The sequence below is a fragment of the Arachis hypogaea genome, chromosome 4, assembly GCF_003086295.3.
Source record: "Arachis hypogaea cultivar Tifrunner chromosome 4, arahy.Tifrunner.gnm2.J5K5, whole genome shotgun sequence".
NCBI classification, from domain to species: Eukaryota; Viridiplantae; Streptophyta; class Magnoliopsida; order Fabales; family Fabaceae; genus Arachis; species Arachis hypogaea.
Genome location: NC_092039.1, coordinates 123,838,904 through 123,900,250, shown reverse-complemented (window position 1 = coordinate 123,900,250; position 61,347 = coordinate 123,838,904). Strand labels below are relative to the sequence as shown.

The window sequence follows — 61,347 nt, the reverse complement described above, 5'->3', positions numbered from 1 at the left end:
GAATGACATTGGTGAAATCAATTCCATCAAGCAAGATTTGGATGACAAATTCAAAATAAAGGATCTTGGTGATCTCAAATACTTCTTGGGAATGGAAGTAGCACGCTCTAACTCTGGAATTCACATTTATCAGCGGAAGTACACCATGGACCTTCTCAGAGATTTTAGTTATCTAGATTGCAAGCCTCTCTCTACTCCATTTGATTATAGTCAGAAACTTTCAAAGGAATCAGGTACCATTTTAACAGACAACACTGTTTATAGACAGCTCATCGGCCGACTCCTTTACCTCACAAATACTAGACCCGATATCTCTTATGCTGTGGGACGTTTGAGCCAATTTTTGGACTGTGCAACAACTTCTCACCTACAGGCTGCTTTTCGTGTACTCCGATATTTAAAAGGCCGACCTGCAACTGGTCTCTTCTTCTCCTCTACTTCTAATCTGCATCTCACTGGATTTGCCGATGCTGACTGGGCTACCTGTGCCGATACTCGTCGCTCCATTTCCGGTTATTGCTTCATGCTTGGGAACTCACTCATTAGCTGGAAGAGTAAAAAGCAAACCACAGTTGCCAAGTCCTCTGCAGAAGCTGAATATAGGTCTCTTGCTGTTGCCACTTGTGAAGCTAGTTGGTTATCTTTCTTAATGGATTTCATTGGCTTGCCGCTTCAAAAGTCTATCACTCTATTCTGTGACAACCAGTCAGCCATTCACATTGCCAATAATCCCATTTTTCATGAAAGAACTAAACACATTGAAGTGGACTGCCACATTGTTCGTGAAAAGCATTTGTCTGGTCTCATTCATCTTATGCCAGTTCGTTCCAATGATCAACTTGCTGATTTTCTTACCAAAGCTCTGCCACCGGGTCCTTTTCTTGCCAATGTTTCCAAGCTAGGATTGTTAGATTTACACAATTCTAGCTTGCGGGAGGGTGTTACCTAGATTATTTCTTTATCAATAATAGGTTTACCATTGTAATTATTTTTTAGTGAGAGTACATAAAAAAAAAAGTACATAGTATATAAGGTGTAATAACTCAACAAATATTTTCTAAGGGGATTTTTCATTCTCTCCAATAATGAGAAGAACCTATCTCTCTCCCTCTCTTAATCCTTTCTGATTCATCAAACCATCAACATCACAGCTTGAACAGCTTAGGGCATGAGATTTTCTTCATATATCTTACATTTATATGTATATTTTAAATATTCAAATAAAAATAGATAAAAATACATGATGAACTATTTATTACTTAAAAAAATTTATAAAATATTAAAATAATTTTTTTGTTGAGATTATTTTCTCAAAATTTAAGTCTTTTAATGATTAAAATAATAATTTATTATAGAGTAAAGTATATTTTTTGACATTAAAATTTGTCAAAAATATTTCAAATTTTATTTTCTTTCAATTTTATCTCAAGTTTTTTATTTATCAAATATATTCTAACAACTGAATTTTTAAAAAGTTTAAAACTATTTCAACAATAATGTATAATAATTATGTCTGACTTGCTTGTATTCAAAGTTGTTATTGTGAATTTAATTTTATTGCTGGATTGGTCATGGATTTTTTGAAAAATTAGTTGTTAGAGGTAAATTTAATGCAAATCGAAAATTTTTAGGATAAAATTAAAACAAAATAAAATTTAGGGATATTTTTAAAATTTTTAACCAACTTTAAGGACAAAAATATACTTTACCATTTGTTCCAAGAATTATCTTAAATTGGGATGATTTGGGTCACGATTTAGACTCCTTCTGACGAGAATTTCGATATCATTTCTAACAAGATAAAGTCGTCCAAAATCTTTGAATGAGGTTGAGAGATGATACCTTCAAGAAACTCTACTGCTTAAATTAATAAATAAGACTGATTTTATAAATTAGGGTCCAAAAAGACCTGTATATGTTAAAATATTTATACAGATAGAGTGATAGCTTAGTATCATTCTATAACTCTTTTACTTATAATGATGGATGGTTATTCTCCTTGATTTAAGAGATTGTTCATATCCCATTTCAAAATAGTGGATAAATTTATAGGTACAGTTGAGATTCTCTTATTGTACAAATTGGATCGGGATTCAAGGATGAAGGCTCTATCAAGTCGGATAGATTGTCGAAGGAGACATGGACTCTTGTGTCTAGTAGATTGGACTTTATTCAATTTGAGTTTGATTTCAATTATGGATTAAGGTATGAGCACCCTTTATTCTATATATTATAGGAAAAAAGACAGATAGACCCCTGATTTTTCAAACTTTTGACAAATACATCCTTAATAAAATTTAAATATAAAAAAGTCCCTGACTTTAACAAACGGAGGACAATTTAGTCCTTTCGTCTATTTGCCTCTCATACATCTAACGGAACTGACTGACGTGGCTGAAACGGTGAACAGGTGTCCGTTACGGTGCCACGTTGGAAGGGGAAAAAAGTTCGAAGGACAAATAAGTCCTTGACGTCATTTTACAAATAAAGTTCGAAGGACAAATAGGTCCTTGAGAATTTTTTTTTCATTATACTTCTATTATACTTCTATTATGAGAATTTAGTTTATAAAATTAGGCTAATTTTTTTTGTATGGAAAAAATATTGGTGTTTTTGTTGAAAATGGGAGAATGTGGTGTAATTATAGATGGGTGGATTTTTTTGTGGGAAGTCAACACGTGGGGGCGTGTTGAACACGTGGCAGCATCTTAGCCAACACGTGGGGGCGTGTTGAATAATTTCCACAATACTGTAATACACTTCAAATGTCAATATTCAACCAAAACACCAATTTTCTTTCCATATTAAAAATAATTTCTGATAAAATTATGCTTATATTTTGAAATCTAGTTAACTTGTTTTATTCTACAATTTAAATTATTTGTATTAAAATTGTAGAAATTGGACTTGTTATGTTTCTACTCTTTTTCTTAAATTGCATTAGTTTAGTTTTAGTGTATTTGTGTATTATATTAGAATTTGTTAAATTGCATTAGTTCAGTTTTCATCATACTGGTGGCATTAGTTAGCATCAATTCATTTATGCATCAAGTTAGCATTAGTTCATTTGTGCATCATTCATGTATTAAGTTAGCATTAGTGCATTTGTGTATTATATTAGAACTAGTATTTTTATGCATAATAACATTACGAGAATATATTTTTTTTAAATTATAGTTCACTTTGTTCTAACAGTATAAATTATGCATGACACAAAAGATTTATAAAATCAAACTACTTTTATAAAAAAGTCGTAAGTTGACAAAAGTTTTTGACTAAGAAGACCAAGATATCTGCAGATAAAAAATTAAAGAATAAGATTTTTAGTTATTATTTTTATATGAAAAAGTCTAATTTTTTATTAGTAATTAATTTTAACATTCGTTATCTAAAATTTAAAATAATTTAATGTGTATAATTTTACATTTAAAATATTTTAATTGTAAAAAAATCGAATGACATATTTTGATTTGTCAAATTACTAATATAAAATATAATTATATATAGAGTAAAAATAGTAGAGAGAAATATAAAAATGGAGAGAGGTAGATGAGAGAATTTAGGAAATGAGTTTATTAATTTTGAAAAAAAAAATTCTCAATGACCTATTTGTCTTTCGAACTTTATTTGTAAAATGACGTCAAGGACTTATTTGTCCTTCGAACTTTTTTCTCCTTCCAACGTAACACCGTAACGGACACCTGGACACCGTTTCAGTCACGTCAGCCAATTCCGTTAGGTGTATGAGAGGCAAATAGACAGAAGGACTAAATTGTCCTCCGTTTATTAACCTCCTACTTTGTCATTTGTCACTTTATAAGTATAGTTCTCATCATCATTTTGGATGATTTTTCTCTCCACCAAAATTAGTTATTATTTGTTCATAAATACATGAGTTGTTTAATTTATTTTTAATGTGTATTTTATATTACAATATATATTTTATACTAGTAATTAATTTTATTAATAATACTTAAAATATTCTTCAAATTTTCGAAAACAAATCAAATAGTCTCTTATTTTTATGAGTGACCATATAAATCCCTCAAATTTATCTTCGTGGATTTTTATTGAAATGTTATGTTAACGCTTAATATTCAATTTGAGTAAATAACTTAATTAAATTCTTTTTAAAAAAATAATTTAAATAATAAATACTTATATTAAAAGTAATTTATAAATAAGTTATTTTGTATTTGATTTTTTAGTTGTAAAAGTGTTTATTTTAAGAGAAGAGTGATAAAATGCTTCTTATTGTGAGAGAAGTCATTTTTTTTAATTTCTTTATAAGCATTAAAATAACTTCTTAAAAAACTGTAATTTAATTTTAAAAATTGTGCCAAACATTAATACTATACCTTTTTATAAGTTAAAATTAAAAAAAATAACTTATGAATTTATCCAAACGGGCCCATAATCTAAATCAACATTGCACTATAGAAATTTGGGTTTGAGACTAAAGGAGATTTATGAAAATAATTTTAAAAGACATTTTTTAATCATTTGATATAAAAGTGAAAGACTATTTTAATTCGTGTTTGGAAAACTAAAAACTGATTTAAGCATTATTCCTCTCTTTCTCTCTATTCTTTACCAAATAATAAAGTTGTAAAATTAAGTAAAATAGCTATTTAAGTTCAACCAAGTTAATTAAACGTGTTTCACATGTACGCGTCCTCTTTTTCTTCTTCTTTTTCATACGCTTCTTCTTATATCATCGTTGTTGCTTTTTCTTCTTCTCTTTCTCTCATATTTCTCTTTTATTATTGTCATTGTTGTTATCACTACCATCACCAACCTCTTTCTCTTTCTCCTCTTTTTTCTTTTCTTATTTGAATATTTTCTCTCTCTTTCTTTAGTAATCCAAAAGAATATCACTCAATAATTGATGATGTACAATATTTGAACTTAACTCGCCCTGATTTAACCTTTGCCGTTAATAGAATGGTGCAGTTAATGCATCATCGCTCTCTTCATCATTGAAAATGTATTAAGTGCATTTTTTGTTATCTCAAAAGTATTCTTGATCATGGTCTATTGTTCACTAAATCTACTAATTTTCGTCTTATATCCTTCGCAGATGCTAACTGGGGTGGCAATATTAATGACGTGAGAGCATCATGAGCTTCCTCTGTGTTTATTTTAGTGACAATCTCATATTATGGAGAAACAATGAATAGACAAAAGTTAACAGAAGTAGTATGAAGACAGAATATCAAGCAGTTTGTGCTGTTGAAATTGAAATTTATGTCTCTTCAGTAGCTGCTAGCAGAACTCTATATTCTTTAAATTATGTCTCCTACCATCTACTGGGACAATCAGTTAGTGTCTCCTAATAGACAACTCCGTTCTTTATTCACGTTGCAAGCATCTGGAACTTGATTTGTATTTTCTTTGTGACCTTATCAATCAAAAAATTTCCGTCCTTTATTCACGTTGCAAGCATCTAGAACTTGATTTGCATTTTCTTTGTGACCTTATCAATCAAAAAATTTCTGTGGGGGATTTAATCAGGGAAACTAGTTAGTTAGTGTTGGGCCAATCGTGGGGAGCTCTCGACCACTGGAGAGATTTTGGGGAGGAATCAAGTGAGATAACATAAGATGAGAAAACACCACATCCAACTCAAAACCTTAAGGTAGTAAGTTAATGGGTCTCTCATCTTATAAACTCTTCATTCTTTCTTGCTTTCTTTGATGTGGGACTAACTTCATACACTCCTCACACTTGTAACATTAACAATCTCCCCCACAAGTGTGAACCTCCACATCAAACACCAACTCCCTTAGCTCCTCCACCACATATAAGTATTCGTCCATCACACTACCGCAAAAAATCACGGGACACGCCGTCCAAATCACCTTTGTCGGAAAGACTTTGGATACTTCACCTTAAATACTCCTTAAAACCACTAGACCGATTAATTATCGACTCTGATACCACTTGTTGTTGGGCCAACCGTGGGGAGTTTTTGATCACCGGGGAGACTTCGGGGAGGAATCAAGCGAGAGAATATAAGATGAGAAGATACCATGTCCAACTCAAAACCTTAAGGTAGTAAGTTAATGGGCCTCTTTCTGGCTCCTCTGCCACGAGCCCAACATTTTTTCTCTCCTTTGTGAGGCTCAAGCCCAACATTTTAAGGATGTTTCTTTGTATCCATTATGTCACAATCCTAATAAGATTTTGGGGTCTTTTGAGAGTGAGAGTGTAGCCACAAAAGAGAGAAAGAAGAGGGAAAATAAAATTTCTATTTTTATGCAAAGCAGTAAATTTCAAATGGCAATTTCTCATTTGTTCACCGTTGGATCGGTTTGAAATTTAAACTGTGAGTTCCTATCATCTTGCTCTTCATTTTTGTTGGTGGAGATGTTGATTGGAGATTTGCAGTGAGAGAAATTGGCTTTGCAAGGGAGAAATTAGGTTTTTCATTTTTACACAGAGCAGCAATCTTTGAATGGCAGTTTCTCATTCTTTCACCGTTGGATCGACATGAAATTTCGACTGTAGATTCTTCATATCTTGTTCTTCATTCTGAATTGTGGTGATTTTAATTGGAGCTCTTCAGAGGGAGAAATTTTCTTCGACAGCAGCTCTATTTTTTTTATACTTTTCATCTTCTTGCTTCTCATTTGTAAGCTTTGGTGCTTTGATGATTTTGTTGGCTATATGCATGTTTTTTTACTTTGTTTGAAACTCTCTTGTACCTCATTTGATTACAGTGGAGCTATTTCATTGGTTTGGATGACCCGTGATTTTTACCTCTCACATTGAGGGGGTTTTCCACGTTAAAATCTCGGTGTGTTCTTGTTATTGCTTTACTTGCTATATTTGCTTGTTGTAGTTGTTGCCATATTGTGTTGTGAGTATTTTTATATTATTCTTGTGTTGGATATTTATGTTGTTTCCACTACTAGACTCTTTCAATTAGTTATGAGAGTTAGTTATTATGTTGTGCACTCTCTAATGGCTCCTATGTTATCTATACTACTATATATGTGCTAGTCTAAAACTCTCATAACATAGAACTGCATAATGATCAATGCAGTAATTTTAGTTTTCTTCGTTTATAAGTTTCCTTTTCTGTTCTTCTTTCATTCGTTACTTTTCTAAATAGCTTCTCTTTTTCATTTTTATTCTAGAGTTCCTGAAACTCTCATAGCATTCATCCTTTTCTCAAAATTCTCGGTCCAGCAACAACTGAACCCACATCGAGAAATATAAGCTGGAACAAAAATCACATCAAGGTTCCTTTATTTTTTATTTGAATCACAACTACCATACAAGTCGCAGAAACTCCAAAAGATGGAACTTTTTATATATGAATTTAAGTTCAATAAAATAAATTAAATCTTTTTAACGAATTTGTGCAACTCAGGATAAGATGGCAAAGAATACAACTTGGAGAGTTGGTGATAGATCTTAAATTAGATTTTGGAAGCACAACTGAATGTTAATTATTGGGAGACTTGACTAACATGCAATTAAGATAATTACTCATAATGATAACTATACAAATTTAATGGATTTTCTTGCTATTTTAGGTGATTGGGATGAAAAGAAACTGCAAAAATAACTCTTGAAACAAGTGGTGGACAGCATTTTAGTCATATCTCTGTCCTCTCCATGAAAGAACTCTAATCGTGTTGTTTGAGCACTCTCTGCCGATAGAATATTTAACCTAAAAATAATTTATAACACTATTCTTGAGGAGCAAGCACTTTTTAATAGAGTGTTCAAGTTGGCATGGAGTTGGTGCAATCCAGAAAGAATTAGATCCTTCTTTTAGTTAGTTGCCCACGAAACTATTTTAACTAACATGAAAAAGAGAAGATGGCATTTGTCAACTAATCCTAATTGTCCAAGATGTGGTGACGTTGAAGAATTAACCATGCACGTGCTCAGAGATTGTACTCTAACTAAAGAGACATTGAGACTTTTACTTTCTCAGAATAGTGATCCAGAATTCTTCCACTTATCTTTTCGGAATTGGCTCATTATTAGTAACGTGACAAAAGATAGAGAATGGGCAATAGTTTTGATGTTACAATCTCATCTCTTTGGTATAACAACAATAAATAGGTCTTTAACGAAGTTTATTCACATCCAATAACTATCTATGAGTTGGTTAAAATAAGAACACAGAAAATTTTCAATGTAATGAAGAAATTCAAAATTACAAATAAGAGCCAAGAGTGTCTTATTAGATGGATATCTCCTCAAGAGCAATTTATTAAGTTCAACACACATGGATCCTTTTATGCATATAACAATAATACAACATGTGGAGGCTTGTTCCGAAATCATTCGGGTAGGTTCATCTCGATTTTTTTTGCAATTTTGGAAGTTGTTCAATTATGCATACAAAATTATGGGATATTATTAAAGGGTTTCAGATAATTACCATTAAAGGGATGCAACATGTTGTCGTTGAGTCTCATTCACTTATGGTTATAAAATTTTGTAAAGAAGGATGTCCTTTCACTCATCCTTGCAGTACTTTGATGGAAGACATTAAAATTTTGCCGAGAAAAATTTATAAGTGAGCAGGGATGGATCCAGGAATCTAAGAATGGAAGAGTCGAAAATTAAAATCTTGTATAATCAAATACAATGCTATATATTTAATAATAGATATAATTATAACTAATTTTTTAATTAAAAAAATTAATAAATATTTGTCAAATAAAAGAATTATCTCAATTTTTATAAATTTTAATAATTTTTTTATAGTTTTACATCTAATAAAATATAAAATTATATATTTTTAAATATTTCGTTAATTAATTTATTTTATTAAATATTTATGTGACAGTAAGTTATATTTGTATATTTTATATCATTAAAAAATATAATATAAAATAATATAAATTAATTGCATTAATAATTTTGTTATGTGAATTTAAAATATATTAAAATATTTTTATATAATAATAGGGATAAAAATTAATTAAAAAAATAAAAAATAAACAACTAAATAAAATTAGAAAAAATAATATTATCATAAATAATATTAAAATATTTTTTATATAATTATAAATGTTAAAATTAATCTTAAAAAAATGTAAAAAAAATTTAATTAAATAAAAAATACAAATAATATAAATATATGTAGAGAAATTTAAACCCTAATACATAAAAAATAGTAACTCTTTTTACTATCGCTACACTATTAAATTTTACTTTATACAATACATCTATTATAATAATATATGAGCTTTTAAAATTTGTTGGGGGGCCCAAGGCCACTATTTGCTCCCCTTGAGTTCGTCCCTGAATGTGAGATGGAGCCATTTGCTCAGAGAAGCCAATTATGCAGCAAACCATCTAGCAAAGAAGGGGCAATAATTTCTCTTTGGATTACATACTTTAGACTCTTTCCTTTTTGATCTTATGTCAACGTTATCTATGAAAGTCATGGAGCATGGAACTACAAATAAAATAGATTCTCGCACGCAAAATTCACTCTCTCATGAATATTCCGTATAATTTTACTGATGTGATACACTACCAAATTTGTAGTACCCTCTATAACACTAGAAACACACTCAAATAATTCTCCTCTTCAAAATGAAATAGTACTGAACTTTGCTTTATACAACACGCAGATCACGTGTTGTATCGCCAACCAATCAGAGTGCGACACATCTATATCACAACCCACATGAGTCAGGCAGTCAGCACTCAGCACGCTCTCTACATGTTGTAGTTGTCTAACTGACACATCCATTAATCTGTAAATACACCAAATACTCCTATTTTTATTAAAAATACTAATATTTTTTTATATGGACAAAAAATAGCCATTTTATTAGGATTATTTTTTTATATAAAAAAATATTGGTATTTTTGTTGGAAATAAAAGTATTTGGTATAATTACAAATGAGTAAATTTTTTAGGTGAGAAGTCAACACGTGGTAATATTTTGGCCAATACGCAGAAAATGTGTTGGACACGTGACAACATCTTAACTAACACGTGAAGAATATGTTAAATAATTTTCATAATATTATTTAAATATCAATATTCAACCAAAACACTATCTTTATTTTCATATTAAAAATAATTTCTGTTTTATTATACTACCAATTTTTTTTATTTAAAATAAACACATGACATGGACCTTTTATTTGGCGGAGAAATTGGGCCCGCGATATCTTAAACACGAATCCACGTGTCTTATTCCAGAAAGGATGAAATACTCGGCGAGTGTTGACGTCATTTTCACGACGAACTCAACTGTGAAAGAGAGAGTCAAGAACCCTTCCAGAATTTGGAATGTGATGGAACCTCCCCGAATGCTCCACACTCACTCCAACTCTCTTCTTTTTCTCTTTTAATTCTTCTTTTCTTCTCCTCACTGCGCAAGCAACGTTAAAGTTCTCATCTTCTTTAATCAATTAATTCTCTCACTCTTCACTCTTCACTCTTCATTTCAGCTCCCGCTAACTGCTAACTAACACTCTCTTTTTTTCTACCTATGGCTTCTACGACGTCGTTTCCGGGTCTCTCTTCACTTTCCCACTCTGTTCCAATTTCATGCAGCAGGAACCACCGTGCTCTTCTTTCTAATCCCCGCTACTCCTCCCTTGCTTTCCCTTCAAAGCCCTTCAACCTTCTGAGATCGCTTCCCATCACCAAAAGGAACCATTTTGCAAATGGGTTTCGGACAACAACTCACAGAAATCCCCAACGTTTCTCTGTTCGCTGTGAAGCTTCAAGTGGAAGGGTAACATTTCATATTTACTTCAAATTTCATTCAATTTCAGTCTATAACCTTGCAATTGATTGTAATGGAGCTACTCGTGTAGCTAATTATAGTAATATAACTAACTAACCAACTAACCTAGCTCAACAAACTAATCACGTGGGTGATTTTCTCAACTTCTTTTCAATCTAAATTAATGTGGAATCTTGGTTATATCTTTTTTTTTTTTTTATGGTATTTGGGATTTGGTACTTTAGTTGAAGCTTGTGGGATGCAGTGGATGATGTTTTTGGCTTTTATGTAATGGCAGATTACGCAGCAAGAGTTCACCGAAATGGCGTGGCAGGCGATAGTTTCCTCGCCGGAGGTGGCGAAGGAGAACAAGCATCAGATTGTGGAGACTGAGCACTTGATGAAGGCTTTGTTGGAGCAAAAGAATGGTCTTGCTCGCAGGATTTTTTCCAAGGCTGGAGTTGATAACACTCGGCTTCTAGAAGCTACTGACAAGTACATTCAGAGGCAACCCAAGGTAATTGACTAAAGTAGAGCAAGTTTGAACTATAATATGATAGCTTGTATTGTTGCATTTTGTTGGCTGTTTTTTGCTACTCATTAGTGGATAAGGTAGTTGTTCATTGTTTATGGTTCTGTCATCTGAATACCGGGAATTTAGTTGTTTAACTTGTGAACAAATATGTTAGGTTCTAGGGGAATCAGCTGGTTCGATGTTGGGGCGTGAGTTGGAGGCATTGATTCAGAGAGCCAGGGACTACAAGAAAGAATATGGGGATTCATTTGTTTCAGTTGAACACTTCCTTCTTGGTTTTACCCAAGATCAACGTTTCGGGAAGCAGTTATTTAGGGATTTCCAAATATCGCAGCAGACGCTAAAATCTGCAATAGAGTCTGTTAGGGGACGCCAGTCAGTTATTGACCAAGGTAATGCTATTTTCCATATGTCTTTTACATATGACAAATGCTAATGTACAATGTATGTCTCTCTAAGGTGTTAGGATCTGTACGTTACATACCCTTGTCAGCATTTCATCTTGTTCGAGCATAATTTTTTATTTGTTGTAGATCCGGAGGGGAAGTATGAAGCCTTGGAAAAATATGGGAAAGATTTGACAGCAATGGCTAAAGCGGGAAAACTTGACCCAGTCATAGGAAGAGATGACGAAATACGTCGGTGCATCCAGATTCTCTCCAGGAGGACAAAGAACAATCCTGTGCTAATTGGTGAGCCTGGTGTAGGAAAGACTGCAATTTCTGAAGGGTGAGTGCTTAGGTCCCATCTTTGCTGTCACTTTGGCTGGAAAATGAATTATATTTAATGAGTTGCTATATTTGCAGGCCTTCATTTTATTGTCCAGCATAGTTCATAAATACTGGCAATGGAACCTGTGAATCAGGTTGAAAATGACATAATTTTATTTAAACTTATGATGGTATATATTCATTGAGAAAATTAAGAAAATAAATTAAACTTGATTATAAGTTCACAATACTTATGAAAATACTTCTTAAAAATAGGGAGTGTGTTACTGTGTTTGAGAGGTTGGCATCCGTGATTGATTCAAGTGATTCTGTTCTCACTTTGATCTTGGTCTGGATACTCTTGTTAGTATTACTTACTACCTTCTGCATATTGACCTAACCCTTCCTTGGTAACAGGCTTGCTCAGAGAATTGTGCAAGGAGATGTTCCTCAGGCTTTAATGAACCGTAGGGTATGTGCGTTATCCAAATTCTGGGGCTATTCTTGAGAGTCAGCAAGATCGGGAAGGAAAGGAACCGAACAATGCATTTATGTTTCTAATTCCGTTTAAAATGTTGATGTCAATATGTCATAATCACTATTGTATCCTCTACCATTAGTCCATTATTGGGTTTAATTCACTTTTAAAAGGAACATGAATGTTTCCCCGGCAATCCTCCTCGTTTAAGTTTGCATAATTTCTTGAAGTTGTAAAGTTATTTTATTCGCTTTTCTTGTTTCAGCTTATATCACTTGATATGGGTGCACTTATTGCTGGAGCAAAGTACCGGGGAGAATTTGAGGACAGGCTAAAAGCTGTCCTTAAAGAAGTAACAGAATCTGAGGGTCAGACAATCCTTTTTATTGATGAGATCCACACAGTTGTTGGGGCAGGTAATAAGCTTCAACTTTCCTCTTTCAGATAGCTGATTTTTAGGTATGCTTAAAGCTGCTTGAAAGGTCTATAGTAGACTCCTAATCACAAATTGTGTTATCTTCCAAGACTTTTTAGATTAGTGGAGGTTATGATATTAGATGATATTCTCTTCCCAATATATTATATTCCTAGTTTATGCCAAGTGTAAATTTGAAATTAACATGTAGACGTTGGATTTGATTGCAATTTTAATCCATCATATCATAGGTGCCACAAATGGTGCTATGGATGCTGGTAATCTTTTAAAGCCTATGCTTGGTCGGGGAGAGCTGCGATGTATTGGCGCTACAACATTAGATGAGTATCGCAAGTATATTGAGAAGGACCCAGCTCTAGAGCGTCGTTTTCAGCAAGTTTATGTTGACCAACCTACAGTTGAAGATACTATTTCAATACTGAGGGGGCTGCGGGAAAGGTATGAGCTTCATCATGGGGTCCGAATTTCGGACAGCGCACTTGTGGAAGCTGCAATTCTCTCAGATCGATATATCAGTGGAAGATTTTTGCCTGACAAAGGTAATAAATAGTCTATGCATTCCCCAAAGATTAGTTTTATATGAGCAATATATGCTTCTGGCTTATCCTCCTTTTATTACACTTCTAAGTCAATTTTCTTTTCTGGCATCAATGATGCTTATAATGTATAAGATGCTCACTCCTAGCTACTGCCAAATTGCAGCTATTGATCTGGTTGATGAAGCTGCTGCCAAACTGAAAATGGAAATTACTTCTAAACCTACTGCACTTGATGAGATCAACCGATCAGTCTTGAAACTAGAGATGGAGCGACTCTCTCTAACAAATGATACAGATAAGGCCTCAAGAGACAGGCTAAATCGTCTTGAGACAGAGCTCTCTCTTTTGAAAGAGAAACAGGCTGAGCTCACTGAACAGTGGGAGCATGAAAAGTCAGTAATGACTCGAATTCAATCAATCAAAGAAGAGGTGTGTTATTTTTAATTAAGTGTTGTCTCTCTTGTTTAAAATAGATTGATGAAATGTATGTGAAATTTGTTTTGTACTTGTGTTTATATCAACTTAAATAACATGTGCTGGTAAACAAGTGGAGTTGGTGATTATAATTGAAATATTGAATATAAATCTAATCATGTAAAAGATTACTTTTTTGTAATTGAACATCAATAGCAGATACTCATCGTTAGTTAATCTAAATATGCAGATAGACAGGGTGAATCTTGAGATCCAACAGGCTGAGAGGGAGTATGATCTTAACCGTGCTGCTGAATTAAAGTATGGCAGTCTGAACTCCTTGCAACGGCAACTGGAAACTGCAGAGAAGGAGTTGGATGAATACATGAGCTCCGGCCAGTCTATGCTGAGGGAGGAAGTTACAGGAAATGATATTGCCGAAATTGTAAGCAAGTGGACAGGTATACCTGTTTCAAAACTACAACAATCAGAGAGGGAGAAGTTGTTGTATTTGGAAGATGTGCTCCATAAGCGTGTGGTCGGTCAAGACCCTGCTGTTAGGGCAGTAGCCGAGGCAATCCAACGGTCAAGAGCAGGTCTTTCAGATCCTCATCGTCCAATCGCTAGCTTCATGTTTATGGGACCAACGGGTGTGGGAAAGACAGAGCTGGCTAAGACACTTGCTTCCTACTTATTCAACACAGAAGAAGCACTTGTAAGAATAGATATGAGTGAGTACATGGAAAAGCATGCAGTTTCAAGATTGATTGGAGCTCCACCTGGATATGTTGGGTATGAAGAGGGAGGTCAACTTACTGAGACGGTTCGCCGCAGACCTTATGCTGTTATTCTGTTTGACGAGATTGAGAAGGCACATGCAGATGTTTTCAACGTATTCCTTCAAATCTTGGATGATGGAAGAGTGACCGACTCGCAGGGCCGCACAGTGAGTTTTACCAACACAGTTATCATTATGACCTCAAATGTTGGATCCCAATACATAATCAACGCTGATGATGAGACCGAGTCGAAAGAATCGACTTATGAAACCATAAAGCAGCGCGTAATGGACGCAGCAAGAGCTGTTTTCCGTCCTGAGTTCATGAACAGAGTTGATGAGTATATTGTTTTCCAGCCTCTAGACCGCGAGCAAATTAGTAGCATTGTGAGGTTACAGGTAATTTAACTACTAAGTAAATTCTTAGCTACACTTGAAAATTTCTCTTATGTCCAAATTAATTGATGATTCTCATCAGGATTAGTGTGCTTGATCAGTCTATGATTGATGCTAACTACATTCTTGACCTGTTAAAATTCGAAGTTTCATGTTATAGTCGATGGTCTAACACAATCCTCCTCTTGTCAATTACAGTTGGAGCACGTGCAGAAGAGAATTTCGGACAAGAAGATGAAAATCAAGGTGACAGATGCTGCTATTGAACTTCTTGGAAGTCTAGGGTATGATCCAAACTATGGTGCAAGGCCAGTAAAGCGAGTGATTCAGCAGAATGTAGAGAATGAACTTGCCAAGGGCATTCTTAGAGGAGAATTCAAGGATGAAGACACAATCTTAATAGACACAGAGGTCACAGCATTTTCCAACGGCCAACTTCCCCAACAAAAGCTTACTTTTAGGAAGATTGAACCTGATTCAGCAGAACCTTCCACTCAAGACAGCTTGGAACCTTTTCCACAGACATCTTGAAAGGCTCTATAGTTCCTTATCGTATCACATGCTAAGTATCATATAATTTTGAGTGTATATTGGTTTTGTTAAACCGATTGAATAATGATCCTGGTATAGTTTGCATCAAATATATAGTAACAAAATTGCTTAGTGACCAATGATCAATACAAATACCACACTTCATAATTCACATTTGTCTCTCAAAAGTATTATAAATATTATCTAATAACATATCTACTGTGAGATTAGTAAATTAACCCATCATAATTCATGATGTTAACAGTGCTAAATATGAACAAGGCTTAGTTTGATTTTAAGCTGTTCCGAACTTGGATGTTAAATTACAGTTTTGGTCAAACATTTTCCCGACTGCAGAACTCCGTTACACAATAATCAGCTTTACTTTTAATCCCGTTCTTCTGTCAACATACTCATTTTCTGAGATGTGTTCTTTCTTATCCTCTTTATTTGTTACACTTTCTAATACATCTTTCAATTAATAACAACAACAAAGTTTTATGTCACTAGGTGAGATTGACATATCTTTAATTAATAAATGAGTAAATATAGTTTTTTTTTTTCTTAAAGTTTGTTCAAAATTTTAAAATTACTCATAAATTTTAGTTTGTTATAATTTTATCCCTATTTTCAAAGTCTTCTGGTCAAAATAGTCAACATTTTCCCCAATTTTATCCTCTCAAAAAACTATTTTCGTTTCCAAAAAAAAATATTTTTCTCTCACCTCAAACCTTCCTACCTATTTAGAGATATTTTTAAAATTTTTGACAATCTTCTAGAACAAACTTAGATAATTTAAGAATGCACCAATAAATAAAAAGAACTGGAAGGAGCATTTAGGCAAGTAGATGAGGATTGTACTTTTCAGTCTAAACCAATTTTAACTCGATAAAAGTCTACAAAACTAGTGAAACTCAACATTTTGTGGCGATTCTGATAACATGCTAATGAATCCTCATGGTATACTGATAAGTTGTTACATCAACAAAATCTCACTTGATACATGGTATATCACATAGTTAGCAGTAATGACCAACAACCATCCATGCCAAAATTCATGAGAAATGTTGGTTAGCAGCATCATGGTCCTTCCTCGGAAATGCTGGCATGATTTGATACACCACAACCTAAAGCTCAAAGCTAAATGGTAATGGCGCACTTGAAAAGAAATCTGACACAGAAATTCAACCTTCTTGTCAAGACTTGCTGCCAATCTGTTCAAAGACAACGAGAGATGCTATGAGCAATGTAGCAGTTATCACATATACCTTCAAGAATGGATAAGACCGTATAACTATAAAAAATTGTTTATTAATATTAATATTGACCAATACTATCAGACCTTATACGGTATAGCAAAAAGGCCTAATTTTACCAAATGTATAAATTAGTGCAAGGAAATCCTTCAAATTCAATCATCAAAGTCAGCACTAAACATGATAATGATCCAAAATAAAAATAAAATTTAACAAACCCACCAAATAGCATGATAATTGAGCCTAAAGTGAGGCAAGTTCTAGCATTAGAAGAGAAACAACAAAATCTTGGGTGAGGAAGTGCTAATAATACAAATTGTATTTAGGGATTATATGTTGAAATGAGGATGCCACTTTCCAACTAAATCTTCCACAGTATCCTTCTATACTTCTATCATGAAGACCTCTTATGGATATATATATATAAACATAAATAAGCAGAGAGAAAGTACCTAAGAATCAGTTAACTATTCCTCCTCTGATGAGGATAGCTCTTCTGAATCAGACAATGGTAACAAGGTACATGTCCCAAGCATGTGGCCGTTGAGGCACACATAATACTCAACACCATCTTCATAGGAACCCAACCAGGAACTAGCACTATGAGGAATCATTCTGGCCTGCCGCATGTTCCACAACTTCGCCTTGCAATAAATGCAAACTTGTGTAGGATGGAGTTCTGCAGCCTTGTTAATAAGCATCTTTCTGACCTTGGAAGTTCCGAATGACTTAAAACACGCCACGGAAAAATCCTATATTTTTATCTTCACCTTGGTCTGGATGCTCACAAGGATAGGACACATACAGAACATCGCTTCTGCATCGTCTCAAAAGAAAGCTCTTCCCTGAAGTTCTAGAAAACCGAGTCTGATAAACAAAGTGACCGGGGATACCAATTTGACCGAACAAGGTACCATGTGTGCATCCTGTACAGTATATAAGCAGCTTTCCTAGGGCCCTCCAATTCCCATCAACAATGTGGCTCACACCGGATTGCAGATCACGGATCATCCTCGGAGCCCTCGTTCGACAAAACTCTTTCCATAGAACTCTCTTGGCAAGATCATCAAACCATTTGCACACACATGAAAAAGTTGCAATTAGCTTGGGATTCCAATTCAAATTATGAAACAATAAGAATATCACATCTTCACTTATATGCCCTTTAGTGCATTGGCAGCTAGCCGAGTGTATGCATCGGTACTGCTTATTGAGGATCATTTTTCATCACCTGGCAAGAAAAATTCTCAATAAATTATTACAATTTATAACAACTCTTTGTTGAAAAAATTTATGGTATCAAATATCAACGAATATGAGAAAGCCTACACACCAAGTTACTTCATGGAATCAAGGAAATATCAATAATGAAACCAATACCGAACGATGCTAAACCCCTAACTTGAAACCGGAATATTCTAGAACCTCCATCCATGAACCATTCAAGAGATAAATTTGGTACAACCAAAACTTAATGTATAGCATTCAGTTTTGTATATTTTCTCACCCCAACAATTATTCATGGATGGAGGAGTACTACATTTTCTCAAGTTCTCAACCAAACACATGAAAGAAGCCAAGAAAGGATCACAGAAACTTCAACACAGTTCCTCTTAGAGACAAAACAAAAGCGAATTCCTACTACAATTCAGGAAAAATTAGAGATTTCCAAAACCCTTCAAGCCCCAGATGAAGAAAAATATACCCAAAACCCAAGCATTGAACTTAAGAGAGGAATTGGTGACAGCAACTTCAAAAATATCAAAAAGATAAAAACTTGAATCATAAAAGAAAAGAATTCCCGTCACCTCAGTTCAATTCACCCTGCTTTCAGCATAGCCTCCAAACCTTAGAACCCCAGAAAAAACCCACCACCGGAACCATTCGGAAAAGAACATAAAGCTAAGAAAAACACCAAAGATCAACACACATAAATATAAGAACTTCGAAGGAAGAAGAAGCAAGTTAGTTGAGTAACTCACCTAACAGCAGGGTCAATTTGGTCAAACAAAAACTTCATAGAAGAATTAAATAAAGGTAACAAGGTAGTTACTTTCAAATGCAGAGAGAAAGAGAGAGTTCAAAACGAAGGAGAAGATAGTTTTCTAGCTACGACTTCAATTTGCAACGATAACTGTAAATATATCCATTTTTTTTCAATCATAGAGTGCACGGTGTTGGTAGAATCGCCTTAAGAAACAAGGCCCAGTTAAAAAGAGACACCTGTCTAATGACACGTCATCATGGTGATGTGGCATTGTGGATTTTGGTTCTGTGGGGTCCATTATCCATGACGTGTCATTCGTGTACCAACTGAAAGGTCATTTTCGTAAACCAAGGAGGGGGCACGTGTCGCTCTTACAGAGCGAGTCTAATTTGGTAATATAAGCGTGTGCACGTGGCGTTAGCGTAATAAGGGGAAGGTCATTTTCGTAATATGGCGTGTGCTTGAAGCACCACAACATCGTTTTTGATCCAACAGAAGAGGATAAAAAAATAGTAATTTGTAAAAAGTTTAGATTTTTTTGTGTCGGAAGTAGGAACCAAATATTTTTGTTGGCTCAAGTAGCAACGTGGCAGCTCCAGAATGCTCCAAGTTTCAGTTCCCTTTTCCAATTTTGTGATTAAAAATATAAATATCTTTGTGTAACTGTTTTGCTTGTGTGTTTGCTTATGTCAAACACTCAAATCAAAGTAGGCTTCTGAGATATTTTCATTTTTCAAACTCTCACTCACTCCAATGACCATTATTGTGTCTAAATTTTAATGAATCTGACCAGAAAACATGTTATATGAATGCTATGAAGCAGGATCTAATCATCTAGTTTGGATATATAAAGAAAAAATCAATTGAATATTCAATCAAGAACATGAATGTGATAGAAGTCGACAAATGTTGAAAGATAAAAAAAGGTTAAAATAAAATTATAAACGAAATAGTTAAAAGAGACTTTTGTATAGATAGTTATTGTAGAAATGATATATAATAAAATCAATGACAATTAATGTTTTTAATTCATATTATTGATATTATTTAGTGGAATAAGACTTTTTTTTTGTTTATTGTTGTTATTATTATATATAATAAAACTATGAAAGAATAAAAAAAAAAGATGAAGAATAATATTTAGAGTACGATAAGAGTGATCTTTAAAGAGAGCGCATAGAGTGCAAAAAAAATGATTTTCAGAGAGTAGAGCGCAGTAAGAGTGTAGCAGAATATAGATAGAACTGTCGGAAAGAATGCACAAACGGAATTATTAAAAAAAATGCAGCCAGAACGGGAAAAAGGTGCAGACGGAACTGTGGGAAGAAAGCGCGGACGTAACTACCAGAAAGAAGCACAAACGAAACTGTCAGAAGGAAGCGCAAACGAAACTACCGGTAATAAATTCATATTTATTTTTGGAAATTATAGTCACAGTGAATGATTTATTTTATGAATGGTAGTTGTTTCCTTTGAGAATAGGGATGACCAACATTGAGGTAGGATTTTTACTTGGATAGATGTAATAGGGATTGGTTGGATCTTGAGCTATATTATAAGATTAATTATTCATTGTGGGAAGGGATCAAAAGAGAAACATGGTGATTTCTCACCAAAATGATGATAGCTTGTATATCCTGTTCAAGAAGGATACCATGACTCTGATATCATAATAAAACTATAAAAGAATAAAAAAATATGAAAAATTTTTTTATTGTATGTTGTTGTTTTATATCATGGGAGAACAATGCTACCTATTTATATTAATTACTAAATTGATTTTGAATTTTAAAATAAGCTAAAACAACCAAAATCTCTAGATGATTCTATTAGAGAAAAATAAGTATAATTAACTTAATAAATTTTATTTCTAGAAGAAAAAAGATAAAATAACAAATAAAAATAAGGGTTAAGTACGATTTTGGTCCTTAAGGTGGGAGCTGAAAATTTATTTTGTCCTAGGCCTTTTTTTCGCTACAAAATGGTCCCAAAGGTTTAACTTAATTTTAAAATTATCCTTCGAACTAAAATACCCTTCCCCTTCCCCTTCCCCTTTTCCTTCTTCTTCAAATTCAACCAGAAACAAAGTAGAAATAGCAGCAACAATGAAACAACAACAACTAGAAGCAGAAGAACAACAACAACACCAGCAATAACAATAATAAAATTAGAAGCATAAACAAAATTAGAATCAGAGTGAAACAGAAGTATAAACAGAAGCAAAAACACAAAAAAAAGATATGAAACAGAAGCATAAACACAAAGAAAGGCCCATGTAATCAGAAGCAAAATCAATGTAATCAGAAGCATAAACAGAAGCAAAATCGAATGACTATCTGGTGGTACACGGCAGTAAGAGCAGCTCCAATGAAAGGTCCAACCCAGAAAATTCACTACAATAAAGAAAAGGAGATATGAAATTCAGAAAGAAATGGGTGAGAAAAAAAGCCAAAAACGAAGAAGACATACCTGATCATTCCATGCATGCTTTTTGTTGAAGATGATGGCAGCACCAAGGCTCCTAGCTGGGTTAATCCTAGTTCCAGTGATAGGAATGGTTGCCAAGTGGACCAAGAAGACAGCAAACCCGATCGGAAGCAGCGGTGACTGGCGAGGAGCAGCGACAAACGATGACTGAGCGAGGAGGAGAAGCAGAAATCGCGAGCGGCGCACGAGCGGTGAGGACCGAACAACGAGGAGCAGCGGCGAGATTCAGCGATCGAACGACGAAGAGCAACGGCGTCGAGGAGCAGCGACGGTGGACTCCCTTCCCCACCTTCTCTTCCCCCTCTTCCTCCATTAAAAACCCACCTCCCCCAATGTGATTACCCCTTCCCCTATTCCCCAGCCTTTAACTTGTTTTTCATTTTTTCCTTTTTTTTAATTAGGGGTAATTTGATAAGAAAAATTAAAATTTTGGTAAAAAAGACGATTTTAAAACTAAGTTAAACCTTTGAAAATATTTTGTATCGAAAAAAAGGTTGGGGACGAAATAAATTTTCTGTCCCTACCTTAGGGACCAAAATCGTACTTAACTCTAAAAATAAAAGAAGAATTTAATATGTTCTCGCAATCTGGTGGATAAAAGATGTCAATAATCCACAACTTGGATAAGTTCCGAAAGAAAAAAAAAATCAGTCAACCAAGAATCCTCTGAATTGCCACAAAATTTCAAGACCTTGATGAGTGATATGAGTGGCAGCATGATCACTCTGGTTATCAAAAAGACTCTCTATGATTCGAATTTCAATCTGCAACAAAATCGGCTTTCGATACCGTCACAGCAGGTCAAGAATAGTTATTTTTTGCTTCCCACAAAACTAGAAAGTCTGGAGGAAAAAAAGAAATAAAAGTGAAATTGTATCCAACTCATGTTCTCTTCAGGGGTAAAGAAAAGAATGGAAAAGTATAGAGCCAAACTACGCTACCAGGGATTCCAATGCAGACTACGTTCTTCATCTTGTGACAAGATCAAACTAAAAGAATCTCTCGTAGATTCTAATAATTCTACAATGCCATTCTCAAGCAAGAAGAAGGAAGCAAAATGTGTTTGGCTACTGTCTTAAATCTGAGGGTACAAGTCGCGGAATGAGAGAAGGGACTAACGAGGAGGAGAAAAGAATGATGAATATAACCAGAAGAAAAAGAGGCTGTTTGATGGAAAATGAAGAATAGGATTTCAAAGATGATGAATTTAAAGTTGTTGATATTTTGGATAATCTCCCCAGAAACTTCTTTGAGAGGATAAATTTAGAGACTTCAAATAGCGCTGTGAATTCTAACCCCTAGTGCCGACCAAGAATGGATTTCAAAGGAGGATTCCAAGAAGACCGTTAGCTCAGTGGATTCTTGGTCTATGAAAGAAACAAAAAAACTAGTCAACCAAGAATCCTCTGAATGGCCACAAAATTTCAAGAACTTGATAAGTGATATAGGTGGCAGCAAAATCACTTTGGTTATCGAAAAGACTCTCTATAAATCGGATTTGAATCCACAACAAAATGGACTTTTGATACCGTCACAAAAAGTAAAGAATAGTGATTTCTTGCTTCCCACAAAACTAGAAAGTTTGGGGAAAAAAGAAAATAAAAGTGAAAATTGTGTCCAAATCACATTTTCTTCATTGCTAAAGAAAAGAATGGAAAAGCATCGAGCCAAACTATGCTGCCAATGGTTCCAATGCAGACTACATTCTTCATCCACCGACAAGAACAAACTAAAAGAACCTCTCGTGGATTCTGATGATTCTATAGTGCCGTTCTCAAGCAGCAAGAAGGCAGCAAATGCGTTTAGTTACTGTCTTGATCTGAGGGTACAAGTCGCAGAATGAGAGAAGGGACTAACGAGGAGGAGAAAAGAATGATGAATATCATGAGAAGAAAAAGAGGCTATTTGATGTTAAATGAAGAATATAATTTCAACGATGATAAATTTGAAGGTGTTGATATTTTGGATAATCTCCTTAGAAACTTCTTAGAGAGGCTTAATTTAGAGACTTCAAATAGCACTGTGAATTCAATCCCCCAGTGCCGACCAAGAACGGGTTTCAAATGAGGATTCCAAGAAGACTGTTAGCTCAGGGGATTCTCAGTTTAAGTAAGAAACAAAAAAAATCAGTCAACCAAGAATCCTCTGAATTGCCACAAAATTTCAAGAACTTGATAAGTGACATGGTTGGCAGCAGAATCACTGTGGTAATCGAAAGGACTCTCCATGACTCGGATTTGAATCCGCAACAAAACGGACTTTTGATACTGTCACAACAAGTAGTGAATAGTGGTTTCGTACCACCCACAAAACTAGAAAGTCTGGAGGAAAAAAAGAAAATAATAGTGAAATTGTGTCCAACTCACATTCTCTTCATTGCTAAAGAAAAGAGTGGAAAAGCATAGAGCCAAACTATACTACCAATGGTTTCAATACAGACTACGTTCTTCATCCAGCAACAAGAACAAACTGAAAGAACCTCTCATGGATTTTGATGATTCTACAGTGCCGTTCTCAAGCAAGAAGAAGGCAGCAAATGCGTTTAGTTACTGTCTTGAATCTGAGGTACAAGTCGTAGAATGAGAGAAAGGACTAGCGAGGAGTAGAAAAAAAATGATGAATATCATGAGAAGAAAAAGAGGTTGTTTGATACATAATGAAGAATAAGATTTCAATGATAATAAATTTGAATTTGTTGATATTTTGGATAATCTCCCTATAAACTTCTTTGAGAGGCTTAATTTAGAGACTTCAAACAATACTGTGAATTCAATCCCCCAGTGCCGGCCAAGAACGGGTTTCAAAGGAGGATTCCAAGAAGACCGTTAGCTCAGTGGATTCTCGTTCTAAGAAAGAAACAAAAAAACCAGTCAACCAAGAATTCTTTGAATTGCCACAAAATTTCAAGAACTTGATAAGTGAAATGGGCGGCAGCAGAATCACTCTGGTTATCGAAAAGATTCTCTATGACTCGGATTTGAATTCGCAACAAAACAGGCTTTTGATACCATCACAGCAAGCCAAGAATAGTGGTTTCGTGCCTCCCACAAAACTAGAAAGTCTGGAGGAAAAAATGGAAATAATAGTGAAATAGTGTCCAACTTACGTTCTCTTCATTGATAAAGAAAAGAATGGAAAAGCATAGAGCCAAACTACACTGCCAATGGTTCCAATGCAGACTACGTTCTTCATCTAGCGACAAGAACAAACTGAAAGAACCTCTCGTGGATTCTAATGATTCTACAGTGCCGTTTTCAAGCAAGAAGAAGGCAGCAAATGCGTTTGGTTACTGTCTTGAATCTGAGGGTACAAGTTGCGGAATGAGAGAAGAAACTAACAAGGAGGAGAAAAGAATGATGAATATCAAGAGAGGAAAAAGAGGTTGTTTGATGCAAAATGAAAAATAGGATTTCAACGATGATGAATTTGAAGTTGTTGATATTTTCGATAATCTCCCTAGAAACTTCTTAGAGAGGCTTAATTTAAAGACTTCAAACAGCACTGTGAATTCAAGCCCCCAGTGCTGACCAAGAACGGGTTTCAAAGGAGGATTCCAAGAAGACCGTTAGCTCAGTGGATTCTCGGTCTTAGTAAGAAACAAAAAAACCAGTCAACCAAGAATCATCTAAATTGCCACAAAATTTTAAGAACTTGACAAGTGATATGGGAGGCAGAAGAATCACTCTCATTATCGAAAAGACTCTCTATGACTCAGATTTGAATCCGCAACAAAACGGGCATTTTATACCGTCACAACAAGTCAAGAATAGTGGTTTTTTGCTTCCCACAAAACTAGAAAGTCTGGAGAAAAAAAAGGAAATAAAAGTTAAATTGTGTCCAATTCACATTCTTCTCATTGCAAAAGAAAATAATGTAAAAGCATCTAGCCGAACTATGCCGCCATTGGTTATAATGCAGACTACGTTCTTCATCCAGTGACAAGAACAAACTGAAAGAACCTCTCGTGGATTCTGATGATTCTACAGTGCCATTCTCAAGGAAAAAGAAGACAACAAATGCATTTGGTTACTGTCCTGAATCTGAAGGTACCATTCGCGGAATGAGAGAAGGAAATAACGAGGAGGAGAAAAGAATGATGAATATCAAGAGAAGAAATAGAGGCTGTTTGATGTGAAATGAAGAATAGGATTTCAACGACAATGAATTTGAAGTTGTTGATATTTTATATAATCTCCTTAGAAGCTTCTTAGAAAGGCTTAATTTAGAGACTTTAAATAGCACTGTGAATTCAGGCCCCCAGTGCCGACCAAGAACGAGTTTTAAAGGAGGATTCCAAGAAGACCGTTAGCTCAGTGGATTCTCGGTCTAAGTAGGAAACAAAAAAACCTGTCAACCAAGAATCCTCTGAATTGTCACAAAATTTTAAAAACTTGACAAGTGATATGTGTGGCAGTAGAGTCACTCTAGTTATCGAAAAGACTCTCCATGACTCGGATTTAAATCCGCAACAAAACAGGCTTTTGATACCGTCACAACATGTCAAGAAAAGTGGTTTCTTGCTTCCCACAAAACTAGAAAGGCTGGAGGAAAAAAAAAGGAAATAAAAGTGAAATTGTGTCCAACTCACATTCACTTCATTGCTAAAGAAAAGAGTGGAAAAGCATAGAGCCAACCAACGCTGCCAATGGTTCCAATGCAGACTATGTTCTTCATCCAGCGACAAGAACAAACTGAAAGAGCCTCTCGTGGATTTTGATGATTCTACATTGCCGTTTTCAAGTAAGAAGAAGGCAGCAAATGCATTTAGTTACTGTCTTGAATCTGAGGGTACAAGTCACAGAATGAGAGAAGAGACTAACAAGTGGGAGAAAAGAATGATGAATATCAAGGGAAGAAAAAGAGGTTATTTGATGCAATATGAAGAATATGATTTCAACGATCATGAATTTGAAGTTGTTGATATTTTGGATAATCTCCCCAGAAACTTCTTAGAGAGGCTTAATTTAGAGACTTCAGACAGCACTGTGAATTCAAGCCCCCAGTGCCGACGAAGAACAGGTTTCAAAGGAGGATTCCAAGAAGACCGTTAGCTCAACGGATTCTCGGTTTAAGAAAGAAACAAAAAAACAGTCAACCAAGAATACTCTGAATTGCCACAAAATTTCAAGAACTTGATAAGTGATATGGGTGGAAGTAGCATCACTTTGGTTATCAAAAAGACTCTCTATGACTCGGATTTGGATTCGCAACAAAACGAGCTGTTGATACCATCATAACAAGTCAAGAATAGTGGTTTCTTACTTCCCACAAAACTAGAAAGTCTGGAGGAAAAAAGGAAATTAAAGTGAAATTATGTCCGAATCACGTTCTCTTCATTGCTAAAGAAAAGAATGGAAAAGCATCGAGCCAAACTATGCTGCCAATGGTTCCAATGCAGACTACGTTCTTCATCCAGCGACAAGAACAAACTGAAAGAACCTCTCGTGGATCCTGATGATTCTACAGTGTCGTTCTCAAGCAAGAAGAAGGCAGCAAATGCGTTTGGTTACTGTCTTGAATTTTAAGGTACAAGTCCTGGAATGAGAGAAGGGACTAACGAGGAGGAGAAAAGAATGATGAATATCAAGAGAGGAAAAATAGGTTGTTTGATGCAAAATGAATAATAGAAAATCAACAATGATGAATTTGAAGTTGTTGATATTTTGGATAATCTTCCCATAAACTTATTAGAGAGGCTTAATTTAGAGACTTCAAACAGCACTGTGAATTCAAGCCCCCAGTGCCGACCAAGAACGGGTTTCAAAAGAGAATTCCAAGAAGACCGTTAGCTTAGTGAATTCTCGGTTTAAGAAAGAAACAAAAAAATCAGCAACCAAGAATCCTCTGAATTGCCACAAAATTTCAAGAACTTGACAAGTGATATGGGAGGCTGCAGAATCACTTTGGTTATCGAAAAGACTCTCTATGTCTCGGATTTGAATCTGCAACAAAATGAGCTTTTGATACCGTCACAGCAAGTTAAGAATAGTGGTTTCTTCCTTCTGACAAAACTAGAAAGTCTGGGGAAGAAAAAGGAAATAAAAGTGAAATTGTGTCCAACTCACGTTCTCTTCATTGCTAAAGAAAAGAATGGAAAAGTATCGAGCCAAACTACGCTGCCAATGATTTCAATGCAGACTACGTTCTTTATCCAGCGACAAGAACAAACTGAAAGAACCTCTCATGGATTCTGATGATTCTACAGTGCCATTTTCAATAAAGAAGAAGGTAGCAAATGCATTTGGTTACTGTCTTAAATCTGAGGGTTCAAGTCGTGGAATGATAGAAGAGACTAACGAGGAGGAGAAAAGAATGTTAAATATCAAGAGAAGAAAAAGAGGTTGTTTGATGCAAAATGAAGAATAAGATTTCAACGATGATGAATTTGAAGTTGTTGATATTTTGGATAATCTCCTCAGAAACTTCTTAGAGAGGCTTAATTTAGAGACTTCAAATAACACTGTAAATTCAAGCCCTAGTGCCGACGAAGAACAGATTTCAAAGGAGGAATCCAAGAAGACCGTTACCTCAGTGGATTTTTGTTCTAAGAAAAACAAAAAAAAAACAGTCAACCCAGAATACTCTGAATTGCCACAAAATTTCAGGAACTTGATAAGTGATATGGGTGGCAATAGAATCACTTTGGTTATCAAAAAGACTCTCTATGACTCATATTTGAATCCGCAACAAAAGGGGCTTTTGATACCCCGTTACAACAAGTCAAGAATAGTGGTTTCTTGCTTCCCACAAAACTAGAAAGTTTGGAGGAAAAAAAGGAAATAAAAGTGAAATTGTGTCCAACTCACGTTCTATTCATTGCTAAAGAAAAGAATGAAAAAGCATCAAACCGAACTATGCTGCCAATGGTTCTAATGCAGACTACGTTCTTCATCCAGCGACAAGAACAAACTGAAAGAACCTCTCGTGGATTCTGATGATTCTACAGTGCCGTTCTCAAGCAAGAAGATGGCAGCAAATGCTTTTGGTTATTGTCTTGAATCTGAAGGTATAAGTCGCGAAATGAGAGAATGGACTAACGAGGAGGAGAAAAGAATGATGAATATTAAGAGAAGAAAAAGAGACTGTTTGATGCAAAATGAAGAATAGGATTTCAATGATGATGAATTTGAAGTTGTTGGTATTTTGGATAATCTTCCCAAAAACTTCTTAGAGAGGCGTAATTTAGAGACTTCAAACAGCGCTGTGAATTCAAGCCCCCAGTGCTAACCAAGAACGGGTTTCAAAGGAGGATTCCAGAAAGACTGTTAGCTCAGTGGATTCTCGGTCTAAGAAAAAAACCAAAAAATCAGTCAACTAAGAATCTTTTGAATTGTCACAAAATTTAAAGAAGTTGATAAGTATTATGGGTGGCATCATAATCACTCTGGTTATCGAAAAGACTACCTATGACTTGGATTTGAATCTGCAACAAAATGGGCTTTTGATACCATCACAGCAAGTAAAAAATAGTAGTTTCTTACGTCCCACAAAACTAGAAAGTCTCGAGGGAAAAAAGGAAATAGAAGTGAAATTGATGCAACTCTCGCTGGAAATCACAGAGTTGACTTTGGTTAAGTGGGTCATGCGCAAAGATGTAGGAGCAGAGAAAGCAAACACTTCCTATATTCTAAGGTCAAATTAGGTGAAAGTCGCAAACGCAAACAAACTAAAAAAGAATGATGTTATTCAAGTATATTCATTCCGAACTGAAGAGAAATTATGCATCACAATTCTCAAACTTTGATTTATTGTTTAATTTTATTTTTTCTTTAATTGTTTTTATCCTTATTTACTAATTACTAGAACTTTGTCGATAAATTAGTAATGAGCTTTGTTAGATTTTTCTTCTTATTTGCTAGAATTGTTGATAAAATTCTCTTTATCATAGTTGGAAGAGTTAATGTTTTATTTTTATGTTTTGTTTTAAAAAAAATCTTCACATTTTCTTTTTTTATTTTTTATAGTTTTATTCTGGTATCAGAGTCATGATATCCTCGTTGAGAAATAATTCTGGTGAGAAATAACCATATTTCTCTTTCAATCCCCTCCCACAATGAATAATCAATCTTTCAATTTAGCTCAAGATCCAATCAATCCCTATTACTTCCATCCAAGAGAAAATCCTACCTCAATCTTGGTTATCTCTATCCTTACAGGAAACAACTACCTTTCATGGAATAAATCATTCACTATGACTATAATTTCTAAAAATAAATATGAATTTCTTACCGACAGTTCTGTTTGCACTTCCTTCCGGCAGTTCCATCCGCGCTTTCTTCAATTCCGTCAGCACTTCCTTCTGGCAATTTCGTCTGCGCCTTCTTCCCGCAGTTCCATATGTGCCTTTTTATTGCAGTTTCGTCTGCGCCTTCTTTCCAGCAGTTCCATCCGCGCTTTCTACGCTTCTCTCCGGCTCTGTTTCAGCTGTTCCATGCCTTCTTTCCGACAGTTCCGTCCGCGCTTTCTTTCAGCAGTTCTATCTACGCTTCTTTCCGGCTCTGTTTCAGCTATTCTATCTGCACTCTTACTGTGCTCTATGCACTCTCTCTGAAGATCGCTACTTGTTCTTTTTCCCACAATATTTCCTTCTATGTTTCTACATCACCGTGCCACACGCGTCTTCCTCAACCATTTCATCAGAACCTATCTAAACTGTGGATTATTGACATTTTTCATCCACCAGCTTGCGGGAATATATTAAATTCTTATTATATTTTTATTTGTTATTTTATCTTTTTCTTCTAGAAATAAACTTTATTAAGTTGTTATTTTTATGTTTATTTTGGTTATTTTACCTTATTTTAAAATCCAAAATTAATTTAGTAATTATTATAAATAGATAGTATTGTTCTCCCAAAATATTAAACAACAACAACATACAATAAAAAAAATTTCATCTTTTTTTATTCTTTCACAGTTTATTAATATAGCCAAAAGAATTTATAACATACTGTCGTAGGCTAAAGTATAGGGTAAAAAACCCAAATGAGCCAAGGGGAGCTCAAAATTACCTAATTCAGCCAATTCAAAAATCCATACATGAATCAACCAGGACGAATTATTATATAATTCGAATCAATATGATTCGAATTATACTTACATGTAATTCAAATTGATATGATTCGAATTACACACAGGTAACAAACTAAAGTAATTCGAATTGACTTAATTCGAATTACTAGGAAGGACACATTATTAAGTAATTCGAAACAACTTGTTTCAAATTTCACTTAACTAATTCGAATTTAGTTAATTCGAATTACTAGGTTAGGTTGTGATACTACATAATTCGAAACATATAGATTCGAATTATATATATATAGTGCGAGCCAGGGCTGTATATATATGCTGTGAACTCATGTTGCTCTCAACAAAGAGGGGAGATGGCTAGTGAGGAGAGTTTCCTAGTTCTGGTACATTACAGAGGGTCGATTAAGAGAAAAACTCGGTCCGGCGTGAAGTTCACTGATAAGGATCCCCTATGTATTATCGTGACGCCAACAACCACCTATGATGCTCTTGTTAGCTCTGTGCTGGAGAAGCTTGGTCTTGAAGGAGTTAAAAGGGTCAAGAAGTTTTTCTACCGCATTCCAACAGCGGTGCTCCATGACACCGTGAAGTTTGATTGTTTCACAATCGGTAGTGATGAGGACTTGCAGGTTATGTTTCTTTCTCGTAGGCAGTTTCCCGAGGTAAGGACACCAGAGCTGTTGGCAAAGTTGGCTGATGTGGTATCTAGCTCGGGTGGTTCGAACCGAAATGCCAATACTATAGCCGCGGTTGCCGGCTCGAGCTCGAGACCTGTTGTTGCTTCATCCTCTGCTCCTGTGTATGAGCCACCGATGCAGCCTGTTGCGTCCCCTTCGTTTGCCGTTGATCTGAGCGGCAATGTTGGAGACGAGGTTCGGTATGGGGAACATATTCCCACCGAGGTACATTGTCCCACACCGGCTGGTGTTGGTGATGGTTTGTTTGATGATCCAGATGACGATGACGTGGAGCCGGATATGATCGCTGATGAAAGCGGCGATGATGTTGGAACTACTGTTCCGACAAGGGCTACAGGTGGATCTAGTTCTGGCACACAGCAGTATCCACCCCATTTTTCCTCATTGGACCTGGATGCCATGCGGCAGGACGACAATGCTCTGCAGGCCTCAGGATTTGGTGCTAGAGATACCGAGGGGTCTGCCGGTATGAACGAGTTCCAGGTTGGCCAACAATTTCAGGATAAAGATGAGGCGCTGTTGAGTGTGAAGACGTACAGTATCCGCCGAGGGGTCCAGTACAAGGTCGTTGAGTCTGACTACCGCAGGTATGTGGGAAAGTGTTCTGAGTTTGGGAACGGGTGCACATGGCTAATTCGGTTGAGTCTCCGACAGCGGAAGGGTATCTGGGAAGTGAAGCGATACAACGGACCGCATACATGGCAAAAGGATGCGCAGGAGCTACCGTGGCAGGCTCATTCAGATCTACATCCAGGGGTGCCCGTGTCCCTGTCGTCTGAACCCGTCCGGCTGCAGCCTCATCCTTCTGCATGATGGTCCGGATATCATCAAGGAAATGTGGTCCACCGAACTCGGCCACAATGCCATCACTAGCAAGTAAGTCTCCAAACATCGAGCCAGGACTCACCCATGGAGTACTATCCTGAAGGGTATGATCATCACCGGGAACACCTACGAAATAATCTCCAAGACCTCCACCACCAAACCCAGCATCAGTGTGACTCGTGGGATCTCCCATACCAGATCCATGGGACCCACCATCATGCCCGCCCTGATGGGCCCTATCAACCCCCGCAACATCACCTCCCCCAGGCATCTGGGCACCCTGTCTAGCAGCACCCACCCTCCTCCTGCCTCCATGACCACGAACTCTCCCCCCACCCCTAACTGGGTCGTCTCCGGCATCCATAGCCCGATCCACCCAGTTCCACTCACGCTGGCTACGATGTGTCCCAACTCATGCTCTCCGCTCAATACGACGTCTGTCAAGAACATCCTCGACCCGGTCCATGTCTGGAAGTCGGCCTGCACCCCTCTGCGTCGCCTCATCTGGAATAGGAACACCTCTCGGATCCCCCAATAACATCTCCGGCGACAAAAACCTCTTTCCGTGCTGATACCACCATGTCAAGAACTCATGTGACGGTCCGGGGTCGGGCACGATGTCAAACTGTAGAATGTGATCAGCACGCTCCTGCCAGTGAAGATGCCACTCAGGGTACTGTGCCGGGAACCAACGGTCACCTCCTCTCCCGTCCTTCGACATCAGGAAGTCGATGTTCAGGACGGGAGACGGTATGGGCTGAACGCCGCCAAACTGAGGTAAAACTCTATCAACCTGATGCCACTCGAGAACCACAAAATAAATCAGGGATGTCCTGCATCGCCATAACATCGTATGCCGAGGCTCCAACACCTCAGGATGGACAACCTGGATGACGTCGAGTGCGCTATAGGGCATCCATATAAACTGAAAAAATCAAAATCAAATCGTTTGTACACTTATTTAAGTGCTATAATGAAACAATGACTTGAGATACACAAATGTTCTGCGTACTTACCTGCCGAGGCTGTAACAAGTCGATCTTCATGCGAGCCATCTGTACCCGAGGTCCCTTGTTGCTAATCCCAGGATTGTAACCAGACCATCTGCGTACAAGAAAACAGAAGAATTGGTTGCATAATTGAAAATAATAACAAGAAGAATATATAGTACAAAACAATAACGGTACCTCGAGGCAAGGGGCCAGCTGATCTCATCATACCCAGATGGTCTAAGTGTGGGAAACCTCCACAAGATCCAAGACTGTAATAACTGTAACGGGCCAGCTAACTTCACCACATGTCTGTTGGCGACTCGGCACATGCACCTGTACAGCCATGCTAGTGCCGCCGACGCCCAACTGTAGCGACCCATCTCCTCAAGCCGAGCAACATAAGGTAGCCATCTGATGTGTATACGATTGCCGGACTTGTCGGCAAACAGCTGCGTACCCAATAACATCATGATATAGGCCTCTGCCCCGTCTGGACACTCTGCAAATGTCTCCTGAAACCAGGTGCAGTTGACTGCGAATTTCTGCACCTGGTTCTCGGGAGGTAAAACACCGAGCAACTCATGGAACCACTGCCAAGCAGGTCTCCCACCCTCAATGTAAAGGTGGAAGTCGGTAAGGCAACCACTAACGTAATCTCCGTCGACTGGCAACCCCAGCTGGTATGCGACGTCCTGAAGCGTGATAGTGCACTCTCCGAACGGCATGTGGAAGGTGTGCGTCTCAGGCCGCCACCTCTCGACGAATGCGCTGACTAGGGGCTCGTCTAGTCGGAACCATCTGTCGTTCAGTCTCGCAAGATGGTAAAGTCCCGCCATCTGCAAGTACGGAACATACCTCTCATCAAGACGCATCCCCTGTTGCCGCCTAACGCTGGATATGCAACGACGCGGCTGACCAGTGCATAAACCGCATAATTAGAACAGATGCACAAACCACTAACATAAGCGATATATTTTATAAGGAACCAGAAAATAAATCATGATGGGTAAAAGATATATGAAACAAACGACCGACATTTCATACACAAACCGCTCACTCAAACCACGTGCCAATACCATTAACAAAAACATATGCATTTTCACATTTATCATAATCCACTACCGTTAACCGCTAAACCATCACTGAATCCACTATCCAAAACCGTTAACAAAAACCAAGTTCAAAAATATATAACAAAAACCACTGGCCTAAACCACTTGCTTAAACCGCTAACAGTAAAATCAACCGCTAAAACAAAACCATTAACAAAAACCACTGTCCTACACCACCAACCTAAACCACGACCCCAAACCGCTAACCATCACTAAAACCACTATCCAAAACCATTAACACAAACCGCTTACAAAAAACAATTTCAAATACCACTAAAAAAAACTACTGGCCTAAACCACTTCCATACACACCTAACACTTAAATAAACCGCTATAAAAAACCATTAACAAAAACCACTAGCCTACACTACTTTCCTAAACCACTATCCTAAACCACTAACAGTAACATAAACCATTATAAAAAACCATTAACAAATACCGTTATCATAAACCGCTTTCATAAACCACTAACCTCGTCGTTGATCACACCGGCGATATGAGCTACTCCATCCAAACGATAAAGCCTTCCCGGATCGTCCCCATCGACAGAAACAGCCGCTCTGGTCTCACTCGTACTGAACGTTGGTCTTCTTCTCTGGGATTTGGTGGGGTTGGAGAATGAGAAAGTGATTCGAATGAACTTGGCTCGAACTCCTTTTATAGCCGAATCCCTTGTAATTCGAATCAAGTTGATTCGAATTACTATGCAACTCAATTTTCACCTAATTCGAATCAACTAGATTCGAACCTCTCTACTATCCACTTCTCCTAGTAATTCGAATTAAGTAAATTCGAATTATGTTGATGTAATTCGAAACAGATTGTTTCGAACTTCATTGGTTTGTTGCCTTCCTAGTAATTCGAATCATATCAATTCGAATTACATGTAAGTATAATTCGAATCATATTGATTCGAATTATATAATAATTCGTCCTGGTTGATTCATGTATGGATTTTTGATTTGGCTGAATTGAGTAATTTTGAGCTCTCCTTGGCTCATTTGGGTTTTTTACCATAAAGTATAATAATAATATTAAGTGATAGTAAAATTTAATACTCATCCTAAATTAAACTAGTTATAAATATGAATACATAATTTGCTATGTGATGTCGAGAAATTAGTGTTTTTTTACCGAAAAATAATTATATTATATCGAAACTAAAAATTATTTATCAAATAAAAATATATTAAAGTTACTATATTATTATTAAAAATTTAATTATTTTTCTATGATAAATTTAAATATTTATTTTATTATCAAATATTTGATTATTTCAGTATATAACTTATATAAATATACATAGAAATATAATGATTATTTTGGTTAACATAAAAATTTAATCTATAATTAGCACATAAGGTAATATAAGAGGGGAACACAAGATTCTTCTTCCAATTTTACACACATACTTCAATATCATTATTCTTATTCTTATTAGCTTCTACATACAAAGACAAATTTACCCCTAGTTCCTACAGAGCTACATATACAGCTTGTTGACTCTAATCTACTTCAACAAGCTTGGGCTTATTTTCAAAATTCTAGTGCCTTATTCCATATTAACATGCAATACTATGTTCTTTGTTATGGGCACACAGATCCTATTACAAGAAATTCAAGATCATACCATAGAATTTAGTATTACTAAAAAAAGAAAACTTGTCTACCATAAAAGGAAAAAATTTAGTAACCTATTGTGCTAGGGTGTTTTTCAAAGGGCTCTTGCTGTTCTGTTGAGATATTATAGATTCAAAGGCACCAACCAATGCCTTAACCTTGCTCCTCTGAATCTCAACAAGTTTATTTGCAGTTTCCTCAATCACATTGTTCATCAATGCCTCCCCATATTTCTTTCCCTTCAAATTATTCCTCAAAACAACACCTTGTGCAGCTTCACCCTTAGCATTATTCCACAACATGCTTCCTCTCTTGAACTTTAGATTCCTTGGATTGTGTCTTTTCTCAGTTTGAGTTTCAACCATTTGCCTGCTAAAGATATTAACTTTTCTTAACACTTGGCCCTCCTCCTCTTTAGAGCATGCAATTTCATCTTTTCTAGGCTTGTCATTCTCCTCAGCTTCCAAAGTATTATTATTGTTCACATTTTCCATGCATGCAATTCCATTGCTTCCTGAAGAAGTATCCTCCCCAAACTCAGTGGTTGCTTTTTCAGTTTCCATTCCGCGTTCTTCGGATGAGGATTGAGTGGGTGGTGAATTGGAGAGGGATGATTCGGTATCCTGGCTTTCATTTTGATGATCGGATTGCAAAGTTTGGCTTTCGTTTTCAACCTCGAGAATATACAAAGTCTTTTCCTCAACCTCATTGTGTTGTGGTTCAGGATTTTCTTTTCTAGGCTTGGTTTGGTTCTTGAGATTAGAGGCAATTTTCAGGCTTTTGTGCTTCCTTGCATTAATACTTGGAATTCTCTTGAGAGAAGCTTTTAATGATGGCAAAGAAACTCTTGAAGGTGAAGCTACTGCGGAAATGGCTTCCCTCTTCTTTTCGATCTTAATCTCCCTACTCTTGCTGCCACCAAAGTCCATTGAGGAATTCTTAGAAACCGTTTTCCTCGTTGCCTCCGCGTTTGCATTCACAGAAATCACATGCTTGTCAGACAACTCAATATCTTTTGAAGAAGGCTTCTTTGATGAAGTTCCAATTATTTTCGCCGTTGAAATCAGTGGAGTCTCCTCCTTCTTGGAAATTTCTCTTGAAGAAGTTCCTTCCCTCATTTTCTTGGCCAATGATGTTCTGTTCCTGTTCATTGGAACTTCATTCCTAATTTGTTTTTGACTGTCTGAAGTATGAGAATTTTGGACCATAGATTTAACTGATTCGTTGTTCTTGAACACTGATATCTTTTGCATTGCTTTTGAATCAAGCGATGCTCTGTGCTTGTCAACAAAGATAGTTACCCCTCCGATCACCTCTTCCGAATTTTGCCGAAGGATTTTTCTTTCGCCGCTTTTAGGAATAGAAGGTCTCTTCTTTGCTTCAGTTTCCTCATTCTTCCCAAGTTTACAATGATCATGACAGGAGCCAGTGGAAGATCTTAGATAATGAGGAAGAACTTTTTGTTCACCAATTCCAGCACTTAATTTTCCGGTGGAGTGCCTTCTCAATTCACCCCGACCGGACATGGTTACTTCTGTAATCATTGCTATATCGATGTTTGAGGGAGCCATGAATCAGATAGGAGATGAGGAATGCAGAACAAGATTCAGAGCTTGACCACTGAAACAAGGATAACAAAACTACCTTAGAATGATGCAAATACAAATATACAATACAAAATGGAAACTTATGAAAATGCCTATTAAAACAGAAAACTAAAAACAAAATGTGCATTCAAAATTTATAGTCATAGTACATAATTTAAGGGTAAACAATAAACATCAATAATGGTAAGGTGACAAAGCATGAAACTATATCAACCAAAGTGCATCATATCATGAAAAATACTTACTACCTCCAAATCAAAATCTTTGAAAGTTGGAGAAAGAAATTATTTTTAAAAAACTCAATCTCCATTTAGGGAAAACATTTTATGAATGCTTAGCAGAATGCCAAGGCAACATCAGAGTTACTTGTTTTGCATCTGATTCTAATCCATAAAATCTAGGATTCTAGATTAATATACACAAATTAAGATTACATGAAACAATAAATGCAACAGCAAGAAGCCACAAAGGCACAAAAATCTTGTAAAGAAGCGATAGCTTCAAACACTAAAATAAAAAAATATTAAAAAAGAAGAGAGAGGCTCCATTCAATAAACTACTAAATTTTACAAACATGCCTTTGAAATGGAAAAGAAAATGATACATCTTGAAAACAATTAAACATATATTATATGAGTGTATAAATTATGCACCTCTAAGCTTTAATTAACTGTACCTAAATATAAAAGGCATTTAAAGTCACATCACCAAAGTAACCTTTCATCTAAGGAAGAAATCAGAGAAGAAGAAGAAGAAGAGGAAGAACAACAACAATAAATTCAATCTGGGAAATTTGAATTACAAACACTATAATCAACTTGAAATTATTACAGTAGATGATCAAATGCATCAGAACATTCATTCAAAACAAAATCAGGAACATGCAGCCCTTTTTCATGCCAACACCACACACACATTTTAAGAAAATATTCATATTCATATTCAGAAGAAACCATCACCTTGAACTCGTTCACCAGTAACCAAAGCACATCAGAAAAATCAGACAACCATAATGCTCAAGCAATGTTTAGTTCTTCACAAAGCACCACCGTAAACAAAACACACCCAAATGAAGCCATAAAGAGATGTATAAGGAGAGTAGCATACCCATCTCAATAATCCAATCAAGATCATACATTTATGCGAACCCACATGATAATTTTTGAAGCTATAACGGGTAGTAGCATTTACCTTTTGTTATATACAGAGTTTTCAGAGCAAAAAAAACAGAGGATGCTGCAACAGAAAGAGAAGGAAAAGGAACAGAACGTAACAGAGTGAACACTGAGCCACTCCTTTATTTAGTTGGGATTAAAAAAGAAGGATTTTGCTTTGAGATTTGAACTGCATGCAAAGCAAGTAACTGTTTCTAGTTTGTTTCGTTTCCTATGTTTCGGTGAACTCTGTTTCTTCTTCAGTGCGCGTTTGTTATAAGAGAGAGAACATTGGATTTCTATTTTTTTTTTTCTAAAAACAAGAGTAAAAATATTATTTTTGGACCTTTTTTGGGGTCCCATTTGAAAAATCTTAATCAAAATTCGAAATTTAATGCACCAATATTACTAGTTAAGGGGAAAAAATCTATTTAAAATTAAATGGCATGCAATTAAAAACGAAACTTATTAATTTGGAGTTGGCAAAATTGTGAAGATATTTGACAAAAAAATCTTTATATGAATATTAATTTTGGTCGCTGAAAATTAATTTTGGTCATTGCGATTCTTTTTCTATGTTTTTTCAATTTTGGACATTGAATTGTCCTTTTTATTTTTTAATTTCAAATTCTGATTTTCTGTAATTATTAACATGTATTTTCAAAATGTACTCTTTTTGGAGTTTCTTTCTTCTCTCTATGTTCTGTTTATAAAAGATATATTCTGTTAAAAACAGAAAAAGATAATCTTTAAGAAAAAGTGAACAATATTGCAAAAATGCTCAAGCAAAACGACTTAATGAAACATGTCGTTTGGGACGTCTCAATTATCTACCTGAACTTTTATGTACAAGTTATGTAAAAAAAAAGGACATGCAAACTTTTCGTAATTCCTATGAGCAAGACATGTATGTCTTTTTCAACCTAATAAAAGGACTATGTCCTATCTTCCTTCAGATATTATAAGAAACTTGACATCCGATATGCAAGGACAAGTTAATTAGAAAGAATTAAAAACTAAAACCCAACAAACAGCACAATATGGTTTGTCAAATAACTAATAAGGAATCTTCAAGGAAACAACTAATAAGGGAAGAATCGACGTGTGTTTTTGTCATTTTCGAAGATATTCTTATTGCTCATAGTGCTTCAGTCCTTCTCTAATCTCGTTTCCAGGCTTGTAGAGCTAACAAGTTTTATCCCATTTAGTAGATAGTTTTAAGCAAGATGGTGAAAGGGACGCTATAATTTTATGTGGCAAAAAAAAAAAAAATCTTTGAATTTAAGGTCAGATTTTATCATATTGTCATTAGATCAACTATGTTATAGAAAATGAAATATGAATTTAATTTTGACGTAATGTCGGTATAAAGTAGTTTTACAGGTACATCAAAACGGATGTGATTGTACGACTATATAAAATGTTTTATATTGTCAGTATATCAAAATTAAACTCATGAAATATTGGCAACAAAAGATGAACATGAACATAAATTTAGTATATGATAGAATAAAAATATTTAAATAGAAGCTCAGATTCGAATCTTGTGATTTGAACTATGGCTCACGGCCAACTAATAGTTAGTTAAGGTCCCAATAGTATCAATTTGTTGTGTGTTTTATGTTTTAAGGTGAATTTGCATCTCACATCTAGATGTTGAGACACTACTAATCAACATGGTAATTTTGAAATTACTATTGGGTTGTTTCCACTACTATACTTGGAATATTATTTTCAGGATGGCCGATAATCAAGGTCAATCATTTTTGCTAGTGCACGTTTCAGGTTCAGGTACTTCGCTATGTTATTCACAATATTTATTAAAAGGATATTTAATGGAATAAGCCAAGAATGTTTCCTACTCTAATACCTTCATATAAGACAATACAATCGTGTATCACACACATCATGCACTATTATTATAATTTAATGATATAGATTGAATTGTAGAACAGATGCCACTCTCTTATCATTTCATAATCGTATAATTTCCAAGTGGTAGGTAGTCTACTTATAACTGAATCATGTGTCAGCAAATTGCATTTCAGAATCAGACTAAATTGATCCCACAAAGAGAATCAGCTATTTTATCTTCAGAAAAATCTTAAATCTCCCAGATTGCTCTACTTCATGATCTTGAGAAAGTGAACATATCAAGACATACACACAAAACAGATATCACAGAGAGCAAGACCTTCAAGCAGACAATAACAAGACAAACAATTCAATAGGTACATGCATACTTACAACTTTGAAAAAATAGTACAACTAAAACAAATGCTGCATTATAAGGAACATACATGTCTCTACACACAGCAAAATAATAGAATATTTTTTATATTGATCCACTTGATAACTACACCAGATTTGTTCTTCAGAAGCTCCAAAACTAATGGAGCATCCATTTGCAACAAGGAGAAGGCACAAGCTTTGATTCTTTTCCATATTCACTCTGCATGCTTGGTAGCGGTCAACAAGGTTATGCTAAAAACTGAATCCACAACCTCCAACATTGAAAGAGGAATGACCAAGCTTCTAAATGGTGAAGTCGGCTAATTGCAAGGAAATCATAGTAGATTAAGGGGGTACTAGACGAAGAAAGACAGCCTTCGCCTTCTTAACACCCGCATTGCAATCTCAAGTGATAATTTCCCTGATAAGCCAATCCAAACTAGGATATGCAAAGTACAAGATGAGAAATGATGGGAGAGCAAACACAATGGTAATAAGTATATACAGAGCCAAAATGGCTGCACTGGCCGGTATTGCATATAAGACAATCAAAAGAAATACGATGATCAAGGGGAACTTTGCTGTCAAGTGAACAAATAAAACCAGGGACTTGCGAATAGATGTATGCAGTCTTTCCATACTGAGGTAGTTACCAGTATTGTGATGAAACCGATTGGAACTCAATGACTCTGGATGGAGAACTTGTCCCCTCCTAATGTTGCCATGGCTTACTTGGCTTCCTGTAGCAAAATTGTCCCTATTTGGAAACACTAGATGATGATGATGATGATGATGATCCCCATATGAAGTTGAATGGGTCTTCACTCTATCACCATTCATACTCTCAACCATCCAAAGAAGAAAGTAGTTCTTGTGAGGGAACTTCAGATTTCCCCGATAAACTAAACGGAAAGATAGAAGGTTGCACCATGGGCAGGAGATAAAAAGTGGAAGCTGAATTGGAAGTGTTGGAAATTTAACCACAGCCCATTGCAGTCCCAGGATGCAATTTTTACATAGGGTGTGACCGCACCACAAAACATAAGGCACATTTTCGACAATGTTAAAGGATTCCCAGCATATTGGACATTCCAGTCCTTCTTCTCTGCTCACAATAGAAGTCTCATCGTCGGAACATTCTGAAGTAGCGTGAGAAGGCCTTGCACAATCGTTTCTCTGACCCACACTCCCAACAATGCAATTCGAAGCAAAGTTCCACATACTGAATCACAGTGGGTAAAACAACCAAGAAGAAAGCATCATTTTGACCTCATTGTGACAGTTAACAACTAACCCAAATCATCAAGTCCAGAAGCATGTCAAGGGGTTCAGAGTTGTCTCATGGTTAATCCTAATCCCAAAATAAAAATTATCAGAACAGTACATTAATGTTTTCATGCAATAATGAGAAAAATGCCATCGACAGAATCAGAAACGAAATCATGTTACCTAATCTTATACATGCACTTGACACACTTTATACAATCATAATCAATCAGGAAACAAGATCAAATGTCATGATTAGTAATCCATATCACTACTTCCCTTATACATGCATTTGACAACTTCTCACAGCATGATTAACTATAAATACAATATCCTTGTGGTTTGTGCTACTGTTAAATACAATATCCCTTCACTTTTTACAAAACAACATAGCCATAGAATGACAGAAAGCAAAAACTTTTGAATTTGGAAGCCTAACAAGTAACAACATTTGAGACCAAGATCAATCAGTCAAGCATCATACAGAATGCATAATAGAAAAAACTACACAGTTGCCAATAACCTATTAACCTAGTAAGAAATTAATCACAACAGAACATGCATTTGTCTAACAAATAAACAATACATAAAACCTAAAAAATATCTCCACTAATATCCATCTGAATAATCAAAACAAGGGAGAAAAATAGGTTTCAATTCCTCGACATTTCTTCAACCCCCCACCCAAACATAAAAAAATCGAATCAATGAGACATTTCGCCAATCTAATTAATTAGTTACACAATCCAAACAACGGAAATTGAAAACAAATTCAGAAATGCAAATGCCGAACGAGCTGAATCGAAGTTCAAAAATCAATCGCAACCCATCAAATAAAAGAAAAAACCCTAATAAAAAAAATGAATTGCTGCGCAACATTGATGAAATGGTATGCACGGGAAAGAAGATAGATGAGTACCAAACGGTGGAAGCAATTGCAAGCAACAAATTCTGAGGTTAGAGAACGAAAAAAAGGTTCTTTTATTTTCCGTGTCATTGTTGTGTGTTGGTTTCTCTCTCTACAGAGACAGAGGTTTTCTCCGGAAACATGGAGCAGCTTCTTCTCTTCTCTCTCTGACTGAGATCTTTCAGCCAAGTGGCTCCTAAAACGACACCGTGTCATTCACCCAATTCCTTTCTTCTTTTTAGAACTCCAATAATCCAATTCGTCATTATTCATTTTTCTATTTTTGGAAAAAGGAAAAAAAAGGAACAAACATCAGAGATATTTTCTTCTACTCTTTTTTGTCTACATTTTAAATTTTTGGTTTCAGTAATTAATAATATAAAATTAATTTGATTACATTTGTACCTTTTATAATAAACATAAATACTATTTTAATTGACACCCGTATATTTTTAATAATTAATAATACATATTTTTTGTTTTATTAATTAAAACTAATTTAAATATATAATTTTATAATTAATAATACATGTTTTAATTGCAATATATATTTTATGTTAAAATTATTACTAAAATATTATATTTTTATACTTGTTCATACTCTGGCCCAATGATAAGGACTCAGGTCCAACTAAAAGGCCTAATCTGATGGACTAAGCCTAGCTAAGCACCGACCTTCACATAAGAAGTCGGTGTCCACTACGACTTACTCTAAAGAAGTCGGACATGAGATTAGCATTGTAGATAAACACTCATTCAAATGAGTAAACCGCCCCTAAATCTCTCTAACCGCTTCATAAAGCCATATCTTAACCTCCCTAAGATAATGGGACGGTTAACACCCTAAAGATATGGCACTACTCCAACGGTGGTTATTGGCTCACCACTATAAATACACTGACACCCCTCAGGTATCTCTAAGCCCAATACTCTCTAGACCTGCTCATACTCTTGCTAACTTAGGCATCGGAGTGTCTTTGCAGGTACCACCCCCTCTCCTCGTACAAACAAGTCGGACGGAGCCTCCCGAATTGCATATTCATTCGGCAACCTCCTCCTTCACACATTTGGGCCAGCCAACGCCATCCATCCAGTCAATCTCCGGTTACCCACCGTAACATTGGCGCCGTTGCCGGGGACCCGAGAGATCATCCATTGATGGCGGACAGATCCCACGAAGAAGGTCATGTGGAAACGGATTCTGAACAAGAGAATCTGGACACGGGCAATAACGATGTGGACCTAGCCCTACACCAGGAAGTTAACAATCAGCATAGAGAGGGCACCTCCGGGGTAAAAAACCCGAAGGTAAATTCCTCAGATGGGCGCGCATCAGAAAAAGAAGGACCATCCCATGTAACTGAACTCATGGGGTTAGTCCACAGCCGCCTGGAACAACTAGAACAAGAGCGGGAGCGGCAAAAGGAAACTGAAAAGCACCTAAAAGAGGAGATGGAACGGCGAAAAGAGTTAGAAAGGAAACTCTTAAAGCTGGAATCTTCCCTCAAGAGTCACAACTCCCGCGACGAGCAAGAAGAGCCGCTCTTGGGTGAAGAGGATCCTTTCAGCGAGGACATAATGAGGGCAAAAGTTCCGAGAAACTTCAAAAGCCCGGATATGGACCTCTACGACGGAACCACGGATCCAAAGCATCACCTAAGCAACTTCAAAAGTCGGATGTACCTAGCTGATGCTTCCGACGCTACGCGATGCAAAGCTTTTCCGACCACTTTATCGAAAGCAGCGATGAAGTGGTTCGATAGCCTTCCCCCGAGATTGATCACTAGCTTTGAAGACCTCTCAAGGAAGTTTTTGATGAGGTTCTCAATTCAGAAAGACAAGGTGAAACATGCACCGAGCCTCCTGGGAGTAAAACAGGAGGTCGGAGAATCTTTACGAGCCTATATGGAAAGGTTCAACAAAGCTTGTTTGGAGATCCAAGACCTGCCCACAGAGGCAGTCATAATGGGGTTAGTCAATGGGCTCAGAGAAGGTCCCTTCTCACAGTCCATATCTAAAAGGCACCCCGTTTCTCTAAGTGATGTACAAGAAAGAGCTGAAAAGTACATCAATATGGAAGAAAACGCCAAGCTAAGAGACCTGAGTTGGCGACCTGGACCCCCTCCCTCAACTAAAGAGAGGGAGAGGGAAGCCAAGAGAAAGGAAGAACTCGGTCTCGAGAGGCCAAGGAAATATCACTCTTATACTCCCCTGAAAGTTTCTATAGTGGATGTATACAGAGAGATTTGCAACACTGAAAGACTGCCACCCCCTAGACCCATTAAAAATAAAAAAGGGGGGAGCCGCAGCGATTACTGCGAGTACCACAAGATATATGGTCACACCACTTACGACTGTTACGACCTCAAGAATGTGATAGAAAAGCTGGCCAGAGAAGGTCGGCTTGATAGATATCTCATAGAAAGGTCGGATAGTCACGGAAAGAGAAAGCGGGATGATATGGATAGAAGAGACACACCACCGCAGACCCCAGAGAGACATATCCATATGATCTCAGGAGGATTTGCGGGAGGGGGACTCACCAAATCATCTCGCAAAAGACATCTCAAAAGAGTCTACCAGGTCGGGGAAGAGTCACCCGACCTTCCTACCATTTCATTCACAAAAGAAGATGGGCAAGGAATAATCCCTGGACACGATGATCCAGTGGTAATAACTATGATCCTAGCAAATGCCCATCTCCACAGAACCCTAGTAGACCAAGGAAGCTCGGCGGACATTCTCTTCAAGCCTGCTTTCGACAAGCTAGGGTTAGATGAGAAAGAATTAAGAGCCTACCCCGACACCCTATATGGATTAGGGGACACGCCAATAAAACCACTGGGATTTTTGCCCCTCCACACCACTTTTGGAAAAGGGGAAAAATCAAAGACTCTGAGCATAGACTTCATAGTCATAGATGTAGGGTCAGCATACAATGCTTTGATCGGCAGAGCTACCCTTAATCGACTCGGAGCGGTGGTATCCACTCCCCACCTCTGCATGAAGTTCCCAACCTCAGCGGGAATAGCAACGGTAAGGGGAGATCAAAAGCTGGCAAGGAAATGCTATAACGAAAGCCTAAATCTGAGAGGAAAGGGCAAAGAAGTTCACACAATAGAGCTCGGCGGCACAAGAGCCAGAGAAGAGCTGCGACCACAACCGGGAGGAAAAACCGAGGAGATACAGATCGGTAAAGAGGAAGGAAAAAACACTTATATAGGAGCCAACCTAGGGGAAACTCTAAAACAAGGGCTGGCTGAACTCCTAAGAGATAATTCCGACCTCTTCGCATGGAAGGCCTCCGACATGCCTGGGATTGACCCCGAGCTCATGTCCCACAAACTCTCGGTTTATCCAGGGTCTCGACCTGTACAACAAAGAAGACGCAAGCTCGGCACAGAACGAGCCCTAATAGTAGAAGAGCAAGTACAGGCGCTCCTGGAAGCCGGCTTTATTAGAGAGGTCAAGTACCCAACATGGCTAGCCAATGTAGTGCTAGTCAAAAAACAGAATGGTAAATGGAGAATGTGTGTCGACTATACCGACCTAAATAAGGCATGTCCCAAGGACCCTTATCCCCTACCGAGTATTGATACCCTGGTGGACTCCAGCTCGGGATACCAGTACTTATCGTTCATGGACGCCTACTCGGGATATAATCAAATCCCGATGTATGAACCCGACCAGGAGAAAACATCATTCATCACACCCAGAGCTAACTATTGCTACGTGGTCATGCCATTCGGATTGAAGAATGCAGGAGCCACATATCAGAGGCTGATGAATAAAGTGTTTTCCCCTCACCTGGGGAACCTAATGGAAGTATACGTTGACGACATGCTAGTAAAAACCAAGAAGGAAGTTGACCTCTTATCTGACCTCTCACAAGTCTTTGATACCATAAGGCTGCATGGGATGAGACTGAATCCCGCAAAGTGCGCCTTCGCGGTGGAAGCAGGAAAATTTCTAGGATTTATGCTAACACAAAGAGGGATTGAGGCCAATCCTAATAAATGCAGAGCCATCCTAGAAATGAAAAGTCCGACCTGTTTGAGAGAAGTTCAGCAGCTCAATGGCCGACTTGCAGCCCTCTCCAGATTTTTGGCAGGATCGGCATTAAAATCCCTACCACTATTTTCCTTATTAAGGAAGGGATGCCAATTCGAATGGACTCCGGAATGCGAGGAGGCGTTCCAAGAGTTCAAAAAGTTTTTAAGCCAACCTCCTATCCTAACCCGACCAGTACCAGGGAAAGACCTCGTTCTGTACTTATCCGTAGCAAACAGGGCTGTCTCGTCAGCCCTAATAAAAGAAGACGAGGTCGGACAACACCCAGTCTACTTCATCAGTAAGGTCCTACAAGGCCCTGAACTAAGGTACCACAAACTAGAAAAGTTTGCCTACTCCTTGGTAATAGCCTCACGAAGGCTACGACCTTACTTTCAAGCTTACACAATAAGAGTCCGTACAAACCAACCCATGAAGCAAATCCTCCAAAAGACGGATGTTGCAGGGAGAATGGTTCAATGGGCAATAGAACTCTCCGAGTTCGATTTGAGATACGAAACTCGGACAGCAATTAAAGCCCAGTGCCTCGCCGATTTCGTGGTAGAATACGCAGGGGAACAAGAGGAAAAGCCGACTACATGGGAACTCTATGTAGACGGATCCTCCAACAAAACAGGGAGCGGCGCAGGCATAATATTGGTGGATGAAAAAGGAACCCAAATAGAGGTTTCCTTAAAATTTGAATTTCCGGCTTTAAACAATCAGGCAGAATATGAAGCCTTGATCGCCGGACTAAAATTGGCAGAGGAAGTCGGTGCGACAAAGGTGATGATATACAGCGACTCACAAGTGGTGACCTCCCAAATAAGCGGAGAATATCAGGCAAAGGACCCTAATATGAAGAGGTACTTGGAAAAAACTTTGGAGCACCTTGGGCGCTTTGCAGAAACCGAGGTCAAACACATAACTCGGGATCTAAACAGCAGAGCGGATGCCCTATCCAAGTTAGCAAGTACCAAACCAGGGGGAAACAATAGAAGCCTGATTCAAGAAACCCTTCAAGAGCCCTCGGTAGCAAAAACAGAAGATAAACAAGAAGTACTTGAGGTAACCGGTCTAAACCTCGGATGGATGAATCCCTTAGTCGAATACATGAAATTTGACATCCTCCCTAAAGAGGAAAAAGAAGCCAAAAAGATCCGAAGGGAAGCACAACATTACACCTTGGTGAGAAATATCCTCTACAGAAGGGGGATATCGACACCATTATTAAAATGTGTACCGACCTCAAGAACCGCCGAAGTATTGGAGGAAGTACATAGTGGGATCTGCGGAAATCATCTCGGAGCAAGGTCACTAGCCAGAAAAGTAATCCGAGCTGGATTCTACTGGCCGACCTTGCAGAAAGATGCCATAGAATTTGTGAAAAAATGTCAACCGTGTCAGATGCATGCAAATTTCCACGTGGCTCCACCAGAAGAGCTCATTAGTATCACTTCTCCATGGCCTTTTGCAAAATGGGGAATGGATTTGTTAGGTCCTTTTCCCCAAGCGTCAGGACAAGTCAAATACTTGATCGTGGGAATAGATTACTTCACAAAGTGGATAGAAGCAGAACCATTAGCCACTATCACCGCTCAAAGAAGTCGCAGGTTCCTCTACAAAAATATCATCACAAGATATGGGATACCTTATTCCATTACTACAGATAATGGAACCCAATTCACCGACGCTACCTTCAGAAGCTTAGTAGCCAGTATGAAAATCAAACATCAGTTCACCTCGGTAGAGCACCCACAAGCCAATGGGCAAGCCGAGGCAGCCAACAAAGTCATACTGGCAGGACTAAAAAAGAGACTACAGGAAGCAAAAGGAGCTTGGGCCGAAGAGCTCCCTCAGGTGCTATGGGCTTATAGGACAACCCCCCAATCCGCCACGGGAGAAACACCTTTCCGACTAGTCTATGGTGTAGAAGCCATGATTCCAATAGAAATCAATGAACAAAGCCCAAGGGTAATTCTCCATGACGAGGTCGGAAATGTACGGGGACACAAAGAGGAGCTCGACTTGCTCCCTGAAGTCCGAGAAGGTGCCCAGATAAGAGAAGCGGCATTGAAACAAAGGATGACTACCAGGTACAACAAGAAAGTCATTCGAAGAACATTTGCCCCAAATGACTTGGTCTTAATCAGAAACGACATTGGAGTCAACAAATCAGGAGAAGGAAAGCTCGCCGCAAATTGGAAGGGACCATACAAAGTCAATGAAGTTTTAGGAAAAGGTTATTATAAAGTAACCGACCTGAACGGCGCTGAGTTACCAAGGTCGTGGCATGCTTGTAATATGAAAAGGTACTACAGTTAAAAGCGAACTCTACTCTCTGATGTACTCTTTTCCCAACTTCATGATTTTTTCCCAAAAGGGTTTTTTATGGAGAAGGGTTTTTAACGAGGCATCATAGTAGAGGCTAAGGGAAAATAGGCTATTAAGACCCTTAGCAGCAAGAAGGTACCTCCTCAATTAATAAAGATCTTTTTTCAGCTACAATATCTCTTATAAAATCCCTTTTTATTTTTTTTTAAGTCTTTCTACGAAACGCGCCAACTTAAGCTCGACAAAATGTAAAAATCCCATGAACCGACCTAGATGGTCGTCAGGATAAAACGACGAGGTACAAGTCGGTGTAAAGAGGTTATATGAGTTGATCGTGAAAAACTCGGGAATAATCTGACTCATAGGTCAGAACGAAACTCCGAGTAGAAAAGCTCGAAAACACTTCGACTCAAAAGTCGGAATGAAGAACCGAGCAAGAGAAAAACACATCGCAAAAATAACCTAAGTCATAAAAACCCAATAAAACGTGGGTGGGCGTAAGGAATAACAAAAAGAGATCGAAAAAACCTAGGAAAAAGTTTAAAGGCTGCCTAAAAGTCCTTAAACAAAAAGGCTCGGAAAAACAGACGAACCAATAGGAAAGGTTTTTGGAAAAAGATCAAGAGGATTTTGAAAAATCAAAATTAGAAAAGCATACACACATAAGGTAACTTAAACCCTTATCCAAAAAAGGGTATTTATTTTGTTAAATTAAACCCTTATTCAAAAAGGGCGTAGTATTGGTCTTTTGTAGTTTTCGTATTTGAATGCAGAATAGAGATATTGTTGTTGTTCTTTTTTCGAAAAAAAAAACTAAGAGTCTAATTTCAGTAGAAAATAGAATTCTGAATTGTAATAAACTATTGTTATCATTCTAATGAATGATAATCAAATTTTAGTAAACAATTTCTACTTAGTCTATTTAGTACTTAGTCTATTTATAAAGTAGAACATTTTTATCAGTCTCTTTTTTTATTTAATGAATAATGATATCTTCTTTATATTGCTATTTTCGATTATTCCAATAATAAAGAAATTGTTCAAACTGCACAGCCAAGAACAAAATAAATAAAGAGTCTAAAAATGGGGGGCCCACAGGCCGGACCCCCAAAAATAGCCAAAGATCATTTTTTCACAGCAGAAGCAGACAGGTCACCACCACCAGAATCAGGAGGAGCGCCACCGGGACCAGGAAGAGAAGCACCCACAGGAGATGAAGAGGAAGTCGGAGGAATAACTGAAGTACTCGGAGCATCTTTAGAGTGAGGAGGAGACTCAATAATCCTCTGCCCCCGAGTCTTCAACTCTGATTCAGAAACAATTACGGGGACAGGAGGATCTACGATGGCACCATCAATGACAACTTTGTTAGGATGTAAAGGAGAAAGATCCAAGTCAGGAGCAATAACTCTGACCTGCTCCAGGAAGATCCTCCAAGACTCCTCGGCACCATCGGCAATGTAGTCCTCTAACTCCTCATATGCTTTCCGAGAATTCAACAGGTCAGTTTTCACAGACACAAGATCCTTGAATAGGCTTTGATAGCTGGCCTGTGCCGTTTTCCTCAGTTCCATCTCCATGTTGCATTGGGCCTGCAAAGCTTTCCCTTTCTCCCGGAGGGTATCTCTCTCCTCCCTTAGCTTGGCAATTTCCTTCCTCAACTCTCCCTCATGCTCTTGATATGCACGAAGCCTCCCTTCCAGCTCCTCGACCCTCGAGGTCGCCCCTAAAGAGCTGAGAGGAGCCCTATCAAAGATATCCAAGAGCTTGCCACAGACCCCCGCCGCTTTGAGGCTCTCCTCAATCATAGTGGTAAGGTGGCCCCGAACAGACATATCATCCATACCTACACGAGCATAAGGATAGATATTCTTTCGGACGAAAGCAAGAGCATCCGCCTTAACCTCCCCAGAAGAGCTAGACTCTAAGGTCTTGCGTTTCTTGGGATCAGGAGAGGGTCGGACGACGGAGGGCGGCTGAGAGGGAGCTGAAGAGGAAATCACCATGGGATTGGAAAGGGTCCCAACGTTCCGAGGAGGAGGAGGAGGAGAGATTACCCTGGCCCTACCAGAACGAGCGCGAGACTTAGCTTTAGCCTCCTGGACCCTCTGAAAAGATTCTTGAGCATTTGTCTTTGCCATTTCTGAAAAAGAAAACAATAGCTAAAGAGTCAAACAAGTCGGAACGATCAGTTAACAAGTCGGAAATTTAACAGAAAAACTACCTAGCTGTGATTGGACAAAGGTCGGAGACCCTTGGAGAAATTTTTTAGTGTCCAAATATGGGGCCCTCCCCCACACTTCTCGGAGGAACCCCACGATGGCAACCTCTACTTCATCTAGGTCATCCAGACCATATTTCTCGCAAGGGGAGGCCTCCAGCCAGTATAAAGGAAAGCGTGGAAAAGAATTATCATCCAGAAAGAAGGGGTGATGACCCTCTACAGCTTGCACTTTGAAAAAGAAATTCTTAAAGTCATGAAAAGATTCATCAAAAAGGGTAAAAATCCTCCGACCTTGTATAGCTCGGAAGGAAACCCATTGTTGTTTATTATTCAGCCCACTAAAAGGCTTGGTCATATGAAAAAGATGAAAAAAGATTTTCAGAGAAGTCGGGAAATCCAGAGCATGGCTAACAAATTGGTAAATTTTCAAGAAACCCCAGGAGTTGGGATGAAGCTGGGTAGGGGCAACCCGACAATGCTGCAAAACAGACATCTCAAAATCGGAAAAAGGCAGAAAGACGCCCAGACGGGTGATCATGCACTCATACATAAAGAAGAAATGGGGAGCCGTTTCGTTGGCTCTCCCATGACAAACTCGGTCCTCTGAACCGGGAACAAGCAACTCATATTTAGGCTCATCCTCATCCGAGGTACAGAGTCGGTGGTGGGTGCGAAGATGAGTAATAAACTCCGCATCAACCAACGGCTCCTCCCCCAGAACAGTAACGTCAACCCAATCTACAGAGGCCATTTTCTTTCTTTAAAAATGAGGAAACCTACAAAGGGAAAAAAGAAAAGGAAAAATAAAAAACAAAGGTCTCTAGAGAGGAGAAAAAGGAACCAAGCAAAAGTCTACAAACCTATTCCTCTACAAAGTAAAGTCATACGAAAAGTGCGAAGAAGGAGAAAGAAACTAACCTCTTTCTGGAAATGAAGGTAGGAAGAAGCAAAAGTCTCCGGAGCACGAGATATAGTATGAGTAAATACAGCACGAACAAAGAAAGAAGAAGTTTGAAAGATTGCAGAAACGGAAAAAGGAAAGAGAGGGAAAGTATTTATAAACATGCTAAGGGGCATAATGGTAAAAACGAAGCAGTCATTAATGAGAGTGCACCGTTACCAAAGCCATCAATCCCTAAGTGCACCCCTAACGGACACGACGCTTGAATAGACGTAACTGTCAGAAACAAAAGGTCGCAATAATCACGTCGGTTTCAAAACCCGTGAAAGTCGGCTACGAACCCGAGTTAAATACTTGAACCAAACTCTAAAAGAGATCTTGGGCTCAAGTAGGGGCACTGTTCATACCCTGGCCCAATGATAAGGGCCCAGGTCCAACTAAAAGGCCTAATCCGATGGATTAAGCCTAGCTAAGCACCGACCTTCACATAAGAAGTCGGTGTCCACTACGACTTACTCTAAAGAAGTCGGACATGAGATTAGCATTGTAGATAAACACTCATTCAAATGAGTAAACCGCCCCTAAATCTCTCTAACCGCTTCATAAAGACATATCTTAACCTCCCTAAGATAATGGGACGGTTAACACCCTAAAGATATGGCACTACTCCAACGGTGGTTATTGGCTCACCACTATAAATACACTGACACCCCTCAGGTATCTCTAAGCCCAATACTCTCTAGACCTGCTCATACTCTTGCTAACTTAGGCATCGGAGTGTCTTTGCAGGTACCACCCCCTCTCCTCGTACAAACAAGTCGGACGGAGCCTCCCGAATTGCATATTCATTCGGCAACCTCCTCCTTCACACATTTGGGCCAGCCAACGCCATCCATCCAGTCAATCTCCGGTTACCCACCGTAACAATACTTTAACTAATATTTTTTATATTATATAGTGTTTTTTAAAATAGTTTATTCTAATATAATTGTATATCAAATTCAATATTTAAAAATAAGATTTTATTAATTTATTATATTAAATTTATAAAAATTTTATACATTAATTATCTATCGGAACAATTAAATTTAACTTAGCTTTTTTATTTATGTATAAAATTTTTTTTGTTAGACAAATTAAAAATTCTCCATCCTCTTAAGCATCACAAACTCACACATGCTATACACTAACACATGTATTTAAGAGGGAAAAAGTCTAAGGGACCAGCAATTTTATTGCATTTTGGTTAGCATGTAACTAGCAGAAAAAGGTGAGTCATTGGATGAAATCTCACACCATCAAATCATCATTAATGGCTAGTTGAGGACTACCAATCACAAATATTACTGGCCTCTTAACATTGCTCTTTAAGAGTTCTATTCATTACTATTTAATTATTTTTAAAGTTTGAACTCAGATGCAACATATTAAAAAAGGTGGATGCTCTGGTAAAGTTGTCAAATTCAACTTTTTGTAAAGATGCTTTCCATCTTGTGGTTGTTATTGATTTAAAAGCGTATCACTAAAAGTGTTGCTTTAAAGAAAAAGTGTTACACTTAATCGTTAACTTGGCTCTGATACCAATTTTTAAACGTCGACTTTTCTTTTAATTTCTTTTTCGGATTTTGATAAAAAATAATTTACAAATCCATAATCTAAAGTATTGACCATCTTTTAACTTTTCAATCTTGTTTTAGTTTATAATATTCTTTTTTGCATGGATTATTGTATATAAAATCTTTTATCTGTTTGTCTTTTTCTTTAATATAATTTCTCAAATCCTCAATAACTTCTTTTATTTCTATACTTTCTCTTGTTTCTAAATATCTGTTTAATTTTTCAATTTCATTCTCCATTTTTTCTTTCAACAACTTTAATTCTTTTAAGTCATAATATGGTTTTCCAGGCATTTATAAATTTTTTAAGTTTAATTCCAATTTGTTTATATTTATTCTTATTTCTATCCTTTTTATTATAAGATCATCAATTTCAATCTGAAGAGTATTTAATTTCCTTTTATACTCCTTTATTTTACTTTTTAATTTTCTCGTCCTTTCTCTTTTTATTTTATTTTCTGGTTTTTCAATCTTTTTATGCTTCATTATTTATTTTAAAATTTCTGCAAATTCTATCATCGATTCATCACTATTTTCTAGAGATTCTATTAATTTTTCTAGCTCTTCAACTTCTCTTTTCAACCTGTCATAGATTATTTTTAGGGCTTCAAATGCTCTTTGATTTATTTCAGAAAACTGTAAATAATTCAAACAATTTTCTCTTTCAAAGAGCTCTTGTTTCTTGTCTTGATAAGTTACATATATTTCTTCTTTATTTATTGTCATAATTTAGTGTTTAGGGTTTCATTTAATTTTTCGACCTTTTTTGTTAGTTCTTTTATTTCAGAATTTTCTTCTTTAATTTTTAACTTAGATAAACTTAAAGGGCTATTAATTTTAGATTCTCTTATTTGAAAATTTGATGAAACTAATTTTCCTGATGGTTCTTTTAATAATAGAACTGGGTTTTCAATAGCTTTATATTTTGGTATTTCTGTTTTTACAATTTTCTGAGATAATTCATCAACATAAATTCTTTCTCTATTTTTAAATATTACACTATGATGGCTATTTGTTAAAGCATAATTTATTGCATATGTAATTGAAAATGGTTCATCATGTTGTTCCATTAGATTCTTTCTATGAAATTTATAAGCCAAACTTATAGATCTTCCAAGGTTTTCAGTTGATAAAGGTATAGCGTATCCAAGATGGGCATTAAATTTAACATTTACGTTTGCCAAGTTTCCATGAACAATTCCAATTATTTGATCTATTGGGTCATCAGTAATTCTTTTGTCACAGATTACTAAGCTTATTGGTGAATTAATTCCTTTCATATATGTAGATTTGATTAGGACTTGTATAGTACTAATATGGATCCATCCAATTTTAGATCTTTTTTGTTGATCCTTAATTTTCTCAATCTGTTTACTCAATTCTTCATCATTTATCAAAGCTATTTCAAGTTCTCCATTGGCGGATTTTATTTTTATAGGGGCTTCAAGTTGAATTTTTCCATAATATATTATATTTTTTCTATTAAAAACTTCTTTTAAAAGATTTTGTTTATTAAAATTTTCATTTGATTTGAGATTTAATTCTGTTTTTAAAACAGCCTGTTTTTCATTATCTAATAAGGCAGATAATCTATAATAATCAGATTCTTCCGTTAATTCTAAACTTTCTAAATAATTCATAACTAAGAGATTAGGATAAAGGCGTACCTTTCTGGAGAAAAACTTCCTTTATTTAGAATATTTTACATAAGATGTTTTTATCTCCAGAGGGGAGATTATAGATACTAACTCCAGAGGGGAGTTTAGAATTGGTTTTTCCTAAGGGAATTCTTCTTCAGACTATAGAATCGCCTTGGCAGCTTCCTCCTTGCTCTCCTAGCATATGAGTACTCTTAGCCTCCTGCTTTCTATTGTCTGATGCTTCTACAATTGCCTAAGCAACCTATTTATAATGGTTGGGTCTGATGGACATTCCCATCCTTACCCTTCTTATGACGTCATTGCTTACGTCATTGTTTATTATCTTGCACTAGCTACATTGTTGGTGCTCTATGACCTAAGCGCTTACGTCACTATGCAATAATGTTGAAAGTTGCTTCAGGTGTGCTGTCCTCCTCTTTCATTATGTGACCTTCAGATGCGTTGTCTTCTTCCTTTATCATGTGGGTTGATTCCGTTTCATTATTGCTTTCTTCAGATAACTCTGAGACACATAGCTGGCACTTGTGGTCTTCTCTGTCTTTTATCAAATAGCAGAGATTCCTCTTTATCCCTTCGGGGAGCTTTTCTAAGAGTCCAGATAAGTTGTAGAATGCTGCTTCAAATTCCACTAAGAGTCTCATCTCTCTTTCTTCAATTTCATTCCTTTTACTGGACACAAGCAAAGTATTTCTGCTTTTATAATTGATTCTTGTGTGAGATTCCTTTGTTATCTTTTGAGTTCTTTCGAAGACCCTTGCTAGTGTGCTGGCTAGTCTTCCTTCATGACTGTAGATTGTTAAATCTTGAACTTGATCAATTGGTTGAAAATTTCCTGGGAAGACGGACATGAAGATTACTTGATGTGCTGGAACCAAGCATTCTTCTTCTTCATTAAAAATAGGTTGACTGTTTGTAAATTTTAGGGATATATCCCTTGGATTTACGTTGTCAATCATATTTTTAAATCTCTTTACTGCATCAATGAATCCTGCAGGAAACTCACTAATAATTTTCAAATCATTAAAAATTAAAATTGTATCAATTAATCCATACTGGAAAAACTGATAGGTGTCAGATGGGGAAGCTTCTGGAAATATAACCAGCTTTGTTAGCTGTTCTTTGGTAATATGATAATATCCCAAGATTGCCCTCTTTTCTTCAGTCCAATTCAGGACTATGTTAAGGGTTTCTCTGAGATTTGATCTACAGACCCTTTTCTTTTCCTTGATTTCAGCCCTTGTAGGAATGTTTTTTATTATCCCTGTTCTCTGGGTTTGAATCAGAGCTTTATCTGCTCTTTTTAGGGTTTGCTCTGGATGAAGAGCTTCATATTCCCTGAAAGATTCCTTTGCTTCTTCCAGTGTTAAAAACCCTCCTTTATGAATTATCCTTGATTGATGTGTAAATGGTGCTGCTTTTTCCCAGGCATCATATACTCCTTTCATGGGGCCATTATAAATTACATAATATTTTTTATCTTGGGTGGATTTTTTGATAATTTCAGCAATTGTTTTATTTTCTGGAATTTTTTCCTCACCTGATTTGTCCACCACGCTTAGCTGGCTGAACTCTGATGGTTTTGGTTGTTGTGTTGATTTCATTGCTTCGATGGCCTTCTTGAGGGATTGGATCTGTGTCCTTATTTGCTGACAATGCTTGCATTTTTCGAGTTCTTGTTCGTATTTTTGAATTTCTTGATCTAATGCGTTGTAGACGAACTCCATTCTCGTTAATGTATCTGCAATAACATTTTTGTCACCCTTAATATATTCAATTTTTATTGGATATTGTAACAAAAATAATTGCCATCTTACCAATCGTCCATGATTATAATCAACTTTTAAATTATATCGTATGAAACCTGTTAAGTAACTTGAATCTGTCCTTAATGTAAATTCTTTGGGTAGTAAATCAATTTTCCATTTCTTAAGAGATTTAATTGCTGCTAGAGTTTCCCTTTCATGAGTAGTATATCTCTGCTCTGTTGGAGTAAAAGTCCCTGAAATATACCTGCAAAGTAATTCCTTTGGGGGATATTTAGAATCTAGTGATTCTTTTTCTTGTTCCAAACTTTTTATAGCTTTATTAGCTTTTAGACATCCTGACCAGGTTATGTCTGAAGCATCTGTTTCTACTATTAAGTAGTCATTTTCCTCTGGAATATAAAGTTCTGAAAATTTTTCACATAATTTTTTAATTCTTTGAATTTGTATACTATCTTTTTCATCCCATTTCCATACTTTTTTAGTACTTATTTTTGGAAATAAGCTTTTAGTGTATTCTGTTATATTCTTTAAAAATCCCTGATCAGAAATATAATTTATACACCCTAAAAATCTTTGTAATTGTTTTCTATCTTCTATTTTATTAGGAAATAAATTTACCTTTTCTAGAACATTTGGTTGAAGTTTTAGCTTTTCTTGGGTGGATAGAATTAATCCAAGGAACTCTATTTCTTGTTTTGCTATTCTTGCTTTCTTTTTACTAAGAACTAATCATTTTTTCTTGCATCTTTCTAAAACTATTAATAATTTTTGAAGATGATCTTCTTTATCCTGTTTTGTAAAAATTAGTATATCATCAATGTATACTAAAACAAATTCATTTAACTCTTTAAGATTTTCTTCCATAAATCTTTGATAAATACCTGGGGCTTGTTTTAATCCGAATGGTAATACATTCCATTCGTAGAGCAACACACTTGTTGATTCTTTTGTTGGGCAAGTAAAAGCAGTTAATTTCTTTGTTTCTTCGTCTAGACGAAGTTGCCAATATCCTGATTTTGCATCAAGAGATGAAAACCAAGTTGCTCCTTTGATTTTTTCTAAAATAGAGTCTTTTCTTGGAAGTTTATGAGCATCACCAATAGTTTCTTCATTCATCTTCTTATAGTTAATAACCATTCTTCGTTTTTCCCTTTTAATTTCATTATTGTTTTCGACATAAAAGGCTGGAGCCGCATGAGGTCTTTTACTTAATCTTATAATCCCTTTTTCTAAAAGATCTCTACATTCTAATGAGAACTCTTCTCTATCTCTTGCGGAATAAGGAATTTTATTTGGAACATTTATCTCTTTTGTAGGATCTTTTAATTTAATGCTTACTAATTCATTATTTGTATTTTTAATATCTAAAGGATTTTCAGCACAAATTTCATCCAAAAGTTCTTCTATCTTTATTTCAAGATTATTTTTTGGAATGTTTATCTGAAAGTATAAATTTAGATAACATGTTTCTAGTATAGAAAATATTTTAAATTTTAAAATCTTATCTATAGTAGTTGGTATTTTTATACGTTTTGATTTTTGATTTATTGAAGAATCGTGTGGAGCTTTTAAAACTATATATGTTAATTCTTGAATAAATGGATGATATAGCTTTAAAAAGTTATTTCCTATGATAAAATCCATTCCAGAATCTAACATATATATAGATGGAACAATGAACCTATAATTTTGAATAAATATTTCAGCCATCTCTGCTTTTTGGTCAATTTTATGTATTGATTTGTCACCTATTCTAACTCTTAATGGTTTCTTTAATTTTTTCCAATCAAGTTTTATATTTGAACTAGCAAAGCATTGTGTTGCTCCAGAATCTATAAAAGCATTTATAAACTTTTCTGTTATTTTTATAGTAATAAATGTGGCGTTATTACTCAGTCTCTGAGTCTGTTTCTGAGACATATTCAAAAATATAGTCTAAGTTATCATCAGATTCCTCTAAAGGTTCCATGAAACAAGACTTAGCAATTTCTATTTGTTTAGTAAGATCCTTTTTATCCTTCTTTTTCAGACATTCATTTGCATAGTGTCCTTCTTCTTGGCAATACCAACACTTACAGTTTTCTTTTTTATTCGGGCAATAGTCACTTTTTTGTCTTTTGTTTTTATTGTTATTTCTTTTTCTAAAATACTTCTTTTTTCTCCAGTTTGGATAGTATTTTCTTTTTCTAAATTGGTATTTTCTTTTTCTTTGAAAATTTTTATTAAGCCCATATTTTTGGGGTATCTCTTCATTATCCTAACAGCAAATTCTAATTATATTTGCAAATCTTTTTTGAGTTGCTTCTTGCATACAACGTTCTTTTATTTCCTCTCTTATTGCAGAGGTTGCTCCACCAAAATTATCTTCAATTGTCCCTTTATTTATTTCTCTTATAAATCTTCCCATTATAAATTCATTAGCAGGATATGGAAGTTTTGTTATATACATATTAAGATAATGATTTTTATCTTCTTCTTTTAATTTGTAATAATGTATTCTATATTCACATATATAAGACTCCACATTACATAGATCATATATCTGAATATTAGCTAAATGATTTTTTGCTTCTTGATATTCTTTATTATAGACTTCTTGTCTATGATCTATAATATTTTTTCCAAAAAATTCTTTATATAGAATCATCATTATATATAATATCTTATCATAAGCTGTTGTTTTTGTTGCTAATTCTTCTATTATTTGGTTTTCTATTGATGTCATATAATCTCTTATAGTTCCCTTAGTATGAAATCCTATGTAATTCCAAATATCTCTTCCAGACAAATCACTAAGTTTTGGATTAGTAAAGGCTTCTAATAAAAAGGAATTCAACCAATTTTCGAAAATTTCTTTTTCATTCTTTTTACAGTCTAAGTCAAGCATTCTTTCTCCTTCCATTTCTTGGATTTTAGGAACGTATTTTGATGGTATTTTTGTATATTTTGAATCTTTATTTATAAATCCTTTTTTAAAAGCATAATTATCAAAACCTGTTTTCCATTTAAATTGAGATTGAATATCCTTAGATGTTCCAGCTTCATTTTTTACTTGAATTGGAATTGCTGGTTCTTCGTCACTTGAATAATCTAGGATGTGTTTTTCATTTTCTATATTTTCGGAATTTACTAATTCTTCTTCTATTTGAAATCCATGTTCCATAATATTATTTTCTTGAGCCATTTTTAATTGTTTGAAAAGCATTGTAACTTCTTCCAATTTTTCTTCAATTTTCATAATTTCAATGGTGGTTTTACTTTTAAATCTGTTATATTAATTATATTTTAAAATTTTTCTTCTTTGGGATTCTCTTCTTCTTTATTTCTGTGAAATTTTATGGATACTAATATTTCTTCAAGCATATCTACTATAGAATTTAATTGTGGGTTAAAAGTATGATAAAGATGTGGGGAATCATTTCCATGGTAACATTTTTTAGAAATTCCATGTGAAAAATAAGTTTTTTCAGGTTTTTGAAGTCCTTCAATAAAACTTATAGTAAAATAAAGATTTTGAGAAAAATCATTTTGTATTGATATTAAGAATTCGGTGTCATTACAATTGACATTAGTTAAAATCATTAATTTTTGATCTATTAATGTTGATAACTTAATTATTTCTTCTCTTAAATCTTCTAATTTACTTTTTTTCATTAGGTGACGCTTTTCTTGTAAGGAGCTACGGTTTTTAAGTGTTATGTAGTTAGAAGTGTGATTTTAAAATATATGGCTTAGATTTTGCCACGTAGGTATCTTTAAGAAAAGTTGTTTTTGGCAACTTTATGTGAGTGGTGCATATTAAAAAATATCATATATATATTGTGGCTTAACCAAAACCTTAGTTGCAAATTTAATTTAATTTATTTTTCATTAATTTTTTTGTCGGTATTTTTCATTAATTTAAAATCAAATTTGGATTGTTTAAATGGACCGATAAAATATTCAAGTCAGATTCCAGTCTAATCAAATCTAACTCGGCCCAGTTCTGTTGTGTGTAGCCTGGCTCATATATTCCTTGAAATATTTTTAGGTACGGGAATATTTTTCTCATTTCTTTTTTTTTTTAATGAAGATAGTTGTTTTT

The 61,347-nt window shown here is 36.2% G+C and overlaps 4 protein-coding genes and 1 pseudogene across 5 annotated transcripts; 1 reads left to right on the top strand and 4 right to left on the bottom strand.

The window, feature by feature from the left end:
• The first annotated feature begins 10,192 nt into the window (after positions 1–10,192).
• On the top strand, positions 10,193–15,710 carry LOC112797837 (chaperone protein ClpB3, chloroplastic). Its single transcript, XM_025840941.2, has 10 exons — positions 10,193–10,730; positions 11,020–11,238; positions 11,411–11,648; positions 11,790–11,985; positions 12,384–12,438; positions 12,710–12,860; positions 13,111–13,419; positions 13,583–13,848; positions 14,084–15,010; positions 15,206–15,710. Exons 1-10 carry the CDS (start codon positions 10,482–10,484, stop codon positions 15,536–15,538), a joined length of 2,943 nt encoding a protein of 980 aa, XP_025696726.1. The 5' UTR covers positions 10,193–10,481; the 3' UTR covers positions 15,539–15,710.
• A 689-nt stretch (positions 15,711–16,399) lies between these two features.
• LOC112797838 (EID1-like F-box protein 2) lies at positions 16,400–18,916 on the bottom strand (annotated as a pseudogene).
• A 13,317-nt stretch (positions 18,917–32,233) lies between these two features.
• LOC140184261 (protein MAIN-LIKE 1-like) lies at positions 32,234–33,685 on the bottom strand. Its single transcript, XM_072234585.1, has 3 exons — positions 33,009–33,685; positions 32,838–32,925; positions 32,234–32,746 (listed from the first exon to the last, which is right to left on the bottom strand). The coding sequence occupies exons 1-3, from the start codon at positions 33,683–33,685 to the stop codon at positions 32,234–32,236; spliced, it is 1,278 nt and encodes a 425-aa protein (XP_072090686.1).
• Positions 33,686–35,293: 1,608 nt separating this feature from the next.
• On the bottom strand, positions 35,294–38,607 carry LOC112797836 (uncharacterized). 2 transcript variants are annotated; one of them, XM_025840940.3, is made up of 2 exons: positions 38,344–38,607; positions 35,294–37,165 (listed from the first exon to the last, which is right to left on the bottom strand). In XM_025840940.3, the coding sequence occupies exon 2, from the start codon at positions 37,114–37,116 to the stop codon at positions 35,620–35,622; it is 1,497 nt and encodes a 498-aa protein (XP_025696725.1). In that variant the 5' UTR covers positions 37,117–37,165; positions 38,344–38,607; the 3' UTR covers positions 35,294–35,619. The 2 variants fall into 2 exon arrangements, with proteins under 2 accessions (XP_025696725.1, XP_029153852.1); XM_029298019.2 differs by having other exon boundaries at positions 38,112–38,557.
• Positions 38,608–40,484: 1,877 nt separating this feature from the next.
• Positions 40,485–42,917, bottom strand: LOC112797835 (uncharacterized). Its single transcript, XM_025840938.3, has 2 exons — positions 42,724–42,917; positions 40,485–41,889 (listed from the first exon to the last, which is right to left on the bottom strand). The coding sequence occupies exon 2, from the start codon at positions 41,757–41,759 to the stop codon at positions 40,944–40,946; it is 816 nt and encodes a 271-aa protein (XP_025696723.1). The 5' UTR covers positions 41,760–41,889; positions 42,724–42,917; the 3' UTR covers positions 40,485–40,943.
• Between the last annotated feature and the right edge of the window lie 18,430 nt (positions 42,918–61,347).

Coding starts and splice junctions, on each gene's coding strand:
- LOC112797836 (XM_025840940.3), bottom strand. CDS start 37,116: ATGGCTCCCTCAAACATCGATATAGCAATGATTACAGAAGTAACCATG.
- LOC112797837 (XM_025840941.2), top strand. CDS start 10,482: ATGGCTTCTACGACGTCGTTTCCGGGTCTCTCTTCACTTTCCCACTCT. Junction 12,439..12,709: donor AGGCTTTAATGAACCGTAGG/GTATGTGCGTTA, acceptor TTCTTGTTTCAG/CTTATATCACTTGATATGGG. Junction 12,861..13,110: donor CCACACAGTTGTTGGGGCAG/GTAATAAGCTTC, acceptor ATCATATCATAG/GTGCCACAAATGGTGCTATG.
- LOC140184261 (XM_072234585.1), bottom strand. CDS start 33,685: ATGCGTCTTGATGAGAGGTATGTTCCGTACTTGCAGATGGCGGGACTT. Junction 32,926..33,008: donor AGCTGGCCCCTTGCCTCGAG/GTACCGTTATTG, acceptor TCTTGTACGCAG/ATGGTCTGGTTACAATCCTG. Junction 32,747..32,837: donor ACTTGTTACAGCCTCGGCAG/GTAAGTACGCAG, acceptor TGATTTTTTCAG/TTTATATGGATGCCCTATAG.
- LOC112797835 (XM_025840938.3), bottom strand. CDS start 41,759: ATGTGGAACTTTGCTTCGAATTGCATTGTTGGGAGTGTGGGTCAGAGA.